Genomic DNA, 72,089 nt, shown 5'->3' with positions numbered 1-72,089 from the left:
CAGTCCCATATTTCCACATGGAGGCATTTCTGCTACAGCACCATGGAAGAAGTGAGTTTTCTGATTGGTGACATCAGAAGAAGGAAGGAGGGCATGTTAGCATAGCTGCTTCCTCTTTGGGACTCATTCATTCATTCATTCATTCATTTACTTTTTAAATTATTCATTCAACAAATATTTGAGTGACTGCTACTTTCTGGGCTCTATTCTAGATGCTGGGATGTAAGATCAAACAAAATAGTGGAGCCAGGTCGGGGAGAAGATAGATAAATAAATAAAATATATAGTGTATCAGGTGGTGATAAATGTCATGGAGAAAAATAGAATAGGGAAGGGGGAATGAAGTGTGAAATTTGCTGGCAATGGGGGAGGGGATTCCCATTTTATTTTTATCTATTTTTTTAAATTATTTATTTATTCATTTATATTTGGCTGTGTTGGGTCTTCATTTCTGTGCAAGGGCTTTCTCTAGTTGCGGTGAGTGGGGGCCACTCTTCATTGCGGTGCGCGGGCCTCTCACTGTCGTGGACTCTCTTGTTGCGGAGCACAGGCTCCAGACGCGCAGGCTCAGGAGTTGTGGCTCACGGGCCCAGTTGCTCCGCGGCATGTGGGATCCTCCCAGTCCAGGGCTCGAACCCGTGTCCCCTGCATTAGCAGGCGGATTCTCAACAACTGCGCCACCAGGGAAGCCCCCAATTTTAAATTTGATGTCTAGAGAAGGCCTCAGTAAGAGGGTGACCCTTCCACACAGATTTATGGAGGTGGCATGAATAGCAAATGAAAAGCCTCTGAGGCAGAAGCATGCCTGGACTGTTTGAAGACCAACAAGAATGTGGCTGGAAAGGATGGTTCTAGGGGGAAATTAACAAAAGATGAGCTCAGATATGGCCAGAGCAGAAACAGGTTATGTAGACTTTGCAGGTATAAGCAAAAACCTTGGCTTTTAGTCTATGTGAAATAGGGAGCTATTTAAAGTTTGGGGACACAGAAGTGTTGATTTTAAAAGACTTAGATTTTATCACTTATATGTGGAATCTAAAAAAAATGGAACAAATGAACCTATTTACAAAACAGAAATTGAGTCACAGATAGAAAACGAACTTATGGTTACCAAAGGGGACAGGGGCAGGGGGAGGGATAAATCGGGAGATTGGGATTGACATACACACACTACTATATATAAAATAGATAACTAATAAGGACCTACTGTACAGCACAGGGAACTCTACTTAATACTCTGTAATGGCCTATATGGGAAAAGAATCTTAAAAAGAGTGGATCTATGTATACGTATAACTGACCCACTTTGCTGTACAGCAGAAACTAACACAACACTGTAAATCAACTGTACCCCAATAAAAGTTAATTAATTAATTAATTAACAAACAAGTAAGTAAGACTTAGATTTTAAAGGGATCCCTTTAGATCAGGATGGTAGTGGTGATGAATAGCTTTTGGCCACTGCAATAATCCAGCCAAGAACTGATGGTGGCTCAGACAAGGGTGGTGGCTTTGGAGGAGGGGGGAAGTGGTAAGATTCTTAATTTATTTTGAAGTTAGACCCCATGGGAACTGCTGATGACTTGAATGTGAGAGAAAGAGGAACCAAGGAGGCTTTTCGGCTTTGGCCTGAGCACTTGGAAAACTGGAAAAGGGGAGTTGGAGGAGAAGCAGGCTAGAAAGGGAGGTCAGGGTTTTGGGTTGGGATGTGCTAAAGTGGACATCCAATCAGACGTGCAAGTGGAAGTGGGAACTAGGCAGCTGGATATAAGAACCTGCAGTTCAGGGAGAAGTCCTAGGGGAAGATGTGAATTTGGGAGGCATTAGCATATAGTCCATATTTGAATGAGGTCACTAAAAGAGTGAGTGTGAAAAAGGAGAGGAGGGGAGGGAAGGGGAGGGGAGGGGAGAGTGAGCCGTGAAGCATTTCAGCATTCACAGTTCACAGAGAAGAGGGAGAACCAGCAGGAAACCAGCAGGAGTAGCCAGTGAGATCAAAGAATGACCCGGGGAATTTGGTGTCTGGGAAACCAAGAGAAAAAAGTGTTTGGGGATGAGGGGTGCGGTATTTAATCAATTGTTTAAATGCTACAGAGAGGTGGAGGAAGGAAAGACTAGGAGTGATCTGCATGCTTTCAGGGCGTGCATTTCGGTCCACTCTGCTGCAGCTTAACGAGCCTGCAGTTCTCCTGCTATGCCAGACTGAGTAAGCCTCTAATTCAAAGAGAGAAGCTGCAAGCCCTTTTGGTCACAAATCTAAGCCATGTTTTTCAGTCTAGCTTTCGATAGTGAAGCTGATCTTTTTATCTTCATCTGCGTATCTCTTTGGTCTACTCTCCCTTCAATCGGAGCTATGCAGGGAAGATGGGTATTAATTTATTGGCCCCCGAAAGCTTCAACGATCTCAAATATTCTTTTTGTGTATCTGCTTGATAGATGTGAAGTTTTGTTTTGTTATATATAGTAGGTTTCCCCAATATTATTTTCTCTTCTTCCTGCCCTGTTTTAGAAAGATTCTCCCCCAAGCTACTTTCTTCTCTAGTCTGGCTTTTAACACCCACCATAGGAGGTATAGATACCTCAGTGTGAAGCCAGGGACCCTAAACCAGCCCCATAGTGATTCTTTCTTCTCCTGGGAAGCAGATGGGATTCACAGACCTAATAATTCCTAATTATTGTTCTTAAACAAGGTACAACAGGATTCATAAACCTCTTCCCAGAAGCCAGGCTGAACGTCTGACACAAGCGTCAGAATTTTTTTACAACTGCACCATTAAAAGCCTCTCTTTATGGAAAAACCGTGTGTGTATGTTTTCATGTTTCTAAGAGGATAGGAATAAACTTGCCCCTTGGTGACCCAAATGAAGTAGAGAATATGGATACCTCCATGAACCCACAGGATCTGCTCTGAGCAGAGTAACACATGGAGTGAAAAACAATCTAAGTCCTTGGAAATGTCACCGGGTCACGGCTGCAGACGCTCAGTTGCCCTCTCTCGTTCATGTCCTGATGGACGAAGACACTGAATCTGGGCAGAGGGCCACGGGGAGCTTTAAGGAAGACAACCTCAGGCAGAGAACAGGGGCCACAAAGCTCACAAAGATGATGAGAAATCCTCTGATGGCCTCTGGCTCTTGGGGTCTGAAATTTCCATCTCAAGATCAAAAGCATCAAGGTACAGTCCAGCTGAGAAAGGGCACTTGTCCTAATTTGGGAAGAGGCTAAAAATAAAACCAAGGAGGAGTTTTTGGAGAGATGATATGGCATGGGGTTACTCGTCCATGACATTAGACATATTTCTTCTTCATTCTCTCTTTCTCCTTGGAGTTACAGACCTTGGGCGTTTCTGTCTTTGTAGTTTTTGCCTTATCAATAGCTATAAAGACTATTAGTAGTATTCTTAGGGAGATTTACAGGAAGCTGTTTTCTTATTACCATCACATACACTTCATTTTCATTCTACCACCCTCAGAGGTAAGATATGATTCTTTTATACTTTCTCATTCCTGTGAAAAATGTTTATTTTTATGTTTCTCTTTAATACCTTGGCCTTAAAGTTGTGAAACTCTGTTGTCTTACTCCAGAGATTTTTATTTACACAAAACTACTCTCTCCTTCACTAACAAAATCTTTTAAGACAAGTAGATTTCTGATAGAGGACATTTCACACAATATTAACTTGTTCTTTCAGAAGACAAATCTCTTTCTTCCTCAGCCTTCAATACATAATGATCGAGTTCTCTTATTGAGAAAATCTGTGTACGTCTTTTCTCTTTTACCTTGAAACTAGGGCTAGAAATATTAGATGCTGAAGAATTTCATTTCATTACCTTTGGCTTTATATTATGTAATTCTTTCCCAGTGGAGTGACAATGTAATTTCCAATCTGTCTTCCATTACATCATTATCCAAGTTTTAAAATATTAATCTCATTGATGACACACCATCTCTTCCAGTTTCTAGTACATGGTAAACTAGATATTTGTAAGTATTAATTTAAAGGAAAAAATTTGGCAAAAAAATTTAAACTGGAATGATAAATAAAAATCTTCTTTAATCTTTATAACACTCAATATATTTGCCTCAGATGCTGTTCATCGACCAAATTTATTTATTTTTTATTTATTTACTTATTTATTTTTTGGCCGCACTTCACGGCTTGTGGGATCTTAGGACCAGGGATCCAGCCCAGGTCCTCAGCAGTGAAAGCACGGAGTCCTAACCACTGGACCGCCAGGGAATTCCCCATCTACCAACTTTAACTTCATGCCTTCTACGCAAATCCAGAATGGCAATTTCAAAGGAAAGAACAGTACAGCCTTCACATGGGGGCAAAGGGGGCTTCTGCTGGGAGCCTTATGCCTCAGGGCTCCCCAGGCTTTGAAGTGTCTTTGTATGGAAATGCTCTAAATCTCCTCCAGCATGTGGGCCATTCAGGCCGAGCTGCCCGTGCCAGCTCCGGTTTCTGTCCTTAGGGGAGCTCTCTGACCCTGCCTCCACCCACATGTCCACGAATTCTGCCATTCATTTTAAATCAAACTCTTTATATTGCTGAAGCCCTGCTAGAAATACTTCCCGAGGTCATCCCTCTGCCCCCATCCGCCAACAGTCTCTCCATGGCAACAGAGCCATCCTGTGTCACTCCCACCCCCGTGTCCAGTGTCTGCCTGGCTGAAGGGGATTTGAGAGTGTGTGTTTGTTTCTTTTAATAGCTCTGGATCTCAATGTTGGACAGGATCTCAGAGCTCTGCAAATCTAATCCCCGCTGAGTAGGAATGGCTTCTGTAATCCTCCGTCATGTCACCCCTGCTTGGACATCAGCTCCCCAGAGCTCGTGGTACGCAGCCGAAATCCACTGCTGGGTGATGTGACTGCTGCCTATGCCCACCAGCCCGCAAAGCTAATTTTCCCTCCCAAAGCCACAACAAACAAGGCCTAATCCCTGTTCCATATGGCGACCCTTAAGAGGCCTGAAATACTGAAGCATGTTTGCTTGAAGTTATTTCCTCCTTGCTATCAAAAATATTTTCTCTCCCCCCTCCTTTCTCTTTCTCTTAAGCACATGAAGTTTTGTCTCCCAACGCAAGAGGTTTTCTTTGACGTTAATTTCTCCTTCAGTAGTCAACACTCACATTCCTTAGGGAGAAGGTTTTTTTATGAATTAATTCCTCCTTCCCCTCAGAAATGTTTTCTCTCACTGCTTGGGCTTTAAATCTTTAAAGACATTAGACATTAGACATGTATTCTAAAAGCTGAAAATGCCCAGTGAAGGGCAAGAATTTATTTAGCGAAGAGAATGTACCTGGAGCTACTGCTACCTATGACATCACAGAACTCTCTCCTTGTTTCTTTTTCTGAGTTAACCATAAAGACCTGAGGTTTTGTTCTCATGTCTAAGAATGAAGCTCTTTTTCTTCTTTACAAGACCAACCTTAAATAAGAGAAAGCACCTTAGAGAAAGGGTTTTTACATGAAGTTTTTCTGCCTAGTCCACATAAATTCTTTTTACAAATTCTTTTTTTAACCTTACAAATTCTTTTTAACCTTACAAATTCTTTTTTTAACCTTAATTTTAATCCTGCATCTCTGTTTTCTTATCTGAAAAATTGTTGAATATAGTTTCTTCCACTCCCCAGTCTTAAAGATCAGGGATGCAAGAGTCTATTTGCTTCCGTTACAAAAGTATTCCTTGCACCACCAGGGAAGTCCCACTACTTCAGTTTATATTTACAATGTTTTAATTTAAAAGAATAAAAGAAGCTATAATTCATTTCAATTGGATTTTTGTGTATATCATTTCAACGAAATAAAAATATAATTTATTAATATGTGTACAAAATTAATTTTAGCTACTCAAAATAATGACATAGATCTAAATGTACTAATATGAGAACATGCCCATCATAAATTTCAGAAATAAATCTATAGTGCTCTACTGTGTGTATGTGTGTGTGCGTGTAAAAATGATTAATGTATATAAAAGGTGCGATGGGCTGGATGTTTGTGTCCCCCTGAAATTCATATGTTGAAACATAATCCCCAATGTGATGTTATTTGGAGGTGAGGACTTGAAAGGTCTTAGTGCCCTTATAAAAGAGCCCTACAGAGCTCCCTTGCCTCTTTGCTACATGAGGACATGGCAAGTAAACGGACTTCTATGAACCAGGAAGTGGGCCCTCACCAGACACCAAATCTGCTGGCGCCTTGATCTTGGACTTCCCAGCCTCCAGAACTGTGAGAAATAAATTTCTGTTGTTTATAAGCTACCCAATCTATGGTATTTTTGTTAGAACAGCCTAAATGGACTAAGACAGGAAAGATAAACACAAAACTGTCAAGAATGATTATCTATGGGAGGTGTGTTGCATTGTATCCATGAAAGGAGAGAAGTGTTATAAGAGAACTTTCACTTTTGACTCCATATTCACTTGTATAAGTGGATAATAAGCATATATTTCTTCTAAAAAATGTTAAAGTTGCCACCAGAACAGAAATAGAAAAGAAAAAAGAAAATATACTGAGAACCTAGAATCAATCAAGAGAAATTATATAAAATGTAGATGTTAATTTCCATTGAAATTCTTTTCTAATAACTATTTACATTTTATTAACCTCAAATTATGTCATCTAGTTTCATTTCATAATCTATGTCTTGTTATTTTAATGGTGATCATATTTAAGGTTGATTGTAACTTTTCTATGAAATAGTCAGTGATGAACTTTGACATCTTTCCCATGCATACTATAGATCAGGGAAATACTTCTTAAGGAGACATTACACATTTACCATAGTAGAACTTCAGAGTTCTTATAACATTTCTTCATAAAGAGTCAATTTTTAATATTTTCACTCAGTTTGCAGTTCCTAGCTTTGTTGAATCCTTGTTTTCCTGAACCTGGCTCTAATCAGGTTCAATCTCTTTGGGATGTTTTCACAGGCTATTTGAAAAGGGATGATAAACTAGAGTTCCCCCATATTTTTTCTTCTTAAAAAAAATAAATATTCTTTTCCCTTGCTTAATTTTAAAACTCAAATAGAATTTCTGGTTCCTGCAAAGATGGTGAACTGGCACAGATGGCTGGCTCTCTTCCCCAGAGTCAAACAAGGAAAAGCTTCAAGAGAACATGAATTCCAGGAACTAATGACATCGACAGTAAGAAACCTCTGGGGAGGTAGAAGCAGTGCACCTGAAAGGGAATTCTATTTTTCCTTTAGACTATACCTTACAAGGAAGGTACACATTGCTGTATTTTGAAGTTATTGAATTAATTCTTTTCTGTATAGTTAAGCTATCAACTTGATATATTTGATTTTTTTGTTTTCAATTTTCAGGATTAATATTTTCCTATCTTGATTTAATTTTGTTTTATAATTGCATAAACCATTTATGTGGTTTATCTACCTGAAAGGGGTGGGGGCATATGGGTTGGCTAGAGCCTGGGGCAGAAGACTGGCTGGGAGAAATACATTAGTGAAAACAAGTTGACGTTCCCTCCTGCCTCTTCCATACTCTGTTTTGAGGCAATGACTGCCTTCTTGTCCATCAGGGAAATCAGTGAAACAGGGGTCCGGGGGGTAAAATCAGGCAACCAAAATCTCAGCTAGAGTTAGGAGTTAACACACACAGGGGTGACGTGACCAGCCTGGAGCATTTACTCCTCCACCCCTTCACCATAATCCCTGGCTATTAACTTCCAAATTATATGTCCAGCCTGGACCTTGCCCTTGAACTCCAGACTTGTCTATCCAGAACAGTCTACTCATAACTCTCCTTGGATGTCTAATAGGCATCTCAAACAAAGTGTGTCCTCAACCAAACTCTTGATATTCCCCCCAAAACCTCTTCTTTTTGCTGTCTTCCCCATTACAGTAAGTGATAATTCTATTCTGCTAGATACTGATTCCAAATCTCTTGGTGCTGTCCTCCATTTATAACTGGATAAATTCATACAATGGAGAACTATGCAGCTGTGGGGAAAAAAATAAGATTCCTATGTACCGCTACGGAGTGATTCCACGATGCATATAGCTAAGTGAAAAAAGCAAGGTGCAGGATAGTGTATAGCAGTGTGTGAACCTTTACCTAAAAAGGGAGGCAAAATGGGAAAATGCATATATTTTCAAAAATGGAAGAATAAATTAAAATGAAATGGGAAATGACTACTTTTAGGAGGAAGGAAGAAGCAGGTTTGAGGAAACAGGGTTAGAAGATAAACTTCTCTGAATATACTTTGCTTTATAGCTTTTAACTTGAAGATAAACTTCTCTGAATATACTTTGCTTTATAGCTTTTAACTTAGAAACCATGTAAATGGTTTATGTAATTATAAAACAAAAATAAATCAAGATAGGAAAATATTAATCCTGAAAACTGAAAACAAAAAACCCCAAATATATCAAGTTGATGGCTTAACTATACAGAGAAGAATTAATTCAATAACTTCAAAACACAGCAATGTGTACCTTCCTTGTAAGGTATAGTCTAAAGGAAAAATAGAATTGCAAAGTAATCTTAAATTGTATTCAGGAGTCATATGGCTAATAACAAAAGTATGAAACTGTTAAACACACATATATATAATAGGATAAAACAAGTAATCCGTTAATGATGTTTGAAACTATTATATATACACATAGAATAAACTAAGGCAAATTAAGTAATTATGCTAATGAGTAAGCATAAAGAGACACAAATATAAAGTCAAAGAAGTTAGGTTTCGAAAATGTGATATTTTATTTGAATTGGAAATACGAGTATTAACTTAGAATACAAGAATAAATGTTTCTAGCTCTGCCCAAGGAAACGACCTAGAAGCAATGACCAGCCCAATGAGGACCCCTAGTGCCCAGACTGTATTCTCTAAATAACATTTCCCGTGAAAAGGAACCAGGGCTCCTTGGGAAAATGGATGAATTCCTGTCAGAAGCAGGAATGAGCCTGGAATACCTAGTCATACTAGAAAACAAGGAAGCGATTAAAGTTCACTGGGGTCATGTAAAAAAGTCCACGGGAACCAGTTTGAAGGAGCTCCCAATGGTCAAAACTGAAACAATTTGCAGGGGCTCCCAATAGCCAAAGATGGAACATTATCAATAAGAATAATGATCGTAGTAGAGTGAAACATATAAAATATGTTAAAATCCACAAGTTTATAATGATACTTTTTAAAAAACCTCATTGATCACCTTTAGAGGATACAAAAGAACCAAATAATTTTTCTAAAAACTGGAAATGCAAGAGAATTTATACCCCACGAAGCAAGCTTCCTACAAGGACAGGAGTCAGTGTAAATACCCCTTTCTTCTCTTTCAAGCAACAGTTCTTCACGGGCACTCTACATGACTTCCCAGGGTGTCCCTAGCGGGATGAACTTTTAGTTCCCCACAGCGGGATCAACTCAGTGAGGTGCTCTCAGGTTATCTTTTCCTCCTTTCCTGCTTCAGTCTCCCTTCTTCTGCTCCTTGGAGGATCACTTCCCAAAACAATGACCATCATGCAAGTCCTTGTCGCAGGCTCTGCCTTTTTGAAGAACCTAGCGTTCTTCAAAAGTTGTTCCCTCAGAAGGAGATTCTGGAACTGGGTCACTGATAGGTCAAACATCAGTAATGACTCCACTACTGGTGATAAGTAAGAAAGACTATGGCTTTGGCTGACTTTTGTTCGTGGCCTTAAAGGCCTTGAAGAAAAAAAATAAAAAAAGATGGGCTCAGGTTAACCAGACAACTCTAGACATACTGTGAAAGTGAGAAAGCCTCCATGGTAGTGTTTAAAGAGGTTCTTACCCTTTTTCACAGGGGCCTGAAAATCAAGTCCAGGGTTTAACTGCTAGGCTAGCAGAGCTCAAAGAATACTGAACAACAGTCTAAACAGGTCTCACATCAAGTTCAAGGATCCGATATCCTGATGCTGAGAATCAGAGACCTACCATGGGGATATCTGGGTGCATGAGCCGAATCACCTTGAACCCCGATACCTCTTAATCTTCCAGGTTGGCAAAAGCAGCTTCCTCCTCCCTTGCTAAAGGAGAACAGCCTCCATTAAAATGGAGACTCCCAAAAAACCACACCTGAGGCAAGTAGTTCACAAAATGATGCTTGTTCTCTTCTAGATCTGGCTCCATCTTCCCTACCTGCCTTCAAACCCATGACTAGGGGCGGGTCCGAGTGGAGCCCAAGTGGGGAATTACTCCTCTGGAAGCATGTTGTATACGCACTCTGTGAATATGAATACCTGGCCAGCATATAGCAACAGGAGCTGGGGCATGTATGAAAATGGAACTCAAGGGTGTTCGACAGACAGGGAAAGATAAAAGGCAGGATAAGGGAGCAATTGTTGACATGGGAGCACTGTTTCATGACCTGGGGCTTACTGTCCTGACAAGGGCACCTGAATCCGTCCTCAAATGCTGTTGGGATGACTCCTTCAAGCTTGAACAGTGTTGGTTGGCCACGAGATAGAAATGCTAGAACTGCCTTGACAGAGTGTGGAGGAAGGTTCAGGAAAGCAGAAATGTTAGAATGATTGCTATACGACTCGGAGAACCTGATACCTAACTAGGTCCCCCAGGAAGGCCCAGAGGGCACTCCCATCACAAGAGCAACAAGAGATGACACTGGTCATGGGGCGCCAGCATCTTCGAGAAGTCCAGCAGTAAGCGGCCCCTGTACGACACCACTGATTGCAGGAGATTCTGCCACGGAGTCAAACTCTCTATTATCAAACGGGGTGACAGGATTCCAGACCTACGACACCACTGATTGCAGGAGATTCTGCCACGGAGTCAAACTCTCTATTATCAAACGGGGTGACTACAGACCAAGCTTGGGATGATAGTCAAGGTCCCCTGACCTACCAGGACCTGTGGCAATGGCTAATAGACCAGGGTGTTACTAGGAACAAAACAGATGGACAACAGATTAGAATATGACTTGGTTTATGTAACCACACAAAAATTGAAAGCTAATGAGAAAAAGGTTGATATCAGTCACTACAATGGTCACTTACACTCTCATTTATCAGTTCTAGGACGGTTCTGAGACCTAGAGCCTACTGACTGAAAAGGATGCCTAATCCCCTTGATAAAAGTCCTTGCAGTGCCACATCAAATACATACATAAGCATTTCCCTATTCCTTCCCCAAAGTAATATGCAGCCATTCTCTAGACACGCCAGGGAAAGGGGAATACCCATACCTACTGGATACACAGTCTGGACTGACACTGATGCCACGGGACCTAACATGCCATCATAGTTCCCAAGTGAGAGTGAAGCTTATGAAAGCGAGGAGAGAAACAGTGTCTTAGCCCAAGTTCATCTCACGGTGGGTACAATGTGTGCATGAATGTTGTCAGGTCCCTGAGTGCATCCCTGGGATGGATATACTTAGAAACAGGAAAACCCCTCATATTTATTCCTTGACTTGTTCAGTAAGAGTCATTATGGTAGAAATGGCCAAGTGAAAGCCTCTGAAATGACCTGTTTCCTCTTCCAGCCATGATAGTATATCAGAAAGAATACCACATACTGGGAAGAATTACAGAACTTAGTACCACCTTCAAAGTATTAAAGAAAGCAGAGACGGTGGTCCCCATCACGTCCCAGTTTAATTTACCTTTCTAATCCTGAAAAAAGAAAAGGAAAAAAGATTGACAGCTGCTGGTTCACTACCATAAACTGATATAAACTTAAGCAAGGGGTAGTCCCAATCACAGGTGCTATACCAGATGTGATACCTTTACTGAAACAGAACAACATAGCTCCTGTCACTTGGTATACACGACTGACCTGGCAAGCGCATTCGTTTCAATTCCTAGCAATAAAGAGGACCAAAAGCTTTTTTTTTTTATGTGGGATAGACAGCAGTACTCATTCACTGTTTTGTCCCAGGGGTATGCTCACTCTCCCAGCCTCTGGCATCTTTCATCATGGAGCTGCATTTTTTCCTACACCCAAAACACAAAGAAGTCAAAGGAAAAGGTCCATCGGAAGGTGAAGGAGATACAGGCTTCTGCTCCAGGCCAACAAGGTAAACCAGCAGATCAGGGATAACACATCTGAGTTGCAGTAGCAGCTGACGCCCTACACTGACCCTGAGAGCATTAAAAATGGCTGCTTCTTCCCCTCCACCTTTCAGAAACTTGCACAAGTTTCTTTTGTCACCAACCCCAACCTGGAACCACACAGGGAAAGAAATTCTAAGAAATGCAGTTCTAGCTAGGTTCAAACACCCCACCAACATTCTTGAGTTCCATGTAAATTATGAACAATAGTCCTCAAGTTTTATTGTGCAAAAGTATCATAAGGCATTCTGATTGTCTACTGCTACAGACTAAACTTCCCCCAAATTAGTGACATAAAACGACAGCCATTTTATTATTCTCAGGGCTTCTATGGATCAAGAATTCAGAGCACAGTGAGGATAACTTGTCTCTACTTCACAATGTCTGGGTCGCTCAGTTGAAAAGCCTTATAGGTGGCGATGTCGCAAATGGCTGGAGGCTGGAATAAGCTGGAGGCTTGTTCACCAGCATGTCTGGTACCTGGGCTGGGATGACTCAAAGGCTGAGCTCGGGCTTCCCTGGTGGCGCAGTGGTTGAGAGTCCGCCTGCTGATGCAAGGGACACGGGTTCGTGCCCCGGTCCGGGAAGATCCCACATGCCGCGGAGCGGCTGGGCCCGTGAGCCATGGCTGCTGAGCCTGCGCGTCCGGAGCCTGTGCTCCGCAACGGGAGAGGCCGCAACAGTGAGAGGCCCGCGTACCGCAAAAAAAAAAAACAAAAAAACAAAAAAAATACATATATATATATATATATATATATATATATATAATGTAGGTTTAAAGAAGAATCCCTTGGACTGGGCATATTCCCCCACCCTCCTCCTCTTCATCACCATCACCATCATCATCATCTCAGTCCATAAGGAGGTAAGAAAAGAGACAATTTACATTGTGAACTGACTTCATCTGGTTAGAAAGGAGTGGAGGGGGAGACCAAATGAATTCCCACATATATCTCCCAATTGTTTTTTTAAATATCCCTAACTTGATACATATTCTTACCCCTCTCTCTCACTGACATTCCATGAACAGCTGATCCAGTAAAAACTCAATCCATTCCAAAAAATTTTTTCAATCAATCAACTTTTGATTTCACTGACCGGTACTTCCGACTCTCTCTGATGTTGCATTTAAAATCTTCAAAATACCCCAAAATAGCATTCAGCCTTCCTGTATCCAGAGACAGGGGCCCAGAGACAAAAAAGATCAGGCCCTAGGCTGTTTTCAGGTGGCACAGTGGCAGACATTCCTACGCAAGTCTTTGTCAGTTTTTAACTGAAATGTCTTTAAGCTCTCCATCCTGAAATTTTTTTCTGTGGCATCTATGACAGAAATGCATTCATCTCGCATATATACAACTGCATGGGGGTGAGAAGGTGTGGGAAATCCATTCAAAACTGAGTAATCGAATTGGAACTAGGATAGCAGCTGTACAGAGACACAGCAAGGAAAAAATTGGAGGAGAGGAACAGAAAAAAGAGGGAGTCAAAAACAACAGAAAAATATTTCTATAGACCAGATGAAAATTTAGACCAAACGTTTTGTCATGAATTATAATCAAGTTAAGATGAAGTAATTGGGGTGTAATCCAATATGACTGCCTCCGTATAAAAAGGGGAAATTTGGACCAGAGACAGACACATACAAAGGGAAGATGAGGTGAAAACACAGGGAGAAAGCCATCTACCTGCCAAAGGATATCTGAGACCACCAGAAGCTAGAAGAAAGCCCTTTCCCTCCCAACCCTCAGTAGGAACCAGCCCTGCCAACACCTTGATCTTCAACTTCTCTCCTCCAGAGCTATGAGACAATAAGCCTCTGCTGTTTAAGTCACCCAGTTTGTGGTACTTTGTTACAGCAGCCCTAGCACACTAATTCAAGAAGGGAGGTGGAAGAACCAATATACTAAATTTACCATTGATCATTGCAGGGAATTAACTGGCATTATCTCAAGAAATACAGGTGAAATGGTGTGTTATAAAGTAAACCACTTGTATAAAAATACAAATACTTTAGTGTTAACACAAGAAACCCACACATAAAAACAAAGATGCTATCTATGAATTGTGAAAACAGAAAATACACTTAAAAATTTATGACAAAGCAAGAACAAACATTAACCTTGAATTAATGTGAAATGACTAAATTCACCTTTTGAAAGAAAAGGTTTTCAGATTGGATCACAGAATAAAATTCTACTATGCATAAGGACACACCTAAAAGAGATTATCCTAGTGTCTATTGCTTTGTCTATTTGAAAATGAATCTTGAGTTGCTAAGTAGGAGCTAAGCCAAGAAAAAGATGACCTGGCCCATATTACCATTGAATATGCAACATCATTTGTCACAAATTCACTTAGAAACTTCTCTGGTGCTGATCATATGTTTATGAATGCATCTCTGTATATATGAAGAGTGTGAGTTCAGTTATAAAGTGCATTAATATAGCCAGAGGTAGGATTCTTTGTCCATAGTTCAAATATGTGTGCTCAAAATTCAGAAAAGTTAAAAATAAGAATATGACAGGGACTTCCCTGGTGGCGCAGAGGTTAAGAATCCACCTGCCAATGCAAGAGACACGGGTTCGAGCCCTGGTCCAGGAAGATCCCACATGCCGCGGAGCAACTAAGCCCGTGTGCCACAACTACTGAGCCTGCGCTCTAGAGCCCACGAGCCACAACTACTGAGCCCGTGTGCCACAACTACTGAAGCCCGCGCGCCTAGAGCCCGTGCTCCGCAACAAGAGAAGCCACCGCAATGAGAAGCCCGCGCACCGCAACGAAGAGTAGCCCCCGCTCGCCGCAACTAAAGAAAGCCTGCGCGCAGCAACAAAGACCCAACACAGCCAAAAATAATTAATTAATTAATTTTTTTTTTTTTAAAAAAGAATATGGCAATAGCATATCAGAAAAATCCAACTGAAAAGAAAGTTGAGGCTATGATCTTAATATAAAAATTGATTTCAGAACAAAACAATATTAAGATTTTTTAAAGCACTTTATAATGATAAAGGATGTAACTCACAGTAAAGATATAACAATTACCAGCGTCTATGCACCAAATCACATTGCACAGTCATCAAACAAACCTGTAGGTGATATAAGAATAGGCAGAAACACAATAGCAGTGGGAATTTTTAACCTTTTTCCACCCATGAAAGAACAAGTAGATCATTTTTTTCTCACACTCCTTTACCTCTAAAACTCTCCCAGAGTTGCATAATTACCATAACGTAAGGACAGCACCTGCACTACACAGGAAATGGTTTAGTGTTACTGGAAGGTATATTTAGACAGGTCAAAATGTATATTATAAACTCTACGGCAACCATTAAAATTTTTTAAGAAGTATAATTGATAGACTAAGAGAGTAGATAAAAAATGGAATAACATAAAATGCTCAATTAAAACTAGAGAAGGCAGGAAGTTCCCTGGTGGCCTAGTGGTCAGGATTCCGGGCTTTCACTGCTGTGGCCCAGGTTCATTCCCTGGTCGGGGAACTGAGATCCCGCAAGCCACGCAGCATGGCCAAAAAAAAAAAAAAAAAAAAAAAAGATGTCAAAACTAGAGAAGGCAGGAAAAGAAACATCTAGCAACAAATAGAAAACAGTTACAAACATAGTGGATATTCAAGCAAATATATCTATAAATACACCAATTAAAAGATAGAGACTGTCAGAGTGGATAAGAAAAACAAGACCAACTATATATTGTCTACAGGACAAGAAACCCACTTTAATTATAAAGACACAGGTAGATTAAAAGTAAAGGGATGGGGCTTCCCTGGTGGTGCAGTGGTGGAGAGTCCGCCTGCCGATGCAGGGGACACGGGTTCGTGCCCTGGTCCGGGAAGATCCCACATGCCACGGAGCGGCTGGGCCCGTGAGCCATGGCCGCTGAGCCTGTGCGTCCGGAGCCTGTGCTCCGCAACGGGAGAGGCCACAACAGTGAGAGGCCCGCGTACCGCAAAAAAAAAAAAAAAAAAAAAAAAAGTAAAGGGATGGAGAAAGATATATTTATATAGATAATGCTAACATTAACCAAAAGAATGCTAGAAGAGTTTATTAATTTCAGACAAACAGATTTCAGAACAAGGAAAATTTTCAGCAATAAAGAGGGGTACTGCATAATGATCAAGGGATCAATTCTCCAAGAAGATATACCAATCATAAAGCTGTTCAACTCCAAGCTGAATAGAGAAACAGACAAATTGCCTATTATAGTCAGAGACTTCAGCATCTTCCTGTGAGCAATTGGTAGATCAAGCAGGCAGAATATTAGTAAGGAGACAGTTGACCTGAGCAGCACTGTCGATCACTTGATCTAATTAACATTATAGATCATTTGCCTTCAAAACGGCAGGAGCAGACATTCTTCTCAAGCCCACACAGAACATTCACCTCAAAAGAACATGTTCTGGGCCCTAAGACACATCTTAGCAAATTTAAAAGACGAAAAATCACACAAAAGAATTTCTCAGATCACAGTGGAATTAAACTAGCAATTAACAATAGGAAGATAGCTGAAAAATCCCCCAGATACTTGGAAATTAAACACACTTCTAAATAACACATGAGTCATAGAAGAAGTCTCAAGAGAAATTTTTAAATATTTTGAACTAAATGAAAATAAAAATGCAACTTATCAAAATTTAAGAGATGCAACAAGAACAGTGCTTATAGGGAAACGGAACGCCCATGTTGGAAAAGCAGAAAGCTCTAAAACCAATAAGCTGAACTTCCATCTTAGGAAACTAGGGAAAGAAGAGCAAAATTTGATCCTAAGGCAGAAAGAACAAAAGAAATAATACTGAACACAGGAACTCAATAAAGGGAATCAACAAAACCAAAGACCGGTTCTTTTGAAAGATTAGTAAAATTGATAATCCTCTAGCCAACCTACGGAAAAAAGACACAAATTACCAATACCAGAAATGAAAGAAAAAGATACACACACCCCAATGTGCACTGCAGCACTATTTACAATAGCCAGGACATGGAAGTAACCTAAATGTCCATCGACAGAGGAATGGATAAAGAAGATGTGGCACATATATACAATGGAATATTACTCAGCCATAAAAAAAATGAAATAATGCCTTTTGCAGGAACATGGATGGACCTAGAGATTGTCATACTGAGTGAAGTAAGTCAGAGAGAGAAGGACAAATATCATGTGATACCACTTATATGTGGAATCTAAAAAAATGGTACATACTTATTGGTATGGTACATACCATATAAGTAATGGTACATACTTACTTATTTACAAAACAGAAATAGTTACAGATGTAGAAAACAATCTTATGGTTACCGGGGGGGGAAGCGGGGGAGGGATAAATTGGGAGATTGGGATTGACATATACACACTACTATATATAAAATAACCAACAGGGACCTACTATATAGCACAAGGAACTCTACTCAGTACTCTGTAATGACCTACATGGGAAAAGAATCTCAAAAAGAGTGGACAGATGTATATGTATAACTAAATCACTTTGCTGTACACCTGAAACTACACAACATTGTAAATAAATTATACTTCAATAAATTTTTTTTTTTTTTTTTTTGCGGTACGCGGGCCTCTCACTGTTGTGGCCTCTCCCGTTGCGGAGCACAGGCTCCGGACGCACAGGCTCAGTGTCCATGGCTCACGGGCCCAGCCACTCCGCGGCTTGTGGGATCCTCCCAGACCGGGGCACGAACCCGTGTCCCCTGCATCGGCAGGCGGACTCTCAACAACTGCGCCACCAGGGAAGTCCCAATAAAAATTTTTTAAAAAAAGAAATGAAAGAGAGCTCATCACTATTGATTCCATAGACATTAAAAGGATAATAAAGGAAGACTATGAACAACTGTGTGCCAACAATTTGATAATTTAGGTGAAATGGACCAATGCCTTGAAAGACACAGACTACCAAAGCTCACACAAGAAAAAATAAATAACCTGAATAGTCCTATCTCAAAGAAATTGAATCAATAATTAGTAGCCTTCCAAAAAATAAATCACAAGGCCCAGATGGCTTCATTGGTGAATTCAACAACCTATATGGAGGGTAATTTAGCAAGATCTATCAAAATTTTAAATGTACCTATCCTTTAGCCCAGGAAATTTTTATTTATATAAACTTGTAAACAAGGGAAATGATATATGTAGTAGGTTATTCATTACAGCATTGTTCTTACTATCAAAAGATTGAAAACACTGTAAATGTCCATTGATTGACTACTTGTTCAGTAAGGTATGGCACAACCACACATGAGAATCTATACAGCTGCAGAAAAAATGAGGACAGTTCTCATATACCAATATGGAATAATTTCTAAGATATATAGGCACACAGAAAGAAAACAATGTACAGAAACCATGAGTATAGTAGGCTACCATCTGTGTAATAGGGAGAGGGGAGAAAAACATGCATGTATTTTCTTGTCTGTGTACAAAAAAATCTTTGGAAAAATATATATGAAACTAACATAACAAGACATACCTCTGAGAAAGGGAAATGGGTGGTTGGAAAACAGAGGCTAGACGGAAATTCTTTACTACACATCCTTCAGTATGTTTTTAATTTTTGAAATATATGTTTTACTCCAAAAGTATACGGAATTTTAAAAGTTAGTTTCCCTGTTGTCCCCTCCCAGAGATTCTGATTTGGGGCCAAGGAATCTGCATTATTAACAGGTTTCCCGAGTGATACAGGAGATGCAAGGAGCACACCGTGAGTAACATAAATCCACCTCACAGGTCCACATATAAAATTATTATAAAAGTGGAAGCACAAGGAAATGAGGATGAAGAGAACCAAAGATGACATCCAGGCTCTGGTCCCTCAGAATGGGGAAATTATAACCTTGTCCTCAATAGGATAAGATGGAAGGGGAATTTTCCAAAATAAAGGACAATCCATCCAGGCAGATGTAAATGAGAACTAGATCCTTTCTCCACTCTGACTGCAATTTTAATATAGACTGTGTCATCAGAAAGAAATAGCTGATGTGACAATTAAGTTACAGACATGTCAATAGAGCTCCTCTCTTTGGATTCCTCTTTTTCTCCAAAATTACTGATGATGATCAACCTTTAAGATTCAAATAAGAATTGTGCACTTTTTCCTTCTCCCTTCTAAAAAATGTACTTGGCGTAGGATGGAGTGGTAGACACTGGCACGCACACACCACACACACACACACACACACACGAATCTCTCCAATAACCATGTTCATGGTGCTAACTCTCCTCCTAGCGTCCTGCTTCTCCCACACCATCCCATCCTGTCCCGCTTTCATTCATTCAACGAGCATATACCGAGAACTTATGTTTCTGGCGCTATTCTAGTTACCAGGGACAGAGTCTTGATCAAGGTCCCTCCTCCCATGATGTGTACATTCTAGTGGAAGGGGGCAAACAAAAGAAAACAGCATAGAAATAAATTATATATTTTCAGGTAGTAATAAGTGCTCTGGGGGAGACGGAACACTTTAGGTTGGGTAGTCAAGGAAAGTCTCTCTGAAGAGGTGACCTGAGACCTGAATGACGAGGAGCTAACCACGTGAATTTCTGGGGGAAGAACATTCCAAGCAGAGGAAGAGTGAGTGCAAAAGCTCTGATCTCGAGCATGCTTACGTTCCTGAGGAGTGCAAAGATCAGTACGGGTGGAGTACAGTAAACTAGGAGGAGGATACTAAAATATTAGATTAAAAAAGGCGGCTGCGTGTGTATATACGTACTATAACTCACCTCTACACCATTGCATCGTAGGTTACCTGTATCATGGCCTCTTACCCCTTAATACTTCTGTGTGTATTTCCTAAGAACAAGGATATTCTCTTACACAACCACAGTATAGTAATCAATATGAGGAACTTTAACATTGATACGTTTCTCTAATCCACACTCCTTATTCCAAGGTAAACAACTATTCCACTAGGTTCTTTATAGCATTTTTTCTGGTCCAAGGTCCAGTCCAAAATCACAGACAGCATTTAGTTGTCACGTCTCCTTGCCCCTGAATCAATTCCTCAGCCTTCACTTGTTTTTTAAGATATTGGCATTTTAAAAGAATACAGGTCAGTAATTTCATAGAATTTGCTTTTTTTAGCTTATCTCAGATTGGATTTATTAAATTTCTTTTTACATATACATCTATCCACTCTATTTTAGATTCTTTTCCCATATAGGCCATTACAGAGTATTAAATAGAGTTCCCTGAGCTGTACAGCAGGTCCTTATTAGTTATCTATTTTATATACAGTAATGTGTATATGTCAATCCCAATCTCCCAATTTATCCCTCCCCCTGCCCCTTTCCCCCTTGGTAACCATAAGTTTGTTTTCTATTGATACAACTGTAACTGTTTGTTTTGTAAGTAAGCTCATTGCTTCTATGTGGGTTTTTCTGATGTCTTTATAGTTAGATTCAGGTTACAAATCTATGGCTGGAAAGCCCCATGGGTGATTTTGTGTTCTCAGAGCATCAATCCAGAGGCACGCTATCCCTTGTTGGTAATGTTAACTGTGATTATTTGGGGGAAGGTATTGTTGGTTTCTCCACTGCATTGTTACTCTTTGTGGAATGATACTTTGAGAGCATGTAGATATCTTACTCCTCATCAAAGGAACCCTTTAAACATAAACACATTAATTTATACCCAGCAAAAGAGACAATAACTCCTGGGTTCCATTTTCTGGGTTATTTGGAAAAATGTTCAAACTTTTTGTTTAAATCAGGGTCCAAAGACAGTATTTACAATGCATTTGGTTGCCATGTCTTGTGTCTCTTTCAGTCTATGACGAGGGAACATAAATCCTCGCCAATTCTTACAAGCATGAAATTCCGTGATCAAGAAGCTTCCTGGACGCACATGCAGGGTGGTGATTCTACTCCAGCACCTGGCACATCGAGCTCACCGACTTTTCTCGAATTGCTGGGTCCTCACTTCCAACCATGTACGCACATCGTCTCCCTCTGCAGCAGGTCGTGGCTGTGCTGTGTTCTGTCCAGACTCAGAAATGTCACCCCTGAGGGAGGACTAGAACTTGGGCAGACTTCCAGAACACGAGTCAGCCAAAGTCCTGGGCTGAGCCTGCTCACGGCACGAAGTGTCCAGGCCACCGACTCAGGGGGCAAAGATGTAACATGGAGGGGGAGTGGCAGGGAGGAAGCAGCCCTCTCGGTCATGACCTCAGGGCTGAGCTACTCCCGACAAAGTGCCCCTTGCTATTACTGCTGGTGTGGAGAAGAGACTGAATGCTGGCTGAAATCTGACTGTAAAATATTTAAATACCATTATCAGGAAAGGTACATACTGAAAGACTCACTACAAACACTGCAAACGTGTGTGTGTGTGTGTGTGAGTGTGTGTGTGTTACCTTAGAGGCTCAAATGCCCTCCTGGTGCAGACTGTTATGTTGGGGAAAACTGCTCAAATGGGCAACTTAGATTAGCAAACGTGAAGCAGAAACCGTGGTGGGAAACGACAGTGTTTGAGGATCTGCGACTCCCAGGAACCAGAGGTCAGAGCACTGAGAAAATGCATGGTCGGTGTGTGAGCCGAGGCTGGCTCTGCAGACCATCTCTTTTCAGGGGGAAAAATGTCCATTTAGACTGTACTGTAGCTAAAAACTAATGGCTATTTGGGGGAGATCTATTTGTCCTTATTTGAACAATTGCAACCCAGAGGTGAATATGTGAGGCAAAGAAGAATTCAGGAGAGGGAGACGGACAGACAGCATCGGCACCCACTGCTGAGGAAGGGCTGTAAAGATCACCCACCACTGCTGTCCCACCTGCTGGATTTTTAAAGTTCTTCATTCTTCCAGGTGCTCAGGTCAAACACCTTGGAGTCACCCGCAACACCTCACAGCCCATTTCGCCAGCAAATATCCTATTAGCTGTTCCATCCAGAGCAAAGCCACTCCTCACCATCCCCACAGACCCCACCCTTGTCTGAGCATCAGTGTCTCTCACTGCATCACCCAAGGGCCAGCTTCCTGGTTTCTCTGCTTCTGCCCTTGCCCCTACCGCCTAGGGGGTAACGGAGGCCCTTTTAAACCCTCCAGTGGTTTCCTATCTTGCTCAGAATAAAGCCAAAGTCCTTATGAATGACCTATGTGAAAAAAAAACAAACAAAAAACACGAAGCGAACAAACCAAAACCCACAGAAAGCTGCAAATAAGAAAAGCGTTTATCTGGGGTCTTAAGAATTGCAATTCAGGAGACACAGATTAGGGTAAAACTGAAAGAGTGTTCCAGGGAAGAGATGAGGCGGGGGCCTATTAATCCACAAAGCTATAGCCTGACATAAAAAAAGAAATATTTGTCCTAAGGGGTAGGCTGCCACACGCTGTTTTAGGGTACGGGTCTAATAAGCAGGTAGACTGTCACAAGTTACTTTAGGGTAAGGGCCTGATAGGTATCTTGAGCTTCTGGAACATTTTGCAGATGTTCTGGATGCCTGCATGGGGACAATAAGTGGTCAAAAGGCCAGATTCCATCCAGGCTGACATGCGTAAGTCATACTTCCTCTATGGCCTCCTGGCTCCATTTTAGAGGAGAGCTCTCTTAGCAATACCGACTCCAAGTTTATTTTCCTTTCACACCCACAAGGTCCTACAAGATCCGCCCTGCACCCCATCTGTATTAGCCAGGGCTCTCTGGAGAAATGAACCTACATGAGATACATAGATACATACAGATCTTCCTTGACTTACGATGTGCCAGGCACCGTTCCAAGGGCTTTACAAGTATCCATCCTCGTAACAAGCCTATGAGGAAGATATTATCATTATCCTCATTTACAGATGACAACACTGAGGCACAGAGAAGGCAAGCAACTTGCCCAAGGACTCCCAATTCATAAGCAGTAGAACTGGGGCTTGGCTCCCGGGCAGCTAGGCTCCAGGGTCCAGGCTTAGCCATCCTTGCTACTACCTTCTCCCTCTCTGTCACGTCAACCACACCAGCCTCCCCACTTTCCTCAACATACCAGTATCCTCCCGCCACAAGACCGTGCACATGCACTTCTCACTGACTTGAAAACTTCTCCCCCAGCTATCTCCTTGATTATGCCCTCATTTCTTCAGGTCTGGGTTCAGATGTCACCTCTCCACCTAAAGCGGCATATGCTGGCACACCTGTGTCTCTACCCACACCTCCTGACCTATTATATATTTATTAGTGCACTTATGTACTGCCTGTCTCCTGCACTGAAATGTAAACTCCAAGAAAGCAAGGATTTTTGTCTGTTTTGCTCATTGCTACAGTTTATAACCCCAGAGCCTACCTGAGAACATAGCAGGTATTAAATAAACGTGTCTACAGATGGCCAACAAGCACATGAAAAGGTGCTTAATATTGCGAATTATTAGAGAAATGCAAATCAAAACTACAATGAGGTACCACCTCACAGCGGTCAGAATGGCCATCATCAAAAAGTCTACAAATAATAAACGCTGGAGAAGGTGTGGAGAAAAGGGAGCCCTCTTAAACGCTGCTGGTGGGAATGTAAATTAGTGCAGCCACTATGGAGAACAGTATGAAGGTTCCTTAAAAAACTAAAAATAGAGCTACTATATGATCCAGCAATCCCACTCCTGGGCATATACCCAGAAAAGACAAAAACTCTAACTTGAAAAGATACATACACCCCAATGTTTATAGCAGCACTATTTACAATAGCCAAGACATGGAAGCAACCTAAGTTGCTTCCAATAGATGAACAGATAAAGAAGATGTGGTATATATACACAATGGAATACTACTCAGCCATTAAAAAAATGAAATAATGCCATCTGCAGCAACATGGATGGACCCAGAGATTATCATACTAAGTGAAGTAAGTCAGACAGAGAAAGACAAATATAATATGATTTAACTTATATGTAGAATCTAAAAAAAATGATACAAATGAACTAATTCCCAAAACAGAAACAGACTCACAGACATAGAAAACAAACTTATGGTACTAAAGGGTAAGGTTGGGGGAGGCATAAATCAAGAGTTTGGTACACACTATATATAAAATAGTGTGTACCAAACACTATTTTTAGTGTTATAAAAGCAGATACACACACTATATATAAAATAGATAAACAACAAGGACCTATTGTATAGCACAAGGAACTATATTCAATATCTTGTAATAACCTATAATGGAAAAGAATCTAAAAATGAATAGACATATACATATGTATAACATTTTGTTGTACACCTGAAACTAATACATCGTAAATCCACTATACTTCAATTTTAAAAATAAACAAGCAAACAAACATGTGAAATGAATTTAAGACTAAACAAACCAGACCTGAAGAAGCATTGAAAATTAAAGGAGATGACTTTCATCCTGTAATTTGGAAGGAAAGATGAAAGGAGGTGATTCCCTGGAGAATGGATGTCTGTGGTACTGATCACACACTGTTCTCTAAGAGGAGACAGAGGTGAGACCAGCACTACTGTGATGGGCAGGGAGGCGGTGTCTCCTGAAGGCTGCAACATGTCCATAATCAACGCCAGGTACAAAGCCCGTGCTGGATAAGCAATGCTGACCAACCGGGAAGGTAGGCTTCGTGCAGATGGAGGACAGAGGGTAATGAGGCGGGAACTCCCTCCCTGGGTTTCACACTCTTGGACCGGTGCTCTCCAAGAGTCCTGGTGGCACCAGAAGACACTCTCTGCTAATGTGAGGCAGGAATACCAATTATTTAGCCATGTAAAATGTAAACATCTTAGAGGGATGGATCCCCATCACCTTGACAATAAATTCTGGCCTTCTTAGTATCAGGACAACCATATTCTGATGCCTTACTGCCAATTATTGTTGGATTAGCCTATGCCTTGCTAATATGGAAAGAACAGCCAGTACCTGTTCTGTCCTCCTACCCATTCCATCATCATCATAACCTATTTCACAGAGAAAATGAAAGGCTTCCAACATGAGCTCCCAAAACCTCCCACTTCCAACCTACAAAAGTCTGTACACTTATGCACATCTGTGCCTCTTTCCCTCCTTTTTTTAAAATTAATTTTTATTGGAGTATAGTTGATTTACAATGTTGTGTTAGTTTCAGGTGTACAGCAAAGTGATTTAGTCATACATATACATCCATCCACTCTTTTTAGACTCTTTTCCCATACAGGCCATTACAGAGTATTGAGTAGAGTTCCCTGTGCTATACAGTAGGTCCTTATTAGATTCCACATGTAAGTGACATCATACGATATTTATCTTCCTCTATCTCACTTACTTCACTCAGTATGACAATCTCTAGGTCCATCCATGTTGCTGAAAATGGCATTATTTTGTTCTTTTTTTATGGCTGAGTAACATTCCGTTGTATATATGTGCCATATCTTCTCTATCCACTCCTCTGTTGATGGACATTTAGGTTGCTTCCATGTCTTGGCTATTGTAAATAGTGCTGCAATGAACATTGGGGTGCACGTATCTTTTTGAATTATGGTTTTTTCTGTGTATATGCCCAGGAGTGGGATTGCAGGGTCATATGGAGCTCTATTTTTAGTTTTTTAAGGAACCACTATACTGTTCTCCATGGCGGCTGTACCAACAGGGTTCCCTTTTATCCACACCCTCTCCAGCATTTCTTGTTCGTAGATTGTTTGATGATGGCCATTCTGACTGGTGTGAGGTGATACCTCACTGTAGTTTTGACTTGCATTTCTCTACTAATTAGTGATGTTGAGCATCTTTTCATGTGCTTTTTAGCCATCTGTATGTCTTCTTTTTATAATGAAAGCTATATCCAACCTCCCATGTTCTGATTCACATTTGTTTTTAATTTCTCAGGAATATCACTCAACCATCTTGTCCTTGAATCTTTAACATCCTCCTTCTTCCTAGCTCCTTCCTTCCAAAATTAAAGCTTGGGCTTCCCTGGTGGCGCAGTGGTTGAGGGTCCGCCTACCGATGCAGGGGACACAGGTTCGTGCCCCGGTCCGGGAAGATCCCACATTCTGCGGAGCGGCTGGGCCCGTAAGCCATGGTCGCTGAGCCTGCGTGTCCGGAGCCTGTGCTCCGCAATGGGAGAGGCCACAACAGTGAGAGGCCCGCGTATCGCAAAAAAAAAAAAAAAAGAAAATTAAAGCTTGCATCAGTATTTCCCAAGTTAAAAAAATTTTTTTAAAGTATCTTGGCCCTACCTCTTCATTGAGCTGCTTTGTGTTTCCCTCCTCCTTTTAACAGCCAAACTGTGTTGAGTCCACTTCTTTACCATCCTGGGGTCTGGGGTCTGCATCCACCAGCCTGCACTGTGACTGTTCTGGCCAAGGTCAGAGGCATTCTCATTGCTACATCCAATAACCACTTCCCAGTCCTTTTCTCACTTGAGTTCTTGGCAGCATTTGACACTGTCCATCACTCCTCCTTGGAACATCCTCTTCTCTTGACTTGGCTCAGTGGCTCCCTGGATTTCCCCCTCCTTGTGTCACCACTTTTCCTCCTCCTCCTTAGTGCAATTGTGCCCCGCTGCCTGTCCCCTTGAATGCTGACATCCCTCAGTGCCCCGTCCTAGGCTCTGTTTTCCTATTCTACATACTCTACCTGGGCAATTTCATCACTTCCGAGGTGCCTGGGACTAGCCAAAGATGCTGAGGACTTTCATATCGATTTCTCCAACCTACATCTCTCCCTTGGGACACCACAGTCCTGAGCCTAATTCTCAGCCTCAGCTCTTGAGGCTCAGAAACTTGGTTTACCAGCACACTCAGTGCGGCAGCACATTTTCTCTTGGGGAAAACTAAGTTATAATTGTCACATAGTAAAGACGCCAAAGGTTAGGGTCTACTTTCATTGCATTGATGTTACTGGTGGTGTTGTTAGCATATTCATTGTGAATTTTTTTGTTTGTTTTTTGGGTTTTTTTTTTATTATAGTTGCTTTACACTGCTGTGTCAGTTTCTTCTGTACAGTAAAGTGAATCAGCCACACTTATACATATATCCCCTCTTTTTTGGATTTCCTTCCTATCTAGGTCACCACAGAGCACCGAATAGAGTTCCTTGTGCTATACAGTAGGTTCTCATTAGTTATCTATTTTATACATAGTAGTGTATATATGTCAATCCCAATCTCCCAATTCATCCCACCCATCATGAATAAAAATTGGCAACTAAAATGTCAATTTTTTAATGTGTGAGCGATTTTTAAAACAGTAAATTAAAGCCCATTCTGAAAGGGGGGAAACCAAAAGGGAAACGGCACATCAGGCCTGATCGCAACAACAGACAAAAATGGAAGAATAAGGTTTCATTCCCCGTCTTATTTAGGGGGAAAGACCGTATAAAACGGCACCACCTCAGTAGATAGCCTTTTTTGAGTTTCAACTCAAAGGAAGAATAAAGGTAAAAATCAAGGTCAACGAGATGTAACCCCAAAGTGGTTGAATCTTCTCTGCTCATTTTATCTCCTCTTAAGGCCAGTCTCAACTTGGCCCCATACAACCCCACTGCCTTGAGAAAGTATGTCGGTTTGATGAACATTTCCCACAGAGACAGAGGAGGCAATTGTCTTGTGTATCAGAAAGGAAAGCTTCCCTGTCCAGTCACTTGCCTCAAAATCTTCCTCTCTCCTGAGCAAGTGAATTCCCTCTCTCTCCTTACGACATTCACCCCTGAGCATCTCTTCCCATAGGAAGATCATCACGGTCTTGCTTTCTTCCCCTTGTAAAATTTTCGTAGACAACTAACATGCATGCAGCTTTATGGACAGAGTTCTGCTTTATTCTGCTTTACACATAAATATTACGACTTCTGTGACTTCACTCTCGGGCTAGGTAAGCTCTGCTTCTGAAAGTTCCTCCCCTCAAGCTCCATATTTGGAGTGGGTTCTGTTGCAGACATCAACCCTGGTCTTTTTTTTTTTTTTTTTTTTTTTTTAAGGTTCTCTGTAGTCATCTATTTTATACACAGTAGTGTATATATGTCAATCCCAATCTCCCAATTCATCCCATCCCTCCCTTCCGCCTTTGGTAACCGTAAGTTTGTTCTCTACATCTGTGACTCTATTTCTGCTTTGCAAATAAGTCCACCTGCACCATTTTTCTAGATTTCACATATAAGCGATGTTATACGATATTTGTTTTTCTCTTTCTGACTCATTTCACCCTGTATGACAATCTCTAGGTCCATCCACATCTCTGCAAATGGCACTATTTCGTTCAACCCTGATCTTTTGAACTAATCTCTTTCCCTGGGTATCATTTCCAAGGAAACAAATACAAGAGTTGCAGCAACTGCTCTGATTAACTGTAAAGTCCTCTGGTGTCGTTTTTCCCACCGTTTTCAGCACTTGGTGATTTGAAAGTTGGAGTTCAACTTCCTGCCCTGACAGCCCTAGGCAGTGAGAGAAGCGTTGAGTAAAAGCACAGGCTTGTTACTAGCTGCCTGCTCTTAGGTAGGTAACCTACCCTCTCTAAGCCCCAATTCCCTAATCTGCAATGTTGGGGAAATAATAGCGCCTTCCTCCTAGGGTTACTGTGAAGGTTAAATGTCATAAAGCAAATAGAGCACTTATGATGCTTACCAACTCATACCCAGCCCTCAATAAGTACAAGTTATTATTATTTCTCTCCTACCAAATTCTGCTTCATCGTAATAATATTTTTATTAAAACTATTGCAAAAATACATACATCTGTCTACAGATACATACATACGTGTGCCTACAGCACACACGCACGTGTGCGCGCGCACACACACACACACACTGAACATTATTCAATCATAACACCTAATAAATTGCAAAGGAAAGTGTCTCATACCACATCAAAGTCTTTAGATAAAGGAAAATACCTAATAATCTGTGCTTTAAAATGCTGCATTTATGCCATGCTCCTGAAGTAGCTGGGTTCAGTTCTTGGTAGCAGAACCAACCCAACCAGGGGAGGGAGAGAGTCTAGCCCTTAACAGTGTACACAGTGCTTTTAAGTGCCTGATAGGCTCTTTTAATCCACTCTGCAGTACTGTGAGGTGACCTTATTACCCCAACTTTGCAGGTGTAGAAACTGAGGCCTGTAATCTTCTGACCATATGTCCTCTGATTTCCAAATGCTTTTGCTACGTGACGCCAGGGAGAATTAGGCCCCATTTCATTGTACCTAGTTTAGCAACTAAAATAGATGATTAGCTCTAATATCAAGAACAGTTTTGTTAATCATTCAACAGTTGTTAAGCAATACCTGGGTGTGGTAAGAGAGGAAAAGGCTAAAGAAAAATAGATATTTGCCCTTTTAAGAGCTTCATCTGTAATAAAGGGACATACCTATGAGCAGCAAAAATACTCAGGGACTCTTACAAAGCAACATAGTTTCCCATGAATTGTAAGCTGCATGCTACTTCATATTTTAATATCTCTGGATGCTGTAAAATCAATTGAACATCACAGTTTACTTGTTAGCAGTTGTTTGCTATCTTAATAGCACATAAAATAACATGCCTCTTATAATCAATAGCCTCTTATATAAGAGTCAAGAAAATATAAGATAATTAAATGGCCATTTCTTTAACAGCAATCAACAAATATTTGCCAAAAAGTAAATCGTTTTATCCGTAGGTAATAAAGTTAATATCTGTTACCACAAAACTGGAGGTCATCAGTATCACCATTATTGATTCCTACTGTCTGGCTCAGGTTCAAGGTCTTCTTTCCCAAGAGGCAGGCACAGCGAGAGGCTCCTCAGCGTTGGGTCAGAGCAGCCTGCACAAATTAGGCTAACAATTAGTTTAACAAATTCAGATGGCAGTGTAACCAGTGGGGAAATGTGCAAAAAGAACCCTCATGTGGGCAGAACATTTGAATAAACAAAATGGTACAATGAGTTCAGACAGAAAGAGCACATTGTTCCTGGAAACACAGTGAAAGTTGTATTTTCAGAGAAGTCGAATTTCAAGGGGTGACTTAGAAGGGGAGGACGTCCTGATGGAGGCGGCAGCGTGGTGCAGTGGCAGAATTCAAAGCGTGTATGGAGATCTGTAAAAGTCTGGGTGACAGGGGTGCCACAAAAGCATGATGGACACTGAACCACAGTCACAGATTCAAATCCTGACCAAACCTCACACTGGTTTTTGACCTTGGGAAAGTCACTTTATTCTTTTAAAGTCACTTTACTGGGAAAGTCATAATTATGTTGAGTTTCGGTTCCTCCTTTGTAAAATGACTATAAAATACTTACTTTTGTGCTGTGGGGAGGAGAGGGAATATTTGTAAAGTATTTGGCAGGGAGGGCAGACAATAAATGGTAATAAAATTGGTTAGAAGGTTTTGAACAGAAGAAGTGAATGAGCAAAGCTATGATTTGGGAGATTAACGTAGAATCTGTGATTAAAACGGGCTGGAGAAAGTGCTAAGTAGAAAACTAGTTAAGATGCTTTTTCAATCGTCTGGATGAGAGGTGGCGGGGCGGAGGGCAAAATAGGACATCTGTCGGTGGAGATGCAGCAGCCAGGGGTCCCTAAGGGCGGCGGCTACAAAGCCTGTGAACCTGATATAACACCTGCCTGGGGACAGGGCCTGAGGGTGGAGGCCCGGCAAAGCACGCGAGGAATCCGAAAGTTCTGCAGTTTAGCGCCCAGGTACCTGAGAGAGGACACGGCGGGGGACAGTCTGGGAGGGTTGGCAGAGGGGTGTTCACCACCGCTGCCTAAATCCCACACCGGGGCGCATCTGTTTCAGGCCGCCAAGGAAGAGGTCAGAGTCAGTACGGGAGGCAGGGCAAGCAGAGGTCGACCGGCTTTCCCACCGATCCCCGACCCCGGCGGGCGGCCGCGAGGACGCAGAGCGCGACCCCTGCTCCGCCCCTCCCGCCGAGCCCCACCTCCCTGAGGGCGTTCCGAGGGGGCGGAGCCCGAGGCGCCCCGCCCACCCACCCCGCGCTCGCCTCGCCCATTCGACACGCTACACCCTCCCCGATCGCCACGCCCATCCGTCACGCCCCGCCCTCCCCCCACCCACTCCGGGTAGACCAGCTGACGCCAGCCGCAGCGGCCACCCAGCTTCTACCCGTGCATCCAGAGCGCCGCGGCGACACCATGTTGGGCATGATCAAGAATTCGCTGTTTGGGAGCGTAGAGACTTGGCCTTGGCAGATCCTGAGCAAAGGGGGCAAGGTAGGCCCACAGGGCTGCCGGGGACCGAAAGGGCGGCCGCGCCCACCGCACCCTGTTCGCGGCTGGAGCGTGGACAGGTGGGGCAGGAACGTGCCCGGGATTGTGCGTTCTGGCGTCTGCCGTGGCCACGGCCCTCCGATGCCCAGCGCTTGGACTGGGAAGGAGGGGAGTAGGAGGTCGGGTGCAGCGGGGCGAAGGGCTCTGCTGGGAGGAGGGGAGACAGTGAGGCAGGATGGGTTTGACGGGAGAATCCCAGCTTACCGAGATGGACTGCGCCTCTTGAGTGCATTCGTCCATTTAAACATTCCAAACTTTATGAATATTTGTTCGCTGAGAGGCCTTCGGTTGCAGGAAAGACTGGAAAAGTGCTTGTCCTTGAGAAACTCCCAAACTGTCCTTGGTGGAGAACTGAATATAAAAGAACAAGATCTGCTCTGCGAAGGAGGTAACTGTTCAAGTCCGGGAGCGCAGGCGAAGGAGCAGTCCGTTCAGCCAACGGGTGATAGTGGGGCCTGCGCAGAGAAGGTGCCGTCAGCTAGGCCTCCGGGATGTGCAGGAATGCACAGAAACAAGAAGAGCCCGTGCAAAGGCCCAGAGCTGTCAAATGGCTTGTTGGCCTATGGGAGTTGGAGTCCTAGAATACAGGATGAGTGAGGAGGGCATCATTGCAGTTTTCCCCCAAATTAACATTAGTGCTCACCCAGGCAAATTGGACTGCCCCCTGAAAACAAATCTGCCACTAGATGATAATCTCCTGTGGACAGGTACTTTGCGCACCTCGCGGCTGTATACTCAGCTCCCTGCCCAGTGCTTCGTCTGTTAAAGGACCGTGTTGTCTGGGGGGCCAAAGTCAGGTACCCATTACATTGATCATCACACAAAAGCCCTCAACTAGAGTCTGGACTCTTCAAGCAGCTATAGCCAGAGACCTGTTACTTCATCTGTCTATATCTGTTTCCTTAGCCTTACGTAGAATAAGCACTTTAGCCCTGATCAAAGGTGACCTATTCAGGTGCCTACAAGCAGCCAGGCACATAATGAAAATGAGTGACAAACTATAAGGCAGGGTGTGAACTGAGGCAAGTTGGAGACAGAGAACTCAAGTCCGCATCTGCAAAGGGTAATTCCAGGCAGTTGTCATGCAGTGATGTGAACCAGGGTTGCTGGGTTTTTAAGGAAAACCAGCAATCCAGACTCTTCATGTGAAATCTCTAAATTTAAAATTTATTCATTCAACAAATAACTGTTGAGTGGGCCAGGTACTCTTATAGGCAACGGGGATAAAGCAGTGGACAAAACTGGCAAAAATCCCTGTCCTCATGGAACTCCTCTTTTAGTGACTAGTGAGCAAGTAAGTCAAATATTTCATGTATCAGGTGGTGATCAGTGCTGTGATCAAAAAATAAAGCAGGGGGGCTTCCCTGGTGGCGCAGTGGTTGAGAGTCCGCTTGCCGATGCAGGGGACACGGGTTCGTGCCCCAGTCCGGGAAGATCCCATATGCCGCGGAGCAGCTGGGCCCTTGAGCCATGGCCGCTGAGCCTGCGCGTCCGGATCCTGTGCTCCGCAACGGGAGAGGCCACAATGGTGAGAGGCCCGCGTACCGCAAAAATAAATAAATAAATAAAAATTTTAAAAATTAAAAAATAAAATAAATAAAGCAGGGAAGGGGAGGAGGGACTAGAGAGTGTTAGGGGTGAGGCTACGGTTTTAAGTAGGACAACTGTGTCAGGTTTTTGTGGGGTTTTTTGTGGTACACAGGCCTCTCACTGCTAGCCCCTCCCGTTGCGGAGCACAGGCTTCGGACGCGCAGGCTCAGCAGCCATGGCTCACGGGCCCAGCCACTCCGCGGCATGTGGGATCCTCCCGGACCGGGGCACGAACCCGTGTCCCCTGCATCGGCAGGCGGACCCTCAACCACTGCGCCACCAGGGAAGCCCTGTGTCAGTTTTAACTGTTACAAATGTTTGTAAACCCTGCGGGTCAGATAGGCAGTAGGATCTGTCTGTGGTGGGATGTCGCCTGTGTGCATACCAGTCTGTGGACTCGGCCCGATGATCTCCAGGGTCCTTGTTGGCCTTGACACTTGAGGAATCCACGTGTTACCCACAGCTTGCAGAGAACTTTCCTTTCTGTAGTAGAATTGGACTCACTTTGTCTCTGGCGTTAACAATTATTTGCAGTGCAGGCTGAGGGTCTGGGCTCCCAGTGGGAGGCACTAGAGGGAGATAGGAGGGCTGGAAGAAGGGAGAGGCCAGGGTATTTCTCCCTCGCCTTCTCCTCCCTGTCAGGTCTCTGGAAGCAGGAGCTTCTCTGGGGCTCCAGTTCTTGCTAGCCAGGCCACCATGGTTTTGGTTCTCACCAAGTGATCCAGGTATCTGAACTCAGGTAAAAGATCACCCTCCCTCTACCTCTGTAGGGCGCTTACTAACCTCAGGGTTGCTTCACTGTCCCTGTTGGGCATCTCAGCTCTTTTATGATCTGTGAAATCAGTTCTCTGAATCAAGGTGCCTCTGTTCAGAATACTCCAGCCATTTGGTTTTCTGTTAGCCCCTTACAGTACAGTGTCACCTGCCACTGATTTGGTGTCTCCAAGGATAAATGCAACTCCCTGATCAGCATCTCCCCTCAACATTTGATAAGAATATGGAGCCATACAGGATATTGTTACCAGGCTGAAGCAGATCATTTAACCTGAATGAACCTCAGTTCCTGCAACTGTAGAAAGGGTATCAAAATATCTTCCCCATCCACTCCCAGAGTTGCTAGAAATATTAAATTGTTTAAGAAACATGAAAATGATTTGTAAACTAATACACCCTACAAATGTAGTAATATCATTATGTTGGAACTCATTTCAGCTCCACTCTTACTAGCCTCGTGGTCACAGCTCACTTAACCTCTCTGATGCTAATCATGAGAGAAAATAATAATCCACGTCTTATAACATTGTTTTGAAATTTAAAGGAGAAAACCAATTATAAATTGTTCAACAAAATACCTAGCACTTGATTGTTAACTTGCCCTTAGTTTTCCAGGTAATTTGGGTTAAGTTACTTAACCTCTCAACCACTCTGAACCCTGGAATTCCTCAGCTGTAAGATGAGAATGACAGTGCCTTATGTGACAATTAATTAAACAGTCGAAGATTCTTGTAATCTTTTTTTAAAAAAATATACAAATTCAGGGTGTTGTTATTGTGAAGAGAGCCTCTTTCTGAAATGATCTCTCTCTTCCTGGAAAGAGTCTGGGTCAGAAACCATTGTTCACTTTCCTGGGTGAATGAATATATTACACAGGGTGCCCCACGTAGCTCAAAGTCAGACTCAACCAGATGTTCAGGGCTGATTCCGGCTGCTGCAGACCTTATCAGGTCCTTCTGCATTTCTTGGGGAGGGAGAAAGATGCACAGCTCTCTGTGTGGGGTTGGGTGGGTCTTGTGGGTACTGAGAGCAGGACTGATATTAGTAATGGACATCTTTATGGGATTTGTTTCCAGCCTGTGCACATTGATTAGGACCCCACTGCCTGGCTTGGAATCCTTACCCCACCTCTTGCCACTGTATCTTGGGCACGTTACTTAACCTCTTGTTTTCATCCGAAAATGAAGATAAAAACACTTACTTCTTCACAGGGTTGTTTAAAATAATACGTGACACATAGAAAGTACTCAGGTTGATCATTATTATAATTATTGTTGTTTTCTTATAGTGAGAAAGCTGGCTTCCAAAATCAGCATGTATACCAACCACAGCAGGTGGCAAGAGAAAAAAAAAAACACCCTTGCAGAGGACCTTGCGAGTCATTCTTGCAACATCTCTGTCTGGGACTTGAACTTGACCAGGGTTCCAACTGAATGTTGAAAACTTCTATTTGTGGCCACTGGCTGAAATCCTCAACTAGTTACTGACGTGGGAGCACAAGCTAGCTGAATGTGGGGTGAGGGAAGGCCATTATGCCATTATTTTGTTACACGTAACAAGGAAACGCACTCAAGATGTTAAATTTGAAGAATCACATGTGCTAACAGTGTTAACTTAGGTGCTTTGTTTTCTGCAGAAATAGAACTCTATTTAAATTCAGCTCCCTGGAAAATCAGAATAGTTGGATAATATCCATCTCTCAAAGCTAAATTTTCATAGTGATGCAGTGGTTCAAATGAGAAGTTACAGACATAGATGCTGTGAAAACAGGCAGTACCTGTTGGAGAACCACCTTCAGACAATGTGGCGCAACCTTCCTCCAGGATGGATATATATAGTTAGGCTAGGTTCTCATCTCTCCAGCCAGCTATGGCTACCATATTCCTTTTCATTAGAGTAAAGCCAGGCTTCACTCCACGGCCTCCTTTCCCACAAATCCTTATAGAGGGCCTACTATATATATGTGTAAGACGTGGTCTTACATGCTGGGAGATACAGCGGTACACAATACAGACAGTCCATGACCCCATGGGGCTTACGATTGCAGTTGGAGATTAAACACACTATTATTCCATTACAATTTCCACTGTAATTATATTCCACTATAATTCCATTATAATTATAATTACAATATACTATGTTGTGAAAATACAAGGGCCTATAAAAATATCATGGGGAACCTGTTTTAAACCGGGATCCTCTCTGAGGAAGTGACTTTTAGGTTGCGACCTGTTGGGTGAGTGGGGATTCACTGGGCAGAGACAGGAAAGGAATCCCCCAGGCAGAGGAAGAGGCAGGTACGGAGGCCCTGAGGCAGGAATGACCGTGGCATTGAAGCAAATAGCAGAAGGCCAGTGAGGAGGTGCTCTGGGTACGGCCGGCAAAGTAGGAAGAAGCTCAGTGGTGCCTGGACCATCACAGATAAGTTAAGAACTTGGTGAACGACAGCGTTTAGGCGGGGGATTAATTAACGTGATTAATTTATATAGAATGCTCTGTGTATGCTCCCTGGGCAACGCAGCCTCGTGCACAGCTTTGGTTGCCCTTCATGCTGATGCATCCTAACTGAGCCAGGCCCCTGCTGAGTCCAGACCCATGTGTCCCACTGTACAATGGACAGTTTGCTCATCTGTAACAGGAGACAGATAAACCAGTGGATTTGTAAGCGCCCCTCCAGCTCTAGTGTCACCTGTCTTTGAAGTTCATGGGAAGGCAAGATCATTCAGGAAGAAGAGGTAGAGTTAAGCTCAGCCTTAAAGGATGGTAGACTTATCATGGGGGCTGGGCTCCCCGAATCAAACTGGATTCCTTTCTCTGCAGCCGTTCCTTTCTGGCCGTGGACTTTTCTGCCTCGGGGAACAAGCTGAGAACATGCTCACTCAAGACTCAGACACACCTGCAAAACTCTATATTTAGATTACAAAAGTAGGGTGAACTAATTTGGGGTAGATGAAATGGACTTGCTGTCAGATCACCATCATTGGACTAATGGTTCCAAAATCCAACTCCCTGTGAGAGCCTTCAGATGTTCGGAAATCTGGGTCCTGCCAGAGTCTCTGGCCTCCTTTCTGGCCATGCCCTGCTGGACCGTTCTTGCTCCAGTGGCAGTGAATTACTTATATTTTTCACCGTCATCATAAAGTTCTTCAGCTCTTTGCTTTTACCTCTAGGGCGCCCGCTACCTGAAATTGCCCTCCCTAAACTATCAGAGCATTTACTACATCATATAATAATTATGTAATGCTTCTCACCATCCAACGAGACTGCCCGTATCATATTAATCTCCAAATCTGTAGCACTTGGCAGAGGTTTTCAGTAGATGTTTATTCGATGAATCAATGCATCGGTGACTGAATGTCCAGTTGGATGATCTGTAAGCACCTCAAATTCAGCTTGGCCTACCCAAACTAGTAAACAGACACCCATGTCCACCAGACTAACCTAGGTGGTCCTCTCCCATGCTCCCACACTGCCCTGGAGCGCCTCTCCCCTTAAACATATTATCAGGTTATAACCTGTTTTCCTGGCTACTTCTATTAGACCATGCCTCCTGATGTCAGAGACCATGTCTTTCATCTCTTTAGTTGTTGGTTGAATGAATAAAGGAAGGAGAGAGCCAGCCAGCTCTTTCTCCCGTGAGAACTGGTCATTGGTTTCTTCATTTGTAAGAGAAGAAGCTGCATTGAATGACTTTTGATGGCCCTGTTCTGAGTGTGACACGAACCTACAAATGTCTGTCATAAACAACTACCTCAGTAGCTACAGAAAGAGGTTAAAAAAAATACCCAATTCATCCCCTGTGGAGCATAGAGCCTTGTGGCAAGCATTAGACCAGAGTTTGGGGATTTGAATTCTGGTTCCAGCTTCACCACTCAGCAGCTGTGTGGTCTTGGGCAACTCAGTCTCTCTGGTTCTTCATTTCCTCTTTGGTAAAATTAGTTTGATTGCATGAACCTTGAAACCTCTTTCAGGCTGAAATCCTGTGACTCACAGAGTGACATTTCTGGAATTTAAAACATTTTAAGTGGCAAAGACTCAGTGGGACCACCAAAGAAGGCTGGGTCTGGTCTCTGCTATGACAGAAGGAGCCAGAAAGAGCAAAATACCCCGAGTTTACATAACACAATTTGCTACTGAAGGCTCTTTGGAAGTGTCAGACTCACTAAGGGGAGGGCCTCATAGCAGTCCTCAGAATTAGTAGGCACAGTGCCCCAAAGTCGAGGCCAATTTGTGGCCTCTCGATTCTTGGTCTGGTGCAATTTCCCCTGCCCCATGTGGAGGGAAGTATATGAAATTGGCACTCAGGGTTTATGTTCAGATTTCCCTGACCCTTTCTCACTGCTCGCCTTCAATTTTGCATTACAAAAACAATAGGTGTTTTTGCATTCTAGGTATAAGATCATAATATTAAGTGTACTTTTTCAGACTGTATAGGCCACTCACAGTCCTACCCTCCTCTAGAGATTCATTATATCCCCTTGGAAGTTGAATCTTCGGTCTAAGATGTTGTAGGAAGGCCTGTTTGACCAGCCCAGGGCAGCCAGGTCCTCTATCATGTGTCTATTTTTTACAATCATTAGTAAGAGAGGCACCTCCTTAACCAATAAATAAATATCTTTTGAGCATCTAACATGTAAAGCTCTGGGATATAGTTTCTGTCCACAAAGACCTAGCAGATTTTTCAAACTGTACTGGTGTTCCATTACCAGATAGTAAAATTAATATAGATCAAGGGTTTTTTTTCTTTTAGTGGACTAGACTAAAATTCACTTGAGTAGAGCAGAATAGAAATAAACAGGATAGAAAGAAAAGGCATGTCGCTATGGAGAACAGTATGGAGGTTCCTTTAAAAACTAAAGATAGAGCCTCTATGTGATCCTGAAATCCTACTACTGGGCATATATCCAGAAAAAAACATAATTCGAAAAGATACACGCACCCCAATGTTCACTGCAGCACTATTTACAATAGCCAAGACATGGAAACAACCTAAATATCCATCGACAGTTGAATGGATAAATGAGGTGTAGTGTACATACACAATGGAACATTACTCAGCCATAAAAAAGAATGAAACAATGCCATTTGCAGCAACGTGAATGGACCTAGAGATTATCATACTAAGTGAAGTAAGTCAGACAAAGACATACATCATATGATATCACTTATATGTGGAATCTTTAAAGAAATGATACAAATGAACTTATATACGAAACAGAAATAGATCCATGGGCATGGAAAACAAACTTATGATTACCAAAGGGTAAGGTGGGGGGAGGGATAAATTAGGAGTTTGGGATTAACATATACACACTACTATATGTATTAAATAGATAACCAACAAGGACCTACTGTATAGCACAGGGAACTATATCCAATATTTTGTAATATCTTATAAGGGAACAGAATCTGAAAAAGAATATATATATATATATATATATATATATATATATCTGAATCACTTTGTTGTACTAACACAACATTGTAAATCAACTATACTTCAATTAAAAAAAAACAAGAAAAGACATGTATCATAATGCATCCGGTCCATAAAGGTAAAGTGTTATTTTGTGAAACTTTGCTTCCAACCTGTATGTTCATGATAGGGTGTGGTGTAAAAATGTATTTCTTGTTATGGATTGTGTTTTTTTTTTAAAGTTTGAAAGCGCTGCCTTACAGTATGTTCAGGAATACAAAATTTTTTCATATGAGACATCAAATGGTGAAGAAGAGGAAGAGGGGTGAAAGAGAGCTGTGTGGGTCTATAGGGAAAGGGTAATGACCTTAGGACAGAGACTCAACACAGAGAGGGGATCACTGCCAAGGAGGAAGGGTTTGGGGGGCAAGTGACAGTGCAGCTGGTCATTGAGGGGCAGATTGGGAAGAGGAATTGCATCTGGGAGTACAGTGTGAAAAGAAGTACTCTGATTCTTCTTGAATCGCAGCCCTTCTACTAGATTGAGGCTAATCTTGGGGCCATAGAGTTTTGTGGGATGGTTGCTGTATTTCTTTGTTTCCTCCTTCACAATTTTCTCTTCTCTTTTCCTGGGTCTCCTATTATTCAGAGGTTGGACCTCTTGGCTTGATCCTTTGATTTTCTTTTCTATTTTCTACTTCTTTGCCTTTTTACTTGACTTTCTAGAATATTTCCTTCAATTTTCTCTTCCAGCCTTTCCACTGAATTTTTCCTGTCTGTTATCTTTTTAATTTCCCAGAGCTCTTTGATCTCAGAACGGTCTATTTTTATAGCATTCTGGGGATGTTCTCGGTGGTTTGGGTTGTAATATCTTCTATTATTTCTCTGTGAATATTGATTATACGAAGTTTTTTCTGCTGTCTCTACATCTGTAAGAAATCTCAGAATCTGTTTGTCAGGGCCCTTCATACTCTGGCCTGTCTCTTCCCTGTCACCATAGTTGGGCTCGTTATGGAAGGTTCCTTAGCAGTGTGTGCCTCTGGTAACTGGACTTTCACTGTTTCTAGAGTCGTCACAGGTTGCTACTTTATATCTCTTAAGTGCTGCATATTCTCTGCCTCTAGGGAGAGGTCTCCTATGAGGAGAGGGCCTGTGAAGGTGGGAAGTTTGCCACAGTGGAAGTGACTGATAAGCCTGTGGATGAGGCTCTACGGGAAGCAATGCCCAAAGTCATGAAGTATGTGGGAGGCACCAACGACAAGGGTGAGTATCCCTGAAGGACTGGCTCTGGTCTCATAGGCCAGGGCTGCATAGTCTCACGTCCTCGATGGAAAACACAGGGAGGGACCACAAGGCCCCTGTCACTCCCTGTTTCAGTGACACACGAACTTGCTGTGCTCCGTGGGCAGGGAGGCCCTGGGGAGACCCACTGACTTCATGCCAGTCTCCCCCGACTTTGTGGGATCCCCGCTCAGTAGCACTGAGTTCATGCTTCTCTTCCAGGGGTGGAGACACAATGCTGATTGTTCGTTTCTTTGCTTGTTTCTTTGTTATTTTTTAACCCTCCAGTGCTTATCATGTCTTTGGATTGGTGGACTGGGTAAGGTGTGCCCACGATAAGCCAGGCCACAGAACAAGGCCAGCTTCTGACATGAGACCTCTGCCCCCACGCTGGAAATCTGCAGAGTCAGCCCCCTGGTAGCTCAGATTGTGTGGGGATACCGCGGATCAGTGAGTGATCCCCGAGGGTCCCCGGCTCTGTTCTGGCAAATAAAGAGCCCGAGAATTCTTAGGCTGCTCCCCTCTTAAAGTCGTGGCAGTCCAGGGGAATTCCCTGACGGCCCAGTGGTTAGGACTCAGCGCTCTCACTGCCGGGGGCCCAGGTTCGATCCCTGGTCGGGGAACTAAGATCCTACAAGCCGTGTGGCATGGCCTAAAACTAATAAACAAACAAACAAATAAAGAAAGAAAAAGACTTGGCAGTCTATGCTGGCTGCCTCCCCGTTTTTAAAATGAGAGGCCTGAAGTTTCAGTGTGCCTATTAGCATGTAAACCATATTTAAATACGAATTTAACTCTTTAGGTCTCTAATTTGTCCTGCACTTTGGAATCAGTGCAAACCCAAAATGGGTCAGAACACAAGGTGAAAAAAAGAGACAATGTGTTGAATTTTTAGGATATATCTCAAGTTGATAATTGAGAAAGTTAGAAACTAGTATTAACCTTAGTAACATTTACTAGGACCAAAGTAATCAGGCTTTGGACATAAGTTGACCAGTAGGAGGTCAAGAAGAAATCTTTTCCTTCTTAGCACTGTCATAACATTTTCTTTAGAAGAAAATATGTGTAAAAATTATAAACTCATTAAAAAATTTTGAAAATAACAAAACAGCACCCCTAATCCATCTTTTCTAATATAATCATTGTTGTCTTCAAATGTATTTTTTAGGGCTTTTTAATAGGTTTTTAAAATGGAATCATAGTGTTTGTGCAATACATCCTGTTTCTGTCACATATTTCATAATTATTTTACACTGTAGCTAAATAGTCCTAAGCATAACTATTAATAGATAAATCAAATTGCATCGTGTGCCTATCACTTACTTAGACATATTCCTATTTTGAACATTTATATGAATCCCAATTTTTCACAATTATAAATTCTGCTGCAAGGAAAATCCTATTACCTATAGCCTTTTCCGTATCTTGGATTATTTCATTAAAATCAACAATTAGATAGGAAGTAATTAGATACTGATATATTTACAGTCTTAAATATATATTACCAAATAATTTTTTCCAGACGAGTTGAATCACTATGCTCTTACCTCCAATATATACAAACAAGAGGCATTTTGTCTGTGTCTGATGATATGTTTTAATGCCTGAAATACTTATTATGAATTTCAAGAACAACAAATATTGTCTTGGAAGAAGAATGAGACCAGCAGATGGTCCATGGGCCTGAGCAGGTTCTGTCTCTAACACCCACATCCATCTGTGGGGTTTTGTGTTTTCAGGAATCGGGATGGGGATGACAGTTCCTATTTCCTTTGCCGTATTCCCCAGTGCTGATGGGTCCCTACAGAAGAAATTAAAAGTCTGGTTCCGGATTCCAAATGAGTTTCAAAGCGACCCACCAGCTCCCAGCGATGACAGCATTAAGATCGAAGACAGGGAAGGCATCACTGTCTATTCCACGTAAGGAAACTGTTCTTTAGGCATAGGGTAGCACTTGATTCATCTGCGGTGAGCATTTGCATTTTCTTTCTCCAGTTTTGAGATGGAATTGACATATAATATTGCATTAGTTTAAAATACAACATAATGCTTTGATATATGTTTATCTTATGAAATGATTACCACCATTTAGTTAACATCGTTCATTAAACAAAGTTACACATTTTTTTCCTGAGATGAGAAATTTTTCTTTTTTACAAATTTATTTATTTATTTGGCTGCATTAGGTCTTCATTGCTGCACGCGGGCTTCCTCTAGTTGCGATGAGCAGGGGCTACTCTTCGTTGCGATGTGCGGGCTTCTCATTGCGGTGGTTCTCTTGTTGCGGAGCATGGGCTCTAGAGCACAGGCTCAGTAGTTGTGGCGCACGGGCTTAGTTGCTCCCCGGCATGTGGGATCTTCCCGGACCAGGGCTCGAACCCGTGTCCCCTGCATTGGCAGGTGGATTCTTAACCATTGCGCTACCAGGGAGGTCCCCATGAGAAATTTTAAGATCCACTCTCTTAGTAACTTTCAAATATATGATACAATGTACAATATTGTTAACCGTGGTCACTGCTGTACATTACATCCCCAGAACTAATTTATCTTATAGCTGGATGTTTCTACCTTTTGACCACCTTTAGCTAGATCTCCCACTCTCCACCTCCCCACCCTCCGGCAATCACCAATCTGTTCTCTGTATCTGTGAGTTCAGTTGTTGTTTTTTTTAGTTCCACATATGAGTGAGATTATACAGTATTTCCCTTTCTCTGACTTATTTCATTTAGCATGATGCTTTCACAGTCCAGCCATGTTGCTGCAAATGGCAAGATTTCCTTCTTTTTATGGCTAAATGATATTCCATTGTATGTATGTACCACATCTTCTTTATCCATTCATCTGTCTATGGACCCTTACGTCATTTCTACACCTTGGCTATGGTAAATAAAGCTGCAGTGAACGTAGGGGTGCTGATACCTCTTCAAGCTAGTGATTTCATTTCCTTCAGATATATACTCATAAGTGGAATTGCTAGATCATATGGTAGTTCTATTTTTAATTTTGTGAGGAACTTCCGTACTGTTTTCCATAGTGGCTGCACCAATATACATTCCCACCAGCAGTGCATAAGGATTCCGTTTTCTCCTCATCCTTGCCAGTACTTGTCACTTCTTGTCTTTTTCATAATAGCCATTCTAACAAGTGTGAGGTGACATCTCATGTGGCTTCGATTTTCATTTCCCTGGTGATTAGTGATGTTGAGCACCTTTTCATGTACCTCTTGGCCATCTGTATATCTTTTTTGGAAAAATGTCTATTCAGATCCTCTGCCCACTTTTTAATCTGATTGTTTGGGGTTTTTTTACTCTCGAGTTATATTAGTTTTTTATATATTTTGGATATTAACCCATTACATATATACGATTTGCAAATAATTTCTCCCATTTAATATGTTGCCTTTTTATTTTGTGGATGGTTTATTTTTTCTGTGCAGATGGTTTTTAGCTTGATGTAGTCCCACTTGTTTATTTTTGCTTCTGTTGCCTGTGTTTTCAGAGTCAAATACAAAAAAAAAAAATCATTGCCAAGACCGATGTCAGGGAGGTTACCCTCTATGGTTTCTTCTAGGAATTTTACAGTTTCAGGTCTTATGTTCAAGTCTTTCATCCATTTTGAGTTGATTTTTGTGTATGGTGTAAGATAGTAGTCCAGTTTCAATCTTTTGCATGTGGCTGTCCAGTTTTCCCAACACCATCTATTGAAGAGACTGTCCTTTCCCTATGGTACATTCTTGGCTTCTTTGTTGTAAATTAGTTGACCGTGTATGCCTGGGTTTATTTCTGGACTCTCTGATCTGTTCCATTGAGCTTTGTATCTGTTTTTATGCCAATACCATACTCTTTTGATTATGATAGCTTTGTAATATAGTTTGAAATCAGGAAATGTGATGCCTTCAGCTTTCTTCTTCTTTCTCCAGATTTCTTTGGCTATTCAGGGTCTTTTGTGGTTCCATACAAAGTTTAACATTGTTTTTCTATTTCTGTAAAAAATTCCATTGAAATTTTAATAAGGATTGCATTAAATCTGTAGATTGCTTTGGGTAATATGAAGGTTTGAACAATATTAATTCTTCTAATCCATGAGCATGGAATATCTTTCCATTTATTTGTGTCTTCTCCAGATTTTCCATTAATGTCTTAATAGTTTTCGGTGTAAAAATCTTTCACCTCCTTGGTTAAATTTATTCCTAGGTATTTTGTTCTTTCTGATGCAATTTTAAATGGGATTATTTCTTCTTTTTTTTTTTTTTTTCCTTTTTTTGCGGTACGCGGGCCTCTCACTGTTGTGGCCTCTCCCGTTGCGGACGCGCAGGCTCAGCGGCCATGGCCCATGGGCCCAGCCACTCCGCGGCATGTGGGATCTTCCCGGACCAGGGCACGAACCCATGTCCCCTGCATCGGCAAGCGGACTCTCAACCACTGCGCCACCAGGGAAGCCCGGGATTATTTCTTAATTTCTCTTTCTAAATTCATATTATTGATGAATTAAGAAATACTGAGTACTGACTTTCTTCTTGAATTTCTTCAGCCTACAGCACACAAACATTTGCACTGTATCTAAGTAAATGCCTTTGCCAGTTGCCAAACTGATTTGGATATAGAGAATATCCCCTCAGCTTAAGCTGAACATCTACATTAGCCACAGCAGGGTTCTGGGAGATTCAGAGAATATCTAAGTCAATCTGTAGTTTGGGGTCATGAATATCTGGGGAGCATAAAGGGCTAGAGATACTTCGTTTTTACCCCACACTCCCCTTGAATGCCAGAAGGGCAGGGAGCGTTTGCCAGAGCCGGACTGCTACCGCCTTAGTTATTCATGGTCTGTGGGCCTTTCAGCAGAGCACATGTGCCTCCTATTATTCTAGTTCTGTTTCCAGGGCTTTACTTGGGGTCCAGTTCCCTTGATTTTAGAGAATAGCAGGTGCAAGTGGTTGCATGATTTTATTCTTTAGGCCTCAACCTCCCTTCAGAAGCCAGGTCTCTTCTAGATAATCAGTGACTCCCCAGTTGTTAAAATCCTCCTGTGTGACAGGAGCCTCCACCTCTTCTGCTCCAGCCCTCATTCAGACTTTCCAGCCTTCACTGCAGAGGCTGCAGAGAAAGCAAACTCTATTTAAAGAATACCTAGACTATCTTTACCCAGGGCTGGGACTAGGGTGAGGAAGCGGGCGCACCTGTTGTGCAAAATTTAAGGAGACACTCAGTCTCACAGTTGTCCAAGTGTGTACAGGGTTGGAGCTGAGAGTGAGCACCTCCTTAAATCTTGAGCCCCAGGCATCTCAGCTGTCTCATCCTAGTTCCCACTCTATCCTCTCCATCCTCTTTCCTGCGTCTTGGGAGGCAGCCTGGTGTAACACGATGAACAAGTATGTTTTAGTTTGAATCCTGGATGATGCTTGGGGAGTTACTCAGCCTCTAAAAGACTTGGTTTTCCCATCTTGTAAGTGCTGATAATATAATCTACCTCATAGTATTATTGTTAGAGACTATCTTTCAGTATTTACTGAGATGCTATTTATAAACTGCTTAATGTTTATGACCTGTAGTAGGTTTCAGTAATTCTTTCTCTTTGCCCCTTCTTATTTCATAAGAAATGAGGTTGACATGATTAAATCAGGTCACATAAGACTTCAAGCAGAACGGACTAGTTTCTAATCAATTTCTTTTTCCAAACCCAGGATAATAACTTGGTCCCATTTTTTTCTTTTGCCTTTTAACTTTTTAGTAGGGAAATCTTCAAAGTTATAGAAAGATAGAATAAGAAAATGAAACCCTACGTACCCATCACTCATCTTAAATGATAATTAACTCAAGGCCAATTTTGTGTCATGTGTATCCTCACAATTTCAACCTGGTCCCGACCCTAAATTATTTTTAGGCAAATTCCAGGCATTATATTATTTCATTCATAAATATTTTATTGTGACTACTGAAGACTTTTTAAAGATAGAAAAACAATATCTTATTATTCCTAAAATTTTAACAATTCATTACTGTTATAATAATTTTAAATATCCAGTGTTCAGTTTTCTCCTACTAGCTCATAATTTGTTCCTACAGTTTGTTTGAATCTGGCTCCAAATAAGATGCATCCATTGCAATTGGTTGGTACATCTTTTAAGCTTTTATTTATCTGTTGATTTTCTCACCACCACACGTTTTCATTTTTCCTTGCCGTTTATGGATCATTTATCCTAGTGTTTCCCACAGTCTGAATTTTGCTGGTTTCCTTACTGTGGCATTTTAACATGTTTCTCTGTCCCTGTACTGCCTGAAATTAGTAGTCAGAACTAGAGGCATAATCAGATTCAAGTTTGAGTTTGGGGCAAGGATATTTCAAAGATGGTGTTGTGTATCTCCATCAGGGGCTCATGCTTGCCTCTGTTTTTGTGATATTAGTGACCTTAGATCACCATTTCCCAGATGCCGTGTTTCCTTAGAGGTTGTCAAATGATAATATTCTCTGTTTTTCCTTCTTCATTTATTAGCCAGAGTACTTTGGTAAAGAGAAACTTCCCTTCATCCACTATTTGGTTTCCCTGAGATAGAGTTGCAGAAAAAAGGCCAGATACCTTCTCTTTAGCTTGATGCCTTCTCTTTATCAGTTTTCAGAATAATGATTTCATTTCTTAACATCCTCCAAAGGGGAGGCAGTGTTGATCTCTGGTTTTTGAGTACCAATATAAACATATGAATTCAAACATAATTGATGTGTTTCAGTTCTTTGCGGTTATTATTCTCACTGATGCTCAAACTGTCCCATCTTTGGCCAGTGGGAACCTCTTCAAGTTGCTTTCTTGGTCCTTTTGACACGACCCTGGTAATCTTCAGTAACTTCCTTGGTTTCTGGTAGGACAGGATATTTCAAGTGCATCCTGACATTTCTTGCTCTAGAGCTGGAATTAGCCATTTCTCCAAGGAACCCTGGTTCCTTATAGTGCAAAAGGGAATCTCTTTAAAAGCTACTATTCAAGCCAGGTCTGTCGAAGTTTCCTTTACCGCAACCTAAACAGAGAGGAGAGTGACAAAGACGGCATCTAGCCTGGCTCAATGAAATTTTTTTAACCTGTTAGCATCCGCTCCTAAATTAGCATCTGTTCATTCCTCAACTAGCCACTAGGTGTCACTGCACAGTCAAGTGTGCGTTTAAAAGTACCTTCCTGTGGAAGGCAGAGTTGATGACATAATAGAAGGCACAAGTACTGTTTCAAATACACAGTGCATCCTTAACTCAGTCTTCCTTTTTTATGACCTTGTGAAGGGATGTCCAAAGTACTTTACCAAAGTACTCCGGATAATAATTTAAACAGTATTACCAATACTGTTTAAATGAATAGAAGGCTATGAAAAATTAACGTGATCAGAGTTTTTTCAGTATTCACAAGAGGCAACAGAGTTGTCCTCACACTTCGATGAGTGGCCTCATTCCAGACCACTGTCCTCCCTCTGTGCTCTAGAAAGGCCACTTAGGTTAGAGCTCAGCCTCCTCAGTGCAATTCAACAGAGACCAACAGCAGGAGAGGTTCGATGGTGTTAACAGGACTTTCATGATCTTAATGAAATGTCTGGGTATAAAGGAAAGAGTTGGAAACAAGGAGTTCATTGTCGGGGTGACCTGTGCTCCAAGCTCAGCTCTACCGCTTAATGGCCAGAGGACCTTTGGCATCTCACCGAGCCTCTGTGTGACTCAGTGTCCTTATCCGTGAGATGGGGGTAAGAGTAGCGCCCCAGGGCTTCCCTGGTGGCGCAGTGGTTGAGAGTCCGCCTGCCGATGCAGGGGACACGGGTTCGTGCCCCGGTCCGGGAAGATCCCACATGCCGTGGAGCAGCTGGGCCCGTAATCCATGGCCGCTGAGCCTGCGCGTCCGGAGCCTGTGCTCCGCAAGGGGAGAGGCCACAACAGTGAGAGGACCGCAAAACAAACAAACAAACAAAAGTTGGTGAATAAGGGGAATTCCCTGGCAATCCAGTGATTGGGACTCTGCGCTTTCACTGCCGAGGGCGCGGGTTCAATCCCTCATCTGGGAACTAAGATTCCCTGAGCCACGTGGCCAAAAGAAGTAAAAATAAAATAAAACAAAACAAAAAGGGGGATTTGAGGGCTCTTTAAAAATATTTTTTTAATTAAAAACAGAAAAGTTGGTGAATAAGTAAATGAATGAAAGTCTTGGACCTTGCCTCCTGCTCTCCTCCCTCAAGATCTCGGCCCCTCCCGATAGCTGCAGCTGCCACCCTTCCATCAGTAACTCTCCTACCTGACCTCCATCCAGCTCCCTTAAACGTCTTACCATTCCTCAGACTCAATGTGAAGACAAAGGCGAGGCCATTTACGCATTCATTCATTCAGAAAAATCACATCTTCATCATTCACTTACTCTGTGCCAGGAAGCGTTTTAGGTGCTGAAAATATAGCAGGGAACGAGCAAAGCGTCTGCCCCTTGAGGTGGGAGAAACACTGTAGTGGGGAAAACAGACAAAAAGCAAGTGCCTCGAGATATTTCAGGACAGCGTCGTTCCAGAGATAAGAAGTGGTATCTGAACTGAAATTATAGGGAAGCCTCTTTCTACTCAAAAATAAATACATTCGGGGGCTTCCCTGGTGGCGCAGTGGTTGAGAATCTGCCTGCTAATGCAGGGGACACGGGTTCGAGCCCTGGTCTGGGAGGATCCCACATGCCGCGGAGCAACTAGGCCCGTGAGCCACAACTACTGAGCCTGCGCGTCTGGAGCCCGTGCTCCGCAACAAGAGAGGCCGCGATAGTGAGAGGCCCGTGCACCGCGATGAAGAGTGGTCCCCGCTTGCCACAACTAGAGAAAGCCCTCGCACAGAAACGAAGACCCAACACAGCAAAAATTAATTAATAAACTCCTACCCCCAACATCTAAAAAAAATTAAAATAAATAAATACATTCGGGACTTCCCTGGCAGTCCAGTGGTTAAGACTCCACACTTCCCATGCAGGGGGCTCACGTTTGATCCCTGGTCGGGGAACTAAGATCCCACATGCCATGCGGCACAACCAAAACGAAAAGTAGAATAAAATAAATACATAATTCCGGCATAATCTGCCTCAGAGTAAAATGGACTGATAATGAGGCACTGAAGCCCTAGCCCTGGAGGAATTCTGATACCACCTGAACGGATGTGCGACAATTCTGCACGCAACGTTTGTCCCAAGTGGCAAGTTTGGCTGCATTTGACAAACGTTTATTGGGTACCTCTGCTATTTAAGCCCCTTCCCCTCTGAGCGCCCCGCCAGTGATAAGATTCTGTAACTAAAACCTAATCCATCACCGTTCACTCCCCCCACAGCTGCTCAGTTGTCCCTTTAGTCTAGTACTTGGAAGGGGCTTCAGTCACTATTTCCAGGTGGGTGAACCCAAATCAACACGGTAGTGCTGCTGCCTTTTATCCCAAGCTCCCTGGGTAGCATCCCCGTGTAAACCTCCTCGGGCGGCTCCCAAATCAGCATGTCCGAATGGAACTCATATTCCTTCCCACATCTGACCCCCAGTGTTCTGTCTTCCCAGAGGCCCCTCCATCCTACGCATCCCGTTCACATTCATCCTGACTCCTTCGTCTTCAACTTCAGTGTTGGCCGAGTCCTGGTCACCTCCTGGCTGTGCCTTCCCCTCGATCCGCACGGCCACGGCCCTCATCACCTCTTGCCTGAACCGTTGCCGAGGCCTCCTTAGCGTTTCTCGTCCCTCCAGCTCTGCCTCTGCTGAGAGGTCCTTTTGTCTCCGCCAGCCCTAAAGCACAGGACCGACCGCACTACTTCCCCCTGCTGTTGGGCTCTGCCCGAGGCACATCTGAGGTTTGGGACCAAGGCCAAGCTAGTAATAAAATAAGAAGGGAGATGGGTGGACTTTGGGTTGGGTCCCCAAATGTTTGGCCGGGCAGTGAAGCCTAGTAAAATGCCTTGTTGTGGTGTGTACTGTCCTCCACAACACAGCCCCACTCCAGGGGTCCGCCTAGCCTCAGAGCATCCCACCCACACCTCCCAAGCCCTGCCTCAAACACACACACATACGATATCCACTCCCAGACCTTCACTCACTCGCCCAGCTCCTCTCAGCCCTTCCCCAGCCTCTGCTCATTGGAAGCTCTGTGAGGGCAGGAATTTTTGTCATGTTGTTCATTGCCGCCATCAGAAGAGATGCTCAAGAGATAGATAGCAGCTTGATATCACGTCCGTAGCATCCTCCCCTTCATGTTCTAAGTCAGAACCAATCCGTCCCTGTTCCCTGCCCCCAGAGCGTTCTGTGTGTACCTCCGTTCTGGTGTTTTCTCCTGCCCTGCCTAATCTTTATGTGTGTCTCTGTCCTGGCCACTACAGTGAGACCTCGCCCGGGTAGACAGTCTTCCCCGTCGTCTTTACGGCTCTATGCTCTCGAGAGCGTGTGCTTCCCGCTTGAGCGATGCTCAACTCGATAAGCCTGGTTCAATCTGACTGAATGAAATGCCACACGGCGTTAAGCTTCTTTCCTGTTGATGTGGAATTATCAGCTCTTCGGCTTATGCTTCTTCTTAGCACAGGGCCATGTGCGTGGCAGACTCTCCACAGATCTGTGCTGACCTGTTGATTGTGAAGGTTCTAGGCCACGTCGGATGGTCAGGCTCAGAGTCATTCCATCTCTCCTCTTCCTCGCTGCCTGCCTGCTCCAATCACTCCCTGAAAGATAACACGTTCTGATTTTTCGGACCAAAGTCTCCGTCTGTTAACCCGCCTCAATGACACCTGCATCATCCCCCCCACACCCCAACTCTTCCAGACCTGTTTAGACAGTTCCTTTTTTTTTTCATGTTTATTGGAGTATAATTGCTTTACAGTGGTTAGTTTCTGCTTTATAACAAAGTGAATCAGTTATACATACACGTATGTTCCCGTATCTCCTTCCTCTTGCGTCTCCCTCCCACCCTCCCTATCCCACCCCTCTAGGTGGTCACAAAGCACCGAGCTGATCTCCCTGTGCTATGCGTCTGCTCCCCACTAGCTGTCTATTTTACATTTGGTAGTGTATATATGTCCACGCCACTCTCTCACTTTGTCCCAGCTCACCCTTCCCCCTCCCCATATCCTCAAGTCCATTCTCTAGTAGGTCTGTGTCTTTATTCCTGTCTTACCCCTAGGTTCTTCATGACATAGACAGTTCCTTTTGTATTTCTGGAATCCAGGGCATGTGTGTCCTTCCTCGGTCCCCATGGTAACCAAATTCTTGGGAATTCTGAGCTCTGACTACAGAGCCCTGGTGGTGAGCGGCTTTGAAGAGGGAGACTTAGACACTGGTTAACAGGCTCGCAGAAATGATGTACAGATGTCCTGTTTCTTTCCTTTGAGAAGCTCAGAGCACTTTACGAGCATTCCTTAACTCACACTCAGATGTGCCCGTGGACTTGGAGAGCTGGGGGTGCAGCGTGGTTATCCTCCAAGTACTGCGTGGAAGCTGAGCCCTGGGGAACGAGGCAGCCAGAGCTGGGCCTCCTTCACATCTTAGGGCTCTGCGCCTGGGAGGGTTTGGCTTTCTGGCTTGTTTGTGCGGTTCTGTGATGGGGGTTCGGGTCAGCTGGTTAGACTGGCAGCGGGGAGCACACGCGGATCTGTTCCGCAGCTCATCCAGCTTTGCTCGTTTCCCAGTAGAATGCCTCCTTGATGAGGCAATAGGGACATTTTCATCCCATTATAAGCATCTTAGTCAGCCTGGGAAAAAATAGAAAAAGTCAAGGGTTTCTTTTTCTTTTTTCTGGTCATGGATTTAAGAATCCCTGAACGATGACGTTCTCCGCCTCACTCTCTGACGGGTCTCCTTGGACTCAGGCGGGTCCTTCTCAGCGGCCTTTGCGAGTCTTCATCCTCCTCCAGCTGCGGGGGACTAGGATCTCTGAGAACAGCCTGCCGACTTTCTGTACGCTCACCACCTGGGCCCCATCGCCCTCTTCGCTGTGACCAGAGCCGGCACCTACTCACAGGTGACGCCTAAGTTTCTGTCGCTAGACCCGTCTCTTTCCCCGGTCGTATCTCTGACTCCAGTTCCTGCCCAAGTCTAGGGAGATTTCGCAGTGCCCAGCACACACTTAGGGGCTCAATAATTGTTGCACGAATTCGTTTCATCGAGGCACCTTCATAGAAATATGCCCCAAACCAGATGAAAAACCCACCCGCCCCGATTCCCTCTTCTGGTTGGCGGTGTCAGTTTCCATTCAGAGACTTAACTGGAAGCCCTGGAGAATCCTTGACTCTCTCCACCCCACCCCCGCCCTGGCCTCTCCCTGCCCCACGCTCACCTCCCACATTGGCCTTTGTCCAGGCCTTCGTCATCTCTCCGGCAGCTGTTCCTGGCCTCCCGTGACTCCCTTCCCCTCATCCCTCCACCCCCCAACCCCAGAGGGGTCTCTCCAAAATACAGTCCGATCACGGCAGTCCCTTAACTTTAAAACCCCTTCCTGAGTCCATCTTTGCATCTAAGGTCAGGCTCAGAGTCCTTAGCGTGCCCTTCAAGGCCCTTTCCAGCACGGCCCCAGTCCATCCACTTTGTTTGAATCCCCACCACTGTGCCCTTAGTAGGTGCTTCAGATTTTATTCTGTGAATGAGTGAAGATGGAGGCCAACAGACTTTGCCCTCATCCTTACGCCTATCAACATGAAGACAGCGACTTCCGTCATTTCTCCAGACGGTTCATTTAGCCAAGAGGTCTAATATGTGCTAGGTGCCCAGGATACACCAGTGGCCAAAGAGTGACAAAGATCCCTGCCCTCACGGGGCCTGTATTCTACCAGGGGCCTCAAGACCATAAACGATGAATAACTTTTATATAGTATGTTAGAAGGTGAGAAGTTCTGAAGAAAGAAAAGGATAGGAAAGGACGGAGGGAGGAAAGAAGGAAGGAAGGGAGGGAGGAAAGAAAGAAGGGAGGGAGGGAGGAAGGGAGGAAAGAAGGAAGGAAGGGAGGGAGGGAGGAAAGAAGGAAGGAAGGGAGGAAGGGAGGGAGGGAGGAAAGAAAGAAGGGAGGGGAAAGGAGGAATGGGGAAGGGGAGTGGGGTTACAAGATTGAAAGCATTTTTAGAGGAGACCTCATTGAGAAGATGAGGTTGTTAATTGAGCCAGTTCTTCATCATTCAGCTCTCTTGCTAGTTACTTTACATCACCATTATGTCTCTCACCTCGGGGGCCAGGGAACTGAAGGACTGTTCTGAGCAAATTGCAAAGTAACAACAATAGCTACTGTTTGCTGTGCGTTTCCCACGTGATGGGCAGGAGGCTGAGTGAGGAGTTTGCCGTCGTTTTCTCTTTTTTGATCTTTACAACAGCCTTCTGAAATTGATGCCCTCATTCCTACTGAACAGATGAAGGACCTGAAGGTTAGAGAACTGCAAGCATTTGCCCAAGACCATGAGCTAGACGGTGGCAGAGGTAGGATGTGAGCACACAACTAGCCATTTTGCCTCTCAACTGATGAATGAAGGTATTTGAGGACCACTCCTTTGGATGTTTGTAGAAACCAGTAGCTTAAAGAGCCAACACCATCGATTTACACAGAAAACAGCTTAGTGCCACAGCGTGAGAGGGGGCTGCAGAGGCATTTAACACCTGATCACCCCACCCCACCCAGCATCTGATTCGCTTCAGACAGGTGGTCCTCAAACTATAGACATTCTTCAAAAATAAGCCCAGTGTCTTACAGGCTTTTATTGTCAGCACAGTCCTTCCTTAATATTCATCCCCTGCCTCCTAATCCAGTTTTATCTCATTTGAGCCTCAATGAAGCTAGAACTCACCTTTCTCCATCTGCCTTATCATCTTTCTTCAATAGACTTGAAGGACCAAGCCTCCTGTCTCCCAAATTGGTCTCAGCCCTGTCCATGTTCTGTAGCTATTGTCTAGACATTAGAATAACCAACTCCTTAGAGATGAAATCCTGGGTATTTTCAAAGCAGTAACCCTGTCATCAATGTGCTGAATGCTTAGCGAGCATGACTAACCACTTATAAAAGAGCAAAGCGTGAGTCAGAGAACCCCACCCAAAATAGTGCATTTGGCCGAATCTTGGCTTGGTGCAGATTCAGACCTTTGAGTCATAAAGCTCGTTAGAAATGGGGATGTGTCTGACGCCAGTAAAGGCTGTAACGCAGCCCCAGATTTAGAGTGGTATATTTAGGGTAGGTCACAGGATGAATTTTGGAGCGAAGGCAGGTGACGTAGAGAATAACGGTCGTGAAAAGACAAACTTTATTGCTTCTCTATCTCCACCTTCTGCCATCAAGAGAAAAGCCTGATTTGGAAAAATCATCTTTACTTACTAGAAAAAGAAGGCCTTCCTGATTTGAGCAGGAGAAGGGATCTATTAGAAGTGATTTCTCTTTTGCACAAGCTCCGGACGCGCAGGCTCAGCGGCCATGGCTCACGGGCCCAGCCACTCCGGGGCATGTGGGATCTTCCCGGACCGGGCACGCACCCGTGTCCCCTGCATCAGCAGGCGGACTCTCCACCACTGCGCCACCAGGGAAGCCCTGAAGTGACTTCCTTATTTGGGGCAGGCATGCTTAAAGCTTGCCTAGGGGCCCTGTCTTTGGTAGCTCTGTTTTCTTTTGTTTGTTTGTTTTTTAACATCTTTATTGGAGTATAATTGCTTTACAATGGTGTGTTAGTTTCTGCTGTATAACAAAGTGAATCACCTATACATATACATATATCCCCATATCTCCTCCCTCTTGAGTCTCCCTCCCACCCTCCCTACCCCACCCCTCTAGATGGTCACAAGGTAGCTCTGTTTTTTAGCAAAGCTGCTACTTGTCCTTAGAACTGCTCTGCAGTGGGAGAAACTTGAGCTCCAGCTCCACCTTAACTCCCTTGGTTCTCCTCCCCGCCAGCTGGCTACAGGAAGAGAGGCGACTGGGGCAGCAGGGGAAGCTAGAGAAAAGGGTAAAGACATGGCTTTGGGAAAAGTCAGCCTCCCATCTCTTCAGGAAATTTCAGAAAGGGAAGGGAAGCTCGCCTATAGTACCGACTACAGTACTGGTTCCAGACTGGTTCCAGGACCCTCACAGATACCAAAATCCAAGGATGCCGGGAGTCCCTTATCTAAAGTGGTGTAGTATTCGCGTATAATCTACATACGTCCTTCCACCTACTTTAAATCATCTCTAGATGACTTATAATACCTATTACTGTAAATGCTATGTAAATAGTTGATGGCACGTGGCAAATTTAAAGTTTTGCTTTTTGGAACTTTCTGGAACGTTTTTTTCCCCCAAAATATTTTCAATCTGCAGTTGGTTGAATCTGCGGGTACAGAACCCCCCGATGCAGAGGGCCGAACGTAGTGTGGTTCAGGCCCTGCGTTAGTTTTTTACATCCGTGATTGTAGTTAATGCTCATAACCGATTGGAAGAAAAAGGAAACATATCCCTGTTTTACAAACGAGGCTCACGCTCGGTGAGATTCAGTCCACCCCTGTAGGAAGGGGCAGATCTGAAGTCTTAACAACTAGAGCATGCTTGTCATAATAAGAGTAGTGAGTGACTCTTTTGAAGTCCCCCCATCTCTCTGAGACCCTGTCCTTTCTGAACCAGTGACTTGCTTTGTGTCCTCAGGCAGTTTGGCGGTTATGCCAAGGCAACTGACTACGTAGCTCATGCCGCCGAGCTGCGCGCCACCCTGGAGGGTACAGCCACCTGCCGGAGTGACTTCTACTTCTGCACTGGGTATGACCCTCCCATGAAGCCCTACGGACGTCGCAACGAGGTCTGGCTGGTGAAGAGCAATGAATAATTGGCTGAACTAGAGCTCCCTGGATGCTTGCGTCTGTGCCCACTTCCTCCAGGAGGAAATGAAGTTCCCTGTGCAGCTCCAGCAGGGCCGACTTTCCTTCAGAGCCAATCAGTCACTGCCAATTTCCTGAAATAAGCACGTTCCAGATCCTGAGGCTCTTGTTCTCGTGGAGGGAAATAAGGCACCCACGATACATATGCGTCCTTCTAAATGACTTAGAAAATTCCGTGGTAGACCAGAAAAACCCAGCAGCATTTTCCCAGCTCTCTGGATCCCTAAAAACTGATTTTTAAAAATTATTGAAACCGTATTTTTGTTATTGAGGAAGAAGTGTGATTTACGTGTGATCTTTCATCTCTGATTCTTATAAGAACTTTCTTTAAAAAGAAACTGGAAATAAAGATCTTTGACTTAAACAGCTGAGACGATTCCTAAGTGTAGTTACTTTCCAAGATTCCACAGGTGTATAGATACTATTGATGGTGTTTACTGTCGTAGGAATCCTGTGTTTACAGTTCCAAAGTCCTTCAGAATAGAAGCCCAAAGATCCCAGGGAAGGAGGACACGCACCACATGCTTGATCGTCTCTAAACCACAGACACTTACCGTGACCGTGTCACAGTGGTTCCACGCTCTGAAGTTGAGGAAACTGTTTGCAGCTGTGGGCCACAAAGGGTTCCAGGGACCACAAAGATAGACCAAGAAGAAAAATCACTACCCCAGATGCATAACCGTGCAGACCTGCCCAGAGGGTTTATGCAGGATGATGAGATGAGGTTAGAAAAGCTGGTGTCCAGTTTCATTAACTGAAGAGGATAGAAGTGAAAGAATCAATATGCATCTTGGCCAGAAAAGAAGGAAAGGGGACTCGAGGCTGTGAGGGGCGGTGGGGAAAGTAGCTAAGCTGGAACCAAGTGCCTGGGTGAGCCAGTAAGGATGAGAGCCAGTGGGTCACAGCACTGGGAGGGCGTGCCATCCTCCCAGGGTGCGCAGGGCCACCCCTGTCAACAGCTCTCCATGGGGTTTGCTAAAGAGGAATGAGAGCTATGTCTTCACCTTTCCTGGCCACCTTTCAAAACAGTGGTCTCTTCTAGGGGATGGGCTTCCCCCTTTCTGAAGATCATTGGGAAATCACAGTGGCTACCGGCCTTGACTGCTGTCAGAGGCCATGCTGGGTGCCTTCCATGCACACTTTATGAGGGAGGTGCTGTCATGACCCCCATGCACATGAGGAGCTGAGAGTCCCAACATTTGTAATGTTTGGACTTACTCATTTCCTTTTTTTTCCATCTCTCACACTTGATAATATGTTTGATAGGAAAGAGGTCCGCACCTGCTTTGTTCTCCATTATATACCCAGCACTCAGTTCAGGGTCATCCATCATTTAAGAATGAATTAAGCTGTAAGTAACAGAAAACTAAACCAGCAGTAGCTTAAGCTAATAAAATTCTATTTTCTCATGGAGCAGGACATCTAGAGATAGGTCAGTGGCTCAGTGCTTACGTCTCTGTACTCGCCTTGCTCTTTCCCTCATGATTACAAGATGGCTGCAAGCTCCTGCCATCTCATCCATGTTCCGGGTTGGAAAAGGGGAGCAAAGGAAAGGCTGTATTAGCTGCATCTGTCCCATTTTATGAGGAAACAAAAGCTTTCCCAGAAGTTGCCCTAGCAGATCTCCACCTACATCTAATGGACCAGAACTGACACTTGGAGCCACCCGTACCTGCCACGGAGATGGGGAAAGTGTGTGTGTTTGGCTTTCCAGCCTCTATGGTGGGGAGCAGCAGAGGAGAATGATTTTCAGAATGGCTTTGGGGTAGCTAATCTCCAGGGTTTTCTGCAAAGGGATGATGACTAGGTGTGTACATCTGGAATCAAGAGTTAGGGAAGGTGAGAGGTGAGAGACAGCTGGAGAGATGGGTTGAAGCCAGGTTGCAGAGGATCTTAAAGGTTTTAATTCTGCATTTTCACTTCCGAGCCCATGCAAATGGCTCGGGAGCACTTTGCTGCCTCTCTTCCAGTGTCTCCTGCTCCTTCGCTCTCGTCTATCCCTAAAAACCCCAAACAGTGGAGCATCATCAGGTGGAAAAGGGAGGGCTTCCAGGCTCCTGCCCCACAGTGAGGACACAGGTGACTGACGGGATGGCATCAAACAGTGAATTAAGAAAAGAGAGGGACAGGAGCCAAGGAAATAAGTTGTTTATCCTCATTCTGGATTAAATCATGAAAACTAGAACAACAGAGACCAGGGTTGCTAGTTGCCAATCTATGGACTAATGAAGCAATCTATTTTTTTTTAAGATTTTTTTTTTGATGTGGACCATTTTCAAAGTCTTTTTATGAATTTGTTACAATACTGCTTCTGTTTTATGCTTTGGTGTTTTGGCCCCAAGGTATGTGGGATTTTAGCTTCCTGACAAGGGATTGAACCCACACCCCCTGCGTTGGAAGGCAAAGTCTCAACCGCTGGACCGCCAGGGAAGTCCCTAAAGCAATCTTTTTTCCCAACTCCAACCCACTTTCTTGTCCGTATCTTTCCTAAAATAGAGGTCAATGAAAAGACCCTCTGGCCCCATCCCTCTCTTCCTCTCCCTAGAGGAGTAGAACATATGGCCGGTATTTTAGATTGTTGTATAATTAAGTTTGAAAACAGTAAACAGTAGAGATATTAGCAAATATTCAAACTGTGCTCTAGGTGTAATGCTCGGAATCACAGCCTCAAGGCGGCAGCCTCCCTGGAGCTGCACGTATAAGGATGCTCTGCCTTCCGCCACAGACCATCTTCCCGCGCCATTAGTATTCTTGTATGTAACTCATTGTGTACATGTACACAATGGAATACTACTCAGCCGTAAAAAAGAACGAAATACTGCCATTTGCAGCAACATGGATGCGACTAGAGATTATCCTACTAAGTGAAGTAAGTCAGAAAGAGAAAGACAAATACAATATGATATCACTTATACGTGGAATCTAAAATATGACACAAATGAACCTTTCTACAAAACGGAAACAGAATCACTGACATGGAGAACAGACTGGTGGTTGCCAAGGGGGACGGGGTTGGGGGAGGGAATGGAGTGGGAGGCTGGAGTTAGCAGATGTAAGCGATTATATATAGGATGGATAAACAACAAGGTCGTACTGTACAGCACAGGGAACTATATTCAATATCGTATGATAAACTATAATGGAAAAGAATATGAAAAAGAATACATATATGTATAACTGAATCACTTTGCTGTACAGCAGAAATTAACACAACACTGTAAATCAACTATACTTCAATTTTTTAAATGTTGATAAAATTTTAAAACTTTTTAAAATGTCCCTTGTATGTTCTGTGAGCACCGCCTCATAAATTTTGTCCTGCATGTACCACACCACAATTCTACACTTTCCTGCTTATGTGAGCGCTTACAGGCCGTCGGGTGATTGTGTATAAATACCGTGGGACTCTTGGCTGAGCTCAGGGAGTTGGTCATCACCTGTTTAAGGAAGACCTCCTTCATTTACATTTGGCTTCTCCACTCTTGAGTAATGTTACATTGATCTTGAGCACAGTAATTAGAGCTTCATAGCATGCCACGTGGATGGGTATTGATTTGGTCGAGTGCCATGGGTTTTGCCTTTGAATTTATATCCTTGACAAACTTTAGGTTTTTCCTTTGAAGTATTTGGTTTCTATAACAACCAGAATTCTCTAGGAATTAGGGGATAGTCTCAAGCAGTATCTACAAATGCAGAATCAAGAACCAATCCATGGGGACTTTCCTGGTGGCACAGTGGTTGGGAGTCCGCCTGCCGATGCAGGGGACACTGGTTCGTGCCCCGGTCCGGGAAGATCCCACATGCCGCGGAACGGCTAGGCCCGTGAGCCATGGCCGCTGAGCCTGCGCGTCCGGAGCCTGTGCTCCGCAACGGGAGAGGCCACAACAGTGAGAGGCCCGCGTACCGCAAAAAAAAAAAAAAAAAAAAAAAAGTCAGTTGATGAGCTGGCCCACACAGCCGCTTCTCATAACATGCCTTTTCCTCTCTCTTGGGTTCCTTACCCTCCAGCAGAATGAGAATAAATGCTGGTTCCCCTGCACTGTCCCCCACTTTACTCGCCTTTACTTGCTCTGTTCCCACACCTAGAATCCCCCCGCACGTCTCCCTATCCATCCTCTACCCATCCCTCGAGTCCCAGCTCAAGAGTCTTTGAATTCTTCCCTGATCCCTCCATTTACACCCCTCTTCCTAGTGATTTAGAGTCCCCACGTCACCCCCTAGCATAAGGGTATGTGTACAGTAGACACTCAGTCTTCTTAATGTAGATCCATTTGAATTTTTAAAAATAAGAGTTATTGATAGCTAACATTTATTAAGCATTCACTGTGCAAACTCATTACACGAATTACCTTATTTATTAGACACCACAGTCCTATGAGGCAGTCACAGGCACTGTCATCTCTCCCCATTTACAGATGAACTGGAGCAGCTCAGAGAGGTTCATTAACACGCTCCAGGCTACACAGATGGTACCCAACTGAGCCAGAATTGGAACACAGGCAGTTTAACTCCAAGACCAAATACTACTAAACACTCAGTTCAATGTCTGTTTTCCTTGTCTGGCAAGATAGGAAATGAGGCAGAATGTGACTCTACAAGTGAGTGTACTGGGTGGGTGCTCCCTCTTCCCTGTATCATTTATTCTGAGGCTCAGCCACAGCGGCAGTGATATAATCCCTATGTCCCTAGGGCATATGCCACTGCCTGGAATGTAGATAAACAAACTCCATGAACTTACAACTCCAGAAACAGCACGGAGACCCAGCAGCAACCTATTTGCTCCCTGTCACAGCAGCAGCCCTGTCTGTCTTCTCTCCCTCTATAGATTAAAAGTGAGGGCTTCCCTGGTGGCACAGTGGTTGAGAGTCCACCTGCCGATGCAGGGGACACAGGTTCGTGCCCCGGTCCGGGAAGATCCCACATGCCGCGGAGCGGCTGGGCCCGTGAGCCATGGCCGCTGAGCCTGCGTGTCCGGAGCCTGTGCTCTGCAACGGGAGAGGCCACAGCAGTGAGAGCCCCGCGTACCGAAAAAAAAAAAAAGTGAGCTAAAAGAAGTTCTGGTGTACTAACACAGGACCATTGTCCCACCTTAAATAATGTCTACAAAATATGGACTCTTTTTTCTTCAGGTTTCAGTGAGATATAATTAATATACAGCACTGTAGAACTTTAAAATGTACAGCATAATGACTTCCATACATCATGAAATGATTATTACAATAAGTTTAGCGAACATCCATCATCTTATATAGAAACAACGTTAAATGGGAGCTCCCTGGTGGCCTAGTGGTTAGGACTCTGGGCTTTCACCTCCGGGGCCCAGGTTCAATCCCTGGTCGGGGAACATCCCACAAGCCATGTGGCACAGCCAAAAAAAAAAAAGAACCAACGTTGAAGAAATAAAAATATATATATTTTCCTTGTGATGAGAAAACTTCAGGTTTACTCTCTTAACATCTCTCCTGTGTAACAGACATCAGTGAGAATTATATTTATCCTGTTGTGCATGACATCCCCAGGACTTACTTATAACTGGAAGTTTCTACCTTTTGACCACCTTCATCCAATTCCCTCTCCCCCCACCCCACGGCATATGTGCCTCTGAACATATAATACGTGTATGTAATCATGTTGTCTCCACTCCCAGAGTCCTTTCTTCCGAGCTGCCACGCTGTGGACTCACGCAGGGTATTTGCCGTGTGAGCAGACCCACAAATGAACGGGGTCTCCTAAACCAGAGGCAGAGCCCAGCAGAGCCTCAGCCACTCTAAGAATCCGGAGGATCCTTCAGCACTTGGATGCATCTGCAAGGGCTCCGTGGAGGAAGGAGGGTTTGGGGAGTCGGTTTCATTCTTAGGAGAAGCAGCTTGGTACGCAGTGGAGTACGCCTTCCTTGCCTCCTTGCCTCTCTCGAGGATGAGGTGTCCCACCTGCCAGCCAAGGCGAATCCTGTCACTTGTGCTGGGAGCCAGTTCTCTCCCTTCCCTCGGAATTCCCGTCTGTTTTACTCTGTCCTTATGACTTCAGTCTCTCCCTCTTCCGTGGCGCTTTCCTCCTACCACATAATCATGCTCACTCTCACGCTCCAATGTGAACAGACGAAAACCTTGCCTCAGTCCCATCTGGCTTTCCAGGCACCATGTCAGGGCTCTCATTCCCCCCACCAATTGCCTAACAAGTCACTCCACGCACAGAATGTTCGTCTCCTTCGCTCCATTCATAGACAGGTACTTCCTCTGAAACTGATCTGCATCCACAAAGTCCAGCAGGCACATTTTGGTCCCCACTGGGTTGAATGCTCCTCTGTACCAGCTGACACTGACACCTCTCCTTCCCCCTTGAGTTCCTCCTTTGGCACCTGTAACCTGTCAATCTCCAGGTGCACCCACCTCTGACCACTTCCTTACTTCCCTCCTTGGCTTCTGTCTCCCGCCCAGCCCTTAAATGTTGGCGTTCTCCAAGGTGGGGGAAGGGAGGATGACATACTCTGTCCTCTTATTACCGCATCACATCATTCTGCACACTCTCCCAAGATGAGCCCATCTGTGACGATGCAGATCACACCCACTGGTTCTCTGACCATCCATGTCCCGGTGACTCCCAAGCGTTCATTTCCAGCCCATCTCTTTTCCTGACTTGATTTTTTTAATGCATCCCATCTCCTTTCAAAATGTGACCCTCAGGCATGCAGAAATAAGAAATGGGTTCATTGCTCAGACATACTCTGAACTGTCCCTCGAGTTTTGTCCTGCATGTTTTGTGACAAAAAACATAAAAACTTTGAAATAACCACTTGTAAGGTCTCATAAGGCACCGCTAAGATCCATTCTCTTTTGAGGGTCTCTTTCTGGCAGGAGGTGGAAGTATTAATTTATTCTTTAAGTTACGCACATCTCAGAGTGCATAAATCTCAAGTATTTGTCAGCAAGTCTCACCAACTCAATGTGATTTTCCTGAGAGCTGATACTTAGTAGTATTCATTTTTGTTCTCTCAGCTCCCAGTAAAAGCTCAGTGTATGATTGTGGGATGGATAAATGAATGATTGTATTTCCCAATTCTTGCAACTGCTGAAAGCAAGCTGGGAAATGAGGATGGAGAGGGATAGCCAGTCCACCTGTGTGCTATCCAGCTTGGTGTATATCTACGATGCCAACAGGAAGTTGGACATAAAAAAAGTACAAAAAGGCAGAAATAAATCTATAAGCTCCAGACGCACAGATCCAACGAACTGCTTGATGTATCCACACAAGTAATTCACAGATTTCTCAGACTCAACATGCCCAGAACAGAAAGTCTTGGTTCAGACTCTTCCATCCCCCCAAACCTTTTCCTCCCTCCATCTTCCTCGACTGTCTAAATAGCACCACCATTCATGAACTTGCTCAAGTCAAAAAACCAGAAATCAGGGCTTCCCTGGTGGCACAGTGGTTAAGAATCCGCCTGCCAATGCAGGGGACATGGGTTCGAGCCCTGGTCCGGGAAAATCCCACATGCCACGGAGCAACTAAGCCCATGCGCCACAACTACTGAGCCCGTGCTCTAGAGCCCACGAGCCACAACTACTGAGCCCACGTGCCACAACTACTGAAGCCCACGCACCTAGAGCCCGTGCTCCACAACAAGAGAAGCCACCGCAATGAGAAGCCCGAGCACCGCAACGAAGAGTAGCCCCCGCTCGCTGCAACTAGAGAAAAGACCGCGCGCAGCAACGAAGACTCAACACAGCCAAAAAAATAAGTAAAAAAATAAAAATTAAAAAACCCGGGGCTTCCCTGGTGGCACAGTGGTTGAGAGTCTGCCTGCCAATGCAGGGGACACGGGTTCGTGCCCCGGTCCGGGAAGATGCCACATGCCGCGGAGCGGCTGAGCCCGTGAGCCATGGCCGCTGAGCCTAGGCGTCCGGAGCCTGTGCTCCACAGAGGGAGAGGCCGCAACGGTGAAAGGCCCGCGTACCGCAAAAAAACAAAAAAACAAAAACAGGAACTCATCCTAAGAGACAAATCTTCCTTATTTGCTGGACGGTCCCCACGCAGCTATCATCTGAGGTCAGAACATTCCTCCTGCCAACAGGGCCATTCCCCGCCCCCCTCCCCGGGAAAGCCCCCATTTCACCTTGATGGCTTGGCCTCCCAGCGTCTCTTCCAGGAGATGGAGGGGCGGGTGGGGAGGAGTGGGGACCCTCTCCTGCGGCAGGAAGAGGTGGGGGACCCTCTCCTGCGGCAGGAAGTCAGCCGCAGGGCCTCCAGCCGTGCCCGGTCAGGAGTGGGCCTCTGGGAGAGCGCACGCGCAGGCCTTTTGCTGACTCCGCCTCTAAGTCTTCCCCCTTCGCCCTGCTTTAGCCTGTGCTTATTGTTTGTGATATTTGGCTTCGCCCTCTGGCTAAACACCTTCTGAATTCCTTCTCATCATTCATTCATTTCACAGGTATTTCCCGAGCCCTTGCCATAGGCCAAGCACTGTTCTGGGCGATTAGATTTATCAGTGAACAAAACAGACAAAGACCCTTGCCGTTGTAGGGTAGGGAATAGAGAGAGTGAACAATTCTTTGTTACGTTATATTTTAGAAAGCAATAAAGGCTGTGGAAAATTAAAAAGTAGAGCGAGAGGCTTCCCTGGTGGCGCAGTGGTTGAGAATCTGCCTGCTAATGCAGGGGACACGGGTTCGTGCCCCGGTTCGGGAAGATCCCGCATGCCGCGGAGCAACTGGGCCCATGAGCCACCGCTACTGAGCCTGCGCTCTAGAGCCCGTGCTCCTCAACGAGAGGCCACCACAATGAGAAGCCCATGGACCGCAACCAAGAGGAGCCCCCACTCACTGCAACTAGAAAAGCCCTCGCACAGAAACGAAGACCCAACACAGCCAAAAATAAATATAAAAATAAATAAATAAAATTTTTAAAAAAGTAGAGCGGGATAAGAAATTGGGCAGCGTTAGAGAGTACAGGATGGAGAGGGTTGTGTGAAACTTTGACGGGTATGGTCAGGGGAGGCCTCTTAGGGAACAAAGCCTTGAAGGCAGCCCTGTGGGGGAAGGAAGTACATTCTAGGCAGAGGAAACAGCCAGTGCAAAGACCCTAAGAAAGGCGAGCCTGTGTGATTATGGAACAGGTCAGAGAGGCTGAAACGGCATAAGCAAAGGCTAAGGTCAGAAAGGTAATGAGAAGGGCCTGGTCATTTAAGGCCTTAAAAGGCTACTTCTTCTTCTTCTGGTTTTTTTTTTTTTTTTTGGCTGCACCTGCAGCTTGCGGGACCTTAGTTCCCAGACCAGGGATTGAACCCAGGCCCATGGCAATGAGAGCACCGAATCCTAACCACTGGGCCCGCCAGAGAACTCCCTTAAAGGCCACTTTAAAGACTGGCTTTTCCTCTTATAAAATAGAGAAGCCTGCTACTGGATTTTAAGCATAGGGCTGACATAATCAAACTCAACTTTTTAAAGAACCCCCCTGGCTGCTGTATTGATTATACACTGTAAGAGGTCTAGGGTCAGGGTTGCAGTTGGGAGACAAAAGTGGAAGCAGACGGCCAGTTAGGAGGCCACTGCAGCCATCAGACAAGAGATGGTAGTGACTTAGGCCCGGCTGGTGACATCAAAGTGGTGAGAAGTGATCAGAGTCTGTATATATTTTCAAGATAGAACCAACAGGATCTATACATGCGGCATGAAAGAGAAAAGTCAACGTGAGTCCAAGACTTCTGATTTGAGCCACTGGAAGGATGGATTTACGATAAACACTGGAAGGCTGCTGGTGGAACAGGTTTATGGGTATCAGGAGCCCAGTTTTCCTTCATTCTCTGTCTCCCAACCACCAGCCAGACAGAGAGTCCACTTCCAAAGTGTCTCTTGAATCTTACTGGCTCTCTCTATCAACCCCACGCAACCCTAGGAAACTCATAGCTGCCATCACAGCTCACCTGGACTCTTGAGACAGCCTCCTGCCTCCTATCCTGATCCCCTGATCCATTCTCAAATGCCTCGTGTTTCTTATGAGGTTACACAGTCTGCAGCCAGAGTGATTTTTTTCACAGTACAACTCATCTTCCCTACTTAATGCCCTTTAGTGGCTTCCTGTGGCATCAGACTCCATTCCCTGGGTCGCAAGTGCTAAACCCTCCATGATGCAGACAATGGGATTCTTGCAATTTCTCAAATTTCCACGCTCTTTGGCACCTCCAGGCTCCTGCCCATCTTGACCTCTCTGCCTGGAACGCTCTTTCTCCCCCTCTGCATGGGCATGGCTGGTTCTTCCCCATCCTCCAGGTCTCTGCTTCTCAGAGAGGCCCCCCCCAACCCACCCTAACAGAGGCACCCCTCTCCATTGTTCCCCATCACAGCATCTTTTATAGTACTTTCCACAATCAGTAAATATTTATATATAAATATATACATACATATACTTTTTTTTTTTTGCTGTTTTATTGGCTGCTCTCCCACCAAACTGTAAGCTCATTGAGCACGAGAAACATGTCTCTTTTGTTCATCGCTATAGCCACAGGTTGGCAAAAGAAATAGAGATGCTCCATAATGATGTGTAAATAAATATATATATAAATAAATATATTAAATGCAATGCAATATAAAGCTTAAACACAATACCTAAAATTACTCTCCGAATAGCATCTGTACTCCTTAAAATACAAGGCCTGGGACCCTCTGTCTCCTTCTCTCTCACCCATTGGTGCTTCCTCCACACTCACCTACTCGCCATGGCTCACGTTGGTCATCATGGGGGCTGTTTCCTCTGTCTGGAGCTCTCTTACCCCTCATTTCACATAGCTTCCCTCAGCTTAGACATCTCTCCCTCTTGAAACGTCTTCTCTGACCCCCTCACTGGTGTACACACAAAATATTTGCTGTTTTCATTACCTGCTTACCCTCTACTCACCCCCAGTCTATAAGCAACTTGAATACAGGTGATGTGCCCTAAGCCTCATGTGATGTGATATTGTAATAGGGAAGAACCTTTATGTTCTATTACAAGTTAATCACTAAAGGGATGTTGCCTATAAGCTTAAATTACATAAAATGGCCCATCTCTTGGAACCCTGCCTCCCAGGTAATGAACTTTAAGCTAAGATACCTTTGTTTAGCTTGCAAGAAACATACTAACCAGGCCCACATCTGAACGGCTGCAGGAAGAGTCTGGCAGGCACCAGGACTTTACCTCCACCCCTTTTGTATAAAGCCTGAATTCTAACTTGGGGAAGATGTTTCTTTGGGACACTTGTCCGCCATCTTCTTGGTCTGCTGGTTTCCAGATAAAGTCGCTATTACTTGCCCCAACATCTCGTCTCTCAATTTATTGGCCTGTCATGCGGCGAGCAGTATGAGCTTGGACCTGGTAACAATAGCTCAAGCACAGGCATGGTGGCTGGCACAAAATAGATGCTCATAAAAAGTCATTAGAAAGGACTTCCCTGGTGGCGCAGTGGTTAAGACTCCACCTGCTAATGCAGAGGATGTGGGTTCGAGCCCTGGTCCGGGAAGATCCCACATGCCACGGAGCAACTAAGCCCGTGCACCACAACTACTGAGCCTGCACTCTAGAGCCCACGAGCTGCAACTACTGAGCCCACAATGAAGAGAAACCCCCGCTCGACACAGCTAGAGAAAGCCCGCGTGCAGCAACGAAGACCCAACGCAGCCAAAAATAAATAAATAAAATGTTTTAAAAAGTCATTAGAAGAATGAACAAGCCCATGAGTGAGTTAATGCCAACAACATATTTCTAGGGAGAGATTCTAGGAGTAAATAAATGGGCTACTTTAATGTGTAAGACCTAACATTCGAATTTAACATAATACTTTGCACGCTGATAATTAAGGTATAAAAGTCCTTTAAAATTCGTAGTACTCTTCGTCTAAGCAGTCTTACTTAACTTTTGGTGTGGTTTATACCATCATGTTGCTTTCAAAACTCTAACTCAGCCCAGACCAAATGATCACAAAAATCAGTTTTTCCATTATGTAAATATACCCACAGGGAAGAGGAAACATTTATTAAGCTTAAAGAGATCAAGACACTTGCCCAAGATCATAGCAAACATCCAACTCAAGTCAGAGGGTGAGCAAGTGCTCATTTGATGAGACTAGTATTTTTCAAGCTTCTTTTTCATCCCAGCCCAGCATCAGAAATACATTTTACCTTTCAATCCAGAACGAGCGCTCACACACACACGTAACACATGTTTTATGAAAAGGTATTTCCCATTACTACCAATGGTAAAGTGAAAGCAGAGTAGGGGAGAGAGGGAGGGATGAAGAGGTGGAGCACAGGGGATTTTTCGAGCAGTGAAAGGATACATATGATCCTGTAATGATGGATACATGTAAATTCCATAGAATTTACAACACAAAGAACAAATGTAAACCTCAGAAACAATAGACTTCAGGTAATAATAATGTATCGATATTAGTTCATCAATAGCAACAAACGTACCATATACCATTTCAAGGTGTTAATAACAGGGGAAACTGGAGTAGGAGGCGGGGAAGGGGGAGGATGGGAACTCTGGATTTTACACTCCACTTTTCTATAAACCTAAAACTGCTTTTATTTTATTTTATTTTTGCGGTACGCGGGCCTCTCACTGCTGTGGCCTCTCCCGTTGCGGAGCACAGGCTCCGGACGCGCAGGCTCAGCGGCCATGGCTCACGGGCCCAGCCGCTCCACGGCATGTGAGATCTTCCTGGACCGGGGCACGAACCCGTGTCCCCTGAATCGGCAGGCGGATTCTCAACCACTGCGCCACCAGGGAAGCCCTAAAACTGCTTTTTCTAAAAAGTCTGTTAGGGACTTCCCTGGTGGTCCTGTGGTTGAGACTCCGTGCTTCCACTGCAGGAGGCGTGGGTTCAATCCCTGGTGGAGGAATTAAGATCCCACACGCTGTGCAGCATGGCCAAAATAAATAATAAAAAGTCATTTAAAAAAGCATAGCAGAGACAACATTGCATAGTATTTTATTTATATAGAATATAAAAACTTTAAATAACACAGAAACAAAAATTTAGACATGATTTTTATTTAGTGAACAAATGTGCTCACCTGCTTGTAAATTCATTCTATGGACTACCAGAGGAGAAAGCAGTGTGTACATCTGGTACACTGTTGGACCTGGTTCTTTCCCTTTTTAAATCCAACCAAAATTGAAAACCCTAAAAATTCACCCAGATAGGTTGTTGTGATTAGTAATATAGTAATACTCTCTATTTAGCACTGGAAATTTTTCTTTAATCTTAATCCACATGATAAACATAATGTCTTTTTATCATTCTTCAGTATAAGAACTAATGCAATCATTTATTCTCTTCATTGTTCAAGTTTAATTCAATTATTGATTCACAGTTTTGAAAAGCAAATGGATCTTTTTTTTTAATATTTATTTATTTATTTGGTTGTGCCAGGCCTTAGTGGCGGCATTCAGGCTCCTTAGTTGTGGCATTAGAACTCTTAGTTGCGACATGCATGTGGGATCTAGTTCCCTGGCCAGGGATCGAACCTGGGCCCCCTGCATTGGGAGTGCGGAGTCTTAACCACTGCACCACCAGGGAAGTCCCTCAAATGGATCTTTTATTCAAACACTTTTCTTTCAAGCTTCATATTTTCCTCGAAAAAGTAATGATTGTGACCTTGAGAGAAAAGCAAAATGTAACAATGCATATCTCTAACTTTATTTCATTCAAACTGACTTTATAACCTTCCATTCTATGTGTTACAATTATGTTGGGAACATACAGCAGCTAGAATTACCTTCTTTATAAGGAAAATTTAAAGACTTTGGAATGAACTTCCTTTTGATGGAATGCTGGTGCCTCTGAGATTACCTGATCCTATAAAGATGTGTGCCTTTGGCTTCGACTAGGCTATTTTAGAACTCTATAGAAATAAACTTTAACTTGTAGAAAACTCATAGCAATGCAAGTAAGTCTTGCATTTGACATGCACATAAATCCTGTTTAGCGAAGGTTTAACTGAACCGCTGGAACAAGAGGATCCATTTCCCAACTGGCTTTTCCATTCCCATGTCTGGTGCTTTGGCCACGATGGCTGGAAGGCTGGGCTCAGCTGGTGCTGTTGACCACAGAACCTACATGTGGTCTCTTGTGTGGCTTGGGATTCTAAGAACAAAGCAACTGTGTCTCAGGAGAAAGCAGCCAGAGACCAAGCATTCCAAGGGACCAAAACTGAAGCTGCAAGGCATCTTTTGACCTAGCCTTGGTAGAATTTGCACATCATCACCTCCACCCCATTTTATTGGTTACAAGAGAATCACTAAGGACAGCCAGGGCTTCAAGTGGAGGGGAATTCGACCCCATCTCTTGATGAATTACAGCCATCTTTTAAAACCACCACGTCTTTTGGAATCCTTGAATGTGTTTGACATGTTAAAATATATCATGATTTTCTTCCAAAATTGTACTTAAGAATGTCCCAAAATCAGTTAAATGTGCACTTTTATTATCCGAATACCATGTCCAAATATATCTGCCAAATGAGACAGTTTTTCAATCCAAGAAATCTACATCTTATTTCTGAGTGTATGTATTATGCTTAGCTTAGTATTTTACCTTCTGGCAACCAGGAATTCCACCATGTACGTAAGTGGATATAGCCAGCTCCAACATCTGAACAAAATATGTCTAAAGGTTTTGCTCACTGGCATTTCATTTGATTTCAATAAATTTGTGAGGTTCAAGTAAAATGTCTTTAGGTGCCAAAGCTTCATGATGAATAAACCATGGTTGTTAGTCCTTTTTTGTGGTCATATTTGTTGTCTAAGCTTGTAATTCCTCTACAGTTTTCCAGTTTAAACAGCTGAATTAACAATATATTTTTGGGCTTCCCTGGTGGTGCAGTGGTTAAGAATCTGCCTGCCAATGCAGGGGACACGGGTTCGATCCCTGGTCCGGGAAGATCCCTACATGCCACAGAGCAACTAAGCCCGTGCTCCACAACTACCGAGCCTGTGTTCTAGAGCCCGCGTGCCACAATTACTGAAGCCCGTGAGCCACAACTACTGAGCCTGTGAGCCACAACTACTGAAGCCCGCGCACCTAGAGCCCATGCTCCGCAATAAGAGAAGCCACCACAATGAGAAGCCCGCGCACTGCAACAAAGAGTAGCCCCCACTCGCTGCAGCTAGAGAAAGCCCGCACACAGCAATGAAGACCCAACGCAGCCATAAATAAATAAATAAATAAATTTAAAAATATATATATATATTTTCCAACTCAGAGATCATATCTAATACAGTTGCGAGTGAAGTTAAACACCACAAAAAAAATCCTTTTGTAGGAACAAAATTGTGTTATTTGTAATGAGGTGGATGGACCTAGAGTCTGTCATACAGAGTGAAGTAAGTCAGAAAGAGAAAAACAAATACCATATGCTAAAGCGCATATATGGAATCTAAAGAAAAACGGTACTGATGAACCTAGTGGCAAGGCAGAAATAAAGACTCAGACGTAGAGAACGGACTTGAGGACACGGGGAGAAGGAAGGGTAAGCTGGGACGAAGTGAGAGAGTAGCGCTGACATATGTACACTACCAAATGTAAAATAGATAGCTAGCGGGAAGCAGCCTCATAGCACAGAGAGATCAGCTCGGTGCTTTGTGACCACCTAGAGGGGTGGGATAGGGAGGGTGGGAGGGAGGCTCAAGAGGGAGGGGATATGGGGATATATGTACACATATAGCTGATTCACTTTGTTGTACAGCAGAAACTAACACAACATGGTAAAGCAATTATACTCCAATAAATATATTTTTAAAAAAAGAAAAAAATCCTTTTGTCACTCATATCTGATCTAATTGAAAGTGTTGGAAATTTATATCAGTGTTTTTATCAAGCTGAATCACAAACGCTATATCAGACTATAATTGCATTAAAGCGTTGCTTCCCTATGTTCTGCAGTAGTACGGATTTGGTGAGATATTCTGAGATACTGAGAGGTTTAATTTT

The 72,089-nt window shown here is 43.7% G+C and overlaps 1 protein-coding gene across 2 annotated transcripts; it reads left to right on the top strand.

Moving 5' to 3' along the window:
• The first annotated feature begins 31,022 nt into the window (after positions 1–31,022).
• Positions 31,023–61,896, top strand: HEBP1 (heme binding protein 1). 2 transcript variants are annotated; one of them, XM_022577634.2, is made up of 4 exons: positions 31,023–31,182; positions 40,144–40,282; positions 42,040–42,220; positions 55,896–61,896. In XM_022577634.2, the coding sequence occupies exons 1-4, from the start codon at positions 31,105–31,107 to the stop codon at positions 56,071–56,073; spliced, it is 576 nt and encodes a 191-aa protein (XP_022433342.1). In that variant the 5' UTR covers positions 31,023–31,104; the 3' UTR covers positions 56,074–61,896. The 2 variants fall into 2 exon arrangements, with proteins under 2 accessions (XP_022433342.1, XP_089776465.1); XM_089920339.1 differs by lacking the exon at positions 55,896–61,896 and adding an exon at positions 49,834–55,024.
• The last annotated feature ends 10,193 nt before the right edge of the window (positions 61,897–72,089 follow it).

Source organism: Delphinapterus leucas, chromosome 11 (genome assembly GCF_059928025.1).
Source record: "Delphinapterus leucas isolate spDelLeu-1000000601 "Yukka" chromosome 11, BTC_Dleu_Yukka2, whole genome shotgun sequence".
In the NCBI taxonomy this organism is placed as follows: domain Eukaryota; kingdom Metazoa; phylum Chordata; class Mammalia; order Artiodactyla; family Monodontidae; genus Delphinapterus; species Delphinapterus leucas.
Note: the sequence above shows the minus strand (reverse complement) of the source record. Positions and strands in the feature narration are given on the sequence as shown.

What these genes read in the sequence shown, in the direction of transcription:
- HEBP1 (XM_089920339.1), top strand. Translation starts at nt 31,105, where the DNA reads ATGTTGGGCATGATCAAGAATTCGCTGTTTGGGAGCGTAGAGACTTGG. An exon ending in GGGAGGCACCAACGACAAGG is followed by an intron (nt 40,283 to 42,039) that starts GTGAGTATCCCT and finishes TTGTGTTTTCAG; the next exon opens with GAATCGGGATGGGGATGACA. An exon ending in GGCATCACTGTCTATTCCAC is followed by an intron (nt 42,221 to 49,833) that starts GTAAGGAAACTG and finishes CTGTCTTCCCAG; the next exon opens with AGGCCCCTCCATCCTACGCA.